General features: G+C 35.3%; 2 protein-coding genes across 8 annotated transcripts; one reads left to right on the plus strand and one right to left on the minus strand.

Moving 5' to 3' along the window:
• Window positions 1-7958: 7958 nt before the first annotated feature.
• Window positions 7959-10895, minus strand: NAP1L3 (nucleosome assembly protein 1 like 3). Of its 2 annotated transcripts, XM_032257758.1 has the most exons (2): window positions 9727-10895; window positions 7959-9642 (listed from the first exon to the last, which is right to left on the minus strand). In XM_032257758.1, exons 1-2 carry the CDS (start codon window positions 10504-10506, stop codon window positions 8809-8811), a joined length of 1614 nt encoding a protein of 537 aa, XP_032113649.1. In that variant the 5' UTR covers window positions 10507-10895; the 3' UTR covers window positions 7959-8808. The 2 variants fall into 2 exon arrangements, with proteins under 2 accessions (XP_032113649.1, XP_032113648.1); XM_032257757.1 differs by having other exon boundaries at window positions 7959-10895.
• Window positions 10896-11089: 194 nt separating this feature from the next.
• FAM133A (family with sequence similarity 133 member A) lies at window positions 11090-50371 on the plus strand. Of its 6 annotated transcripts, none has more exons than XM_032257760.1 (4): window positions 11090-11478; window positions 11883-11956; window positions 34196-34285; window positions 47424-50371. In XM_032257760.1, the coding sequence occupies exon 4, from the start codon at window positions 47527-47529 to the stop codon at window positions 48268-48270; it is 744 nt and encodes a 247-aa protein (XP_032113651.1). In that variant the 5' UTR covers window positions 11090-11478; window positions 11883-11956; window positions 34196-34285; window positions 47424-47526; the 3' UTR covers window positions 48271-50371. The 6 variants fall into 6 exon arrangements, with proteins under 6 accessions (XP_032113651.1, XP_032113655.1, XP_032113650.1 ...); XM_032257764.1 differs by having other exon boundaries at window positions 11904-11956; XM_032257759.1 differs by having other exon boundaries at window positions 11091-11478; window positions 34196-34239.
• The last annotated feature ends 21718 nt before the right edge of the window (window positions 50372-72089 follow it).

Consider the following 72089-nt stretch of genomic DNA (forward strand, 5'->3'; position numbering starts at 1 on the left):
AGCATAGACAAAAGACGAACAAGTGGGAGAAAAACTAAAGACAAGTTTTTAAAGATGATTCAGATGTTATTTAACAAATAAACTTTAAAATTCTATTGAGGGATATAAAAAAGACAATTAAATGGAAAAGCACAACACGTTGATCTTAGGTAAGAAGACTGAATTATATGAAGTTCCCGATTCTCTGTAAGTTGATCAATAAATTCAAAACATATCAATCTAAATATTAGGTTTTGATAGGGGAGGGGGTTGAAAAAGTAGTGATACTGCATTTCCTTTGGGAAAAAAATGCGTGAAAATATCCAAGAAAATCTTAAAAACTAGTTTTATAAAAAACCTATTATTACTAGATATTAAAATGTATATGAAAAATTTATGTTTAAAAAGATTTATACTGCCACAAGAATAACACTTCCTTTTTTTTGGGGGGGGGGATGGAGTTTCGCTTTCATTACCCAGGCTGGAGTGCAATGGCGCAATCTCGGCTCACCGCAGCCTCTGCCTCCTGGGCTCAGGCAATTCTCCTGCCTCAGCCTCCTGAGCAGCTGGGATCACAGGCACGCGCCACCATGCCCAGCCAATTTTCTGTATTTTTAGTAGAGACGGGGTTTCACCATGTTGACCAGGATGGTCTCGATCTCTTGACCTTGTGATCCACCCGCCTCAGCCTCCCAAAGTGCTGGGATTACAGGTGTGAGCCACCGTGCCTGGCCCAAGAATAACACTTCTAAACAGGAGTCCAAAAATAGGCCCAAACACATAAAATAATAAATTAGATAATAAAATCAGCAATCAATTTTATTGGATATTCAATATTTAATAAATGGTATTGAAAAAACTGGTTGTGTTGAGAGAAAAAATGTGGTGTAGCTGTCTTGATCTTTACATCAAAATTATTCAAGAAAGATTTAGCTTTAAATAAAACTATAAGAGTATTGGAAGAAACAAAAGTAACTTTAAAAAATGGTCTTGGTGCAGAAAGATTTTTCTAACAAAAATACCCCAATTCCCTAATGGGAAAAAAGATAAACATGTCTTATTAAAACTTCTGTAGGGAAAAATACAAAAACAATTGAAAAAATAATGTTTGTAACATCTGCAACATTTTTTCTTAATCTGGTGCTTAACATTACTAGTCACACAGAAAAAGATGCTCTGAAGAGAACAGTGGATCTCCCAGGGGGCTTCAGCCCCCTTTCCAGAGGAATGAATGGTCCTGTCCTGCAGGGGTTCCAGGCACCACTGGGGTATGAAGAAAAAGCTCATGCAGCTAGCTCAGTGTCTGCCCAAATGGCTGCCCAGTTTTGTGCTTGAAACACAGGACCCTGGTGGCATAGGCACCGGAGAGAATCTCCTGGTCTGCAGGCTGTGAAGACTGTGGGAAAATTGTAGTATCTGGGCTGAAATGCACTGTTCCTCACTACACAGTCCCTCATAGCTTCCTTTGGCAAGGGGAGGGAGTTCCCCAACCCCTTGCAATTCCCAGGTGAGGCAATGCCCCACCCTGCTTCTGCTCCCTTTTGTGGGTTGCGCCCACTGTCTAACCAGTCCAAATGAGATAAGCCAGATACCTCAGTTGGAAATGCAGAAATCACCTGCCTTCTGTGTTGATATCTGGGAGCTTCAGACCGGAGCTGTTCCTTTTCAGCCATCTTCGATCGGGCAGCAATTGTGCATATTTATGGGTGCAGTGTGATGTTTCAAAGCATGTATACATTGTATAATGTATTTTATAAGGTCATTTAGGCTGTTTAACACATTCAAATAGGAAGAGAGAAAGTCAAATTATCTCTGTTTGCAGATGACATGGTTGTATATTTAGAAAACCCCATTGTCTCAGCCCAAAATCTTCTTAAGCTAATAAGCAACTTTAGTAGTGTTAATACAAATATTAACTGGACAAAGAAAATGTGGCACATATACCATGGAATACTATGCAGCCATAAAAAACGATGAGTTCGTGTCCTTTGTGGGGACTTGGATGAACCTGGAAACCATCATTCACAGCAAACTGACCCAAGAACAGAAAGCCAAGCACTGTATGTTCTCACTCATAGGTGGGTGTTGAACAACGAGAACACGTGGACTCAGGGAGAGGAGCATCACACACACGGGACAGTTGGGGGGGGTAGAAGAGAGACAGTGGGAGGTGGGGAGGGAGGGGAGGGTGGGGAGGGATAACATGGGGAGAAATGCTAGATATAGTATGCACCTAAAGTAAAATAAATAAATTATAAAAATAAAAAATAAAAAAATTAACTAAAGATGGATTAAATACTTAAATGTAAGACCTAAAACCATAAAAACCATGGAAAAAATCCTAGGCAATACCCTTCAGGACATAGGCATGGGCAAAGACTACATGACTAAAACACCAAAAGCAATGGCAGCAATAGCCAAAATTGACAATAAATAAATAAAAGAGTTTCTGTACAGCAAAAGAAACAATCATCAGAGTGAACAGGCCATCTATAGAATGGGAGAAAAAATTTTGCAATCTATCTATCTGACAAAAGGCTAATATCCAGAATCTACAAGAAACTTAAACAAATTTACAAGAAAAAAAGAAACAACTCCATCAAAAAGTGGGCAAAGTATATGAACAGACACTTCTCAAAAGAAGACATTTATGTGGCCAACAAACATATGAAAAAAAGCTTATCATCACTAGTCATTAGTGAAATGCAAATCAAAACCACAATGAGATACCATCTCACACCAATTAGAATAGTGATCATTAAAAAGTCAGGAAACAACAGGTGCTGTAGAGAATGCAAAAAATGGGAACACTTTTACATTGTTGGTGGGAGTGTAAATTAGTTCAACCATTGTGGAAGACAGTGTGGCGATTCCTCAAGGATCTAGAACCAGAAACACCATTTGACCCAGCAATCCCATTACTGGGTATATACCCAAAGGATTCTAAATCATTTCTACTATAAAGACTCATGCACATGTATGTTTATTGCAGCATTGTTCACAATAGCAAAGACTTGGAACCAACCCAAATGCTCATCAATGATAGATTAGATAAAGAAAATGTGGCACATAAACACCATGGAGTACTAGGCAGCCATAAAACGGATGAGTTCATGTCCTTTGCAGGGACTGGATGAAGCTGGAAACCAGCATTCTCAGCAAACTAATACAGGAACAGTAAATGAAACACCACATGTTCTCACTCATAAGTGGAAGTGGAACAATGAGAACACATGGACACAAGGAGGGGAACGTCACATACCAGGGCATGTCAGGGGGTGGGGGTATAGGGGAGGGATAGCAATAGGAGAAATACCTAATGTAGATGATGGGTTGATGGGTGCAGCCAACCACCATGGCACATGTATACCTATGTAACAAACCTGCATGTTCTGCAAGTGTATCCCAGAACTTAAAGTATAATAAAAAATGAATATACATATATAAAAAAATACAATTATTACACATCAATTATAAATCAAACTAAAAAGAGTGAAGATTTACACTGTTATAGAAAGTACTTCAAAATATAATAAATGAAAAACAAAAGGTATAAAATAGTAATTATGTTTAAAGACATATACATAGAAATGTTTTCATATAAAGTGTCAAATTTCAAATAAATTTCAAATAGTTTCAAATTATTTTGTACTTTTCAATATATATTCCAAATTTTCTATACTGGACACATTTTATAATCAGAAGATATAATAATACAAAAATAGAACTTTTGGTGAAACACAGTGCAAATAAAATATGCCTAATCATCTTCAAACTTAGGTGATTAAGCATAATGATTTGAAAATAACAAACACAGTTGAAGAATAAAGGTTGAGTGAGGAAACCACTTGGAAACAGCAACTTTTAATAACACTACTACGGAAAGTAACATCTTAATTACAATTTTTTTTCCTTTATATATTTGTGTCTTGAAAATTCAAAACTATAAATAATCTAGGAAAATTTATATTTGATGGGTTTCTGAAAATTCTTAGCTCTGTGTTACTTTATTCAAGTGCTAAAATTTTGTAATGTACCATTGCATAATAAATGTCTATTTTATAGCAAAATAATGTAGGTACACTTGGTACAAGATGATTAAATGCTTCCTACTTCTGAGCTGAAGTAAAACGTACACTTGGATACATTCTTTTCTTTTTTTCTGATTATATATATATTTTTTTTTAAAAAAAATATATATATATTTTACTGCATTTTAGGTTTTGGGTTACATGTGAAGAACATGCAAGATTGTTGCATAGGTACACACATGGCAGTGTGATTTGCTGCCTTCCTCCCCTTCACCTATATCTGGCATTTCTCCCCATGCTATCTCTCCCCAACTCCCCACCCCCTGCTGTCCCTCCACTATTTCCCCCAAAAAGACCCCAGTGTGTGATGCTCCCCTCCCTGTGTCCATGTGTTCTCATTGTTCAACACCCGCCTATGAGTGAGAACATGTGGTGTTTGATTTTCTGTTCTTGTGTCAGTTTGGATGCATTCTTCAAGTGTATTTTTCCTCAAGTGAATATTAGCTTCTTTGAAAATGCCTGAGAATATTTACTATTGCTCTCTAATAACTATATGATAAAAATACATCATAAGGACTAAATTACATAGCAATAAATAAAGATCCTTTAGAGAATTTGGTGTGTTCTTCATCTCAAAGACAGGTATATTTCTAAATGCTCTCTTTTAATACTAAAGCACTTCCCTTTTGACATTTTAAAAATATACTCTACAAAAAACACAAAATGTAAAATTTTAGGTAATGCATAATTGTGCTGAAATATTATACTGCAGGTTATACACTCTGCTTCTTCAAATCATGTTGTTTTCTTAGTTCAGATGTTGAGCGTTTTCCAGTTCTTGAGAACTCAGCTTTTCCATTTTATAGTTGAGTCAAGATCTGTCAGCCTTTCAGTTTTGCTGTCACGCTAGGATCCAACAGACTCTTCTGTTTAATGTAAATCTCATTTCTGATCTAGAAAAGCATGTAACTTAAATTCTGTCAATCACAAAGTTATGAATGAACCTGACTTTTTTCTTCATGGGTTCCACTTTCCTGTAACATTTCAAGAAAACCAAAGGAAATAAAGCACCGAAGGAAATAAATAGACTTTGGGAATTTGTCCAGTTTAGGTTGGAGTGTGCCTTTTAAAATATGATTATCTTACTTTTAGAAGGATATTTTTTATTTTCCTTTGGTCTAGGTGACATTCTTTGCAGACCTTATTTTCTGAATATTCAAAGAGAAAGGGATAAGGAAATCTCATTTTAACATCAGCTCCTATCTTCTTCAACACCTTGATTTTGAAATATTTTGTTCAAATAAAATATAACTTTAAAAAGTCAGCACATGCTCAGTACTCTATGGAGTTTTTTTCTAAATCATTTTTCTCCTTTCCTATCTTTGGCCCTCCTTTTGTCTCTCAGCTGTACCAGTCACCTCAGAATCCAGATCCTCCTTATTGGAAACCTTATCACTTTCAGGACTTTCATTCTGTAATCTGCAGGCACAATTCCACATTTTCATACATGTGCTCGTTAACTCAAACATCTAATAAAGTGAAGATATATACCTTTTCCCAGAGCCGGCAATTCCTGATAAAAATCAGCTTCTATGTTATCACATCGCCCTGAAGCTTTTTAAGGGCAAATGAACTGGCATTGCCAGATAGTGTAGCACCTCCAGGCTTGGAACACTCCAGGCTGCAGAATGGGGCATTTGGATCCTTTGACTGTGTTGTCACTTTCTTCACTCAGCTCAGGTTCCTTCCATTACCTTTTTAGTAGTCTCTGTCACTTCTGCTTAGGAATGTCTCTTGTTATGTGAGTCTGCAACCTTAAACTAAAAAGACCCAAGATTTAGAATGACTAGGTGGATACTCAGAGCCCAACTCAGGAGAGGAATGAGCTCATTAACAAGGAGGTGGTCTGGACTGCAAAGGAAGACAAAGAGAGGGTGGGGGCGCGGTCTGGAGGAGGAGGTGACCTATTCCTCGGGCTGGGGGCAGCTGGCCTTAGCTTTGAGTCACAGCAGCAAGAAAGAACACACCATAAGGAAGGTGTAGAAGACCCATTGAGCACTTCCCACTACCTCCCCTTCCCCCTTACCTTAGCTCCCAGCGGGCTTCTCTGTCTAACATCATTCATTACCTGAGCAAGTGTGATGGGCAAACATGCAGCCCAGTACATGTGCCAGCCCACCAGATTTCCTGGATCTGCCCACCTTCCTTAACATTTAGAGGTGGTTGAAGCATACACTACAGACTAATTGCATTTCCAGTATCCCATCCTCACTGATGGATAAATCTTTGGCTCTCTGCAACCCTACCCCATCCCTAGATTTAAAGTTAAAAAAAGCAGTAATAAAACCTTATCAAGAGACAAACCGGAAAAAAATACATCAATCCACAAAAAGGGCATATCATAGTGTAGTGTGCTTCTGAGTGATATTTATCTTCTGCATTTCTGCTTCTATTTTGCAAATATTATATTATAACATGTGTTCCTTTAATATGGAAAACACAGAAAGGGAAGGTGCTAAATACTTTGGTAAGAGTTCTAAGATGCAAAAAGCCTATTGCATCCCATGTAGAAGTTTTCAGGGTCCTGCTCTCTGTGATGTCTGGCAAGTACAGTATATATCCAATTTAAACACCTATGCAGCAGGAGCCAGGTACAGTATATTTATTATAGTCTTCATTTGGTTCTGGCATATAAGTAAATCTGCCGTATCTGTTCTTCACGGATGCAAAAATCTCAGAAATAAAACAGGCACTGTAAAAAAAAATACTGTGGTATTGCTAAAAACAATTTGCTTCCTGATGTTGTGGAAATCATAAAAAATACCTAACTATCCAAACACATGTGGTTGGTTAAATACGACATCGGGTGTAATAGTTTTTACATTACAGAAATCGGGGGAGGGACTATTGTTAAGCAGAGACAAAAGCAAGGTGCTAAACTATATATGCTGGGGTATGGAGGACTATTGTAGATCGTTTTATGCCTAGAGAGCCAGAAATTCTAAAATCCTGTCTTACTTAGGCTACAGTTTCCTATGAGGTTTATTTTTTTAATTGCATTTTAGGTTTGGGGGTACATGTGAAGAACATGCAAGATTGTTGCATAGGTACACACATGGGAGTGTGATGTGCTGCCTTCCTCCCCATCACCTGTATCTGGCATTTCTCCCCATGCTCTCTCTCCCCAACTCCCCACCCCCGGCTGGCCCTCCCCTATTCCCCCCTCCCCCCACAGACCCCAGTGTGTGATGCTTCAAGAAAAACATATGTGGACTGGGAAATGACAAATGTGAGATAAGATACCATTTTATTATTTGCTGTGCCTCTCCCTTTACATCCAGGGCAAAGCTGCCTGGTAAACTGAGTTGAAGTGTGAGGGAACTTGCTCCCACTTATCACAAACCAAAATCTTATGATCTAATTACTTTGTGACAAGCTGCATGGTGAAGAGATGAGAGCCTGATGTCACCTGTAAGAAAAAATTAGCCAAGGTAGTGTGACCTCCTCCCACGTCAAGGTGAAGGGTGCATCCATAATTTGTCTTATATATAAATCGCCTTTGTGAGTGAGGCATTCCAGCTTTCCTTCCCCTCTTCTCTCCAGTTCCCTCTCCCCTTTCCCCCCACCCCCCTATTTCTTCTGCTACACACCTTCCTTCCCTTTCCCTTTCTCACCTCTTTCTTCCCCATCCCTCCTTTATCCCTCCTCCCTTAACTATCCCCACCCTCTCCTCCCTTACCCTTCCTTTCCCTCCATGCCCTGTTCCTTCTTTGTCCAGTTGCTCTCCAAAACCTTGAATGAGTGTCCTCTAACAGAAAAACTAAGATGTGGAAAATACATCAGAATGTTAATAATAGTTATCTTTTATTAAATTGTCCTTTTCCATGTGATCCTCTACTTTTTTCTATGATAAGCAACCCTCTTTTATAGTCAGAAGAAAAGGTTAGATTTTTATAGCATAACACACTTTAATATTTATTTATTTTAGGTTGCAATAAAAGAACATGAAAAACAGTATCAAATGAAGTGATTATTTTCAGTGAAAGAACACAATACAAAGAAAACATCGTATCTTTAGTTTACAATTACACAATATAAGGTGAATGAACATTTTATAAATACTACATCATATTAACACCTCAGTGGTAAACAATAACATCATTATGATTAAATTTATAGGCCACTATATGTCAAATACAGAAGCGCTCAATTCAATCAAATGTGGTCTTGATATTCTTAAATGTATATTAATCTTTTTCAAGCAGTCAAACTTCAAAATACACTGTTTTAGTTAGCATAAGTACTGTATTTATATAGCAAAGTAATGAAGGCACAGCTAGTGCAAGCAGATTTAAACTTTAGTCTTCTGGGCTGGAAAAAAGAAAAAAATAAAACACTTGCACTGGTACTTCATAAACTTTTTTTTTTCAAGCAAATATTTGTTTCAGTTAACAATTCTGACAGTTTCACAGCTATAGTCTAACAGGAACACGACCAAAGGACATCACAAAAGTCAATACTCTGTAGCACCAAACTAACATGCTTTAGATAACTGACAACAGCTTACATATTTTGAAGAATATTATACTACCACAGTCTAGATAGCATAAACTGGCACTTAAGACACTTTTTAGGACAATTTTTCAAATACAGACTACCAGGAAACTACAAAAACATGACTATAAGAAATAATAGTATTCAGGTTACAGGTTAGGGTTTTACTTTTTTCAAGACTGTATGAATCTGCTTCACTTCTTGAATTTTTAAGATTCTTGAAAAATCTTTGAGATTGACCTTTTTATTTTCTATACTTCCTGTTTCCGTAATCTTTGCCAACTCGATAGTAGGAGCCGTATTCATTGACTTCTCCAGTATAGTAATAGATTGATTTCAGGATGACATTATCATGTAAAATCTGCCCAATTTCAAAGTCCTCATCAAGGATAGCATCTTCTTGTGGTTCCAGCTTTCCAATCACAGGAATCTCAGGAGGACTAAAGAAATTGAAGAATGATGAATTAGGAACCACTCTTGGCTGGATTTCTCCAGTAGCAGCTGTGCGACGCTGGATAGTTTTCACAGTAACATCTTTTCCTCTTCTCCAGTCTATCTTGCAGCCTTTGCAATCTTCAATTTCCCATCCCCAAGAAAAGAAGGGATCATGGTGATCTGGTTTAGACTTTATTATATATGTCTTCACCAGCACCTCATTTCTGAAATATGGATTGGGTAGAAAATGAAATTCAAAGGTGTAACTTACAGGCTGGCCAGGTTTTGAGAACTTCAGGTTAACATCCGACAAGAACTTCAGAATCGGCTCATCATACTTCTGAATCATAGGCCCCAGCTTGTCAACATTCTTTAAAACAATCAGCCAATAGTCAGGAATGCCTTTAGGGTCTTCTCTTTTAGGCTTTCCCCTCCTAGCTCTTTTAAGACTTAGTCTTTCCGGAAGCCTTTCCTCAGGAACTCTTTTCTGAGCCTCTCTTACTCCAGCCCTTGGCTTAGCCTCTGTTGCTTTAGGCTGTTCTTTATATTCTGCCTTTGCCTGGGGGGCTTCTTTAGGATCTTCTTTTACTTCAGGGATTGCCTCCATACCGTCTTCAGAGTCTGCATTTTCTTCAGCCTTTACCTCAACAATTTCTTTAGGAACTTCCTTTCCTTCATCCTTTACCTCAGGAATTTCTTTAGGAGCTTCCTTTTCTTCATCCTTTACCTCAGGAATTTCTTTAGGAACTTCCTTTTCCTCATCCTTTACCTCAGGAATTTCTTTAGGAACTTCCTTTTCCTCATCCTTTACCTCAGGAATTTCTTTAGGAACTTCCTTTTCTTCATCCTTTACTTCCTTTTCTTCATCCTTTACCTCAGGAATTTCTTTAGGAACTTCCTTCTCCTCAGCCTTCACCTCCGGGTTTTCTTTAGGGTTTTCTTCTTCCTCACCCTCTAAGGGAGGCATTTCACTAGGGGTGTCATCCTGCACCTCCTCATCACTGCTGAACTCCTCATCCTCTGAATTCCATTCGCATTCTTCTTCTGTAGGCTCGTATTCTGCATTGATGATTTGAAACCGCCTATCATACAGAGGCTTGTTGAGTTCAGCATATTTTCTTTCAAGATCATGAATCGCTTTTAAGAACATCGTGTCTACCTTGTCACATTCATCTTGAATGTTTCTAAGCGCCTGCACACGATTTCTAACAGCCTGAGGCAGCTTAATCACGAAATCTGTTCTCCACGGAGCCCGCCGCGCCCTTCTGGAAGGCTCAGGTACCCTCTTCTTTCTATTTAAGCCGCTGCCGCTGCTAGTGCTGCTACTGTCGCTGCTGCTGCTGCTGCTACTGCTGCTGCTGCTGCTGCTACTGCTGCTACTAGTGCTGCTGCTAGAGCTACTGCTGTCAGATTCTTCCCCAGAATCACTAGCCGAGCTAGCCATCTCCTCTTCGGCAACACTTTGGGCGACAGGTTCCGAGACCTCTTTAAAATCTGCTTCTGCCATTTTGCAAGCCTGCAAAACTCTACCGCGAAGACCGCGCGCCCAGAGATGGGCAGAAAATGACTCACGGATGCTTGGGTGGCGGCGGCGGTGGCCCGGGCTGCGGAGGTGGCAGCGGCGATGGCAGCGGCGATGGCAGCAGCGGCGCAGAGCGGAGCTGGAGCTGAGGATGCAGAGGCCGGCGCTGAGGTGGCAGCGGCAGTGGACGCCTGGGCGACAGCGGTAGCTGCAAGGCCTCTCCCGGCTGCAGCTACGGAGTGCCGAGGTGTGCCGCAGCCGAATGGCGCAGTATGAGACCCCGAGATCTCTTCTCGTTTTAGATCGCGAGCCCCCTCCCCTTGCAGTCCGACCTCCCGTTCATTTCGTTCCCAGCGTGCCTTTAGTTCGCTCCTCATTTGCTGGTCCACCTTAATTGACAAACCCTACGCCCAACGAACGGCCAAACGCCACTGCTCCTGGCTCCGCCCACCTTCCCAGGCGCTGCCCGTCGGCTGAGGTGCGACCACTGGATGGTGTCCCCCCTACCCCCCAAAAAGTCTATATTTATAGTTTTATAATTAAAAAAAAACAGAAAGAAAACGTAGACATGAGGTAAAAATGCCAGTCATAGTTCCTAGCAAGGGCAGAAGAGGCGTGCCTTCCTTGTGCTCTCCGCCCATCCCGATTTCCCGTTTAGTTTGTCACGGGTCTCCTGACAAAAACCTGTTTAAAAAAAATTGAATGAAAATGGTCTAAATGGCGTCATTGGGTAGTGTGACTATAGACGATTTAAAAACAAAACGATTTTCTCTAAATATTCTATGAGCATGTATTTTTACACTGGATAAAAAAGGGAAGAGTCGGTTATTGGCAGAGGGGGGAGGGACTAGACAGCAGGCGTATTGCATTCCACGAAGCTGATTTAATAAGTGCTGTCTGTGATGTTTGGCAAGCCTGGTTTATATCCATCTACAAGGTTTGCGAACCCATGTTGCCGTGAGTCAGTTACACCATTTTTATTATATTTCTCTTTTTAGGCTGGCATATATTATACCCCGACCTTGCTGCTAACTTGCCACGTAGCCCTTCTCAATGCTTGCAACAACCTTGTAGATAAAACAAAGGTATTAAATGTTAGGTAGTATTGTTAAAAAGCAAATGATGTGCGTTATACTTCTGTGCAGCAGGTTTCAATTCGAAGAACAGTGGGATGGGAGGGGGACTTTGTGCTAATGAATGTGCGTCTTCTGTCAGTGTATGCGATGTCATCTGCCACCAATTTCCTTCTAATGTTGTAAAATTCTAACCATATTAAAGTATGATTTACAAGTCCAGTAATGTGTGAATAAACTTTTGCAAAATGAAGTTTAAAATCGGGTATTTGTTATTTTTATTTACAGGATTTTTTTTTTCTGCTACAGAACAACTCCCTTGGTACAATAAAAAAAGACGAGTATTTACTTTTCATTGAAAGGTAAGGAACATATTTAGCACATTTTAAAGAATGACAAAAATTACTCATCTCCATCTGAATAAAAGTTTACAGGATACAGTCATTTAGAGATGTATTTTAGATAATTATCTTGATAATTCTATGGAAACAGGAAAATCCACAGAGGTGATTTGGCATCCTAATGCAGAAAATAACCCACTTAACCGCATTAACTATCTAAACCTGATCATAGAATACAAGTGGTAAATTAAAATATGAAATGTGATAAATTATTCATATCAAATGAAGAAATGTATTAAAGTTAGATTAATCTTTATAGAATTTGTGCTTTGTCATGTAGTCACGTTTTTTAAAAGTTAGGAAACGCTTTTCTGTTTCACAAATGCATTTACTTTTATTGTTTCTCTCTAATTGTGAAAGTCTGTGAACATTGCAAAGATAAAACCTCAATATAGAAAATTCCAGTGGTAGTGAAAGCACACAATCTTAACCACCAAATGATAAGGATTACTAGCGTTTTGAGGTACTTCCTTCCAGAAATTTCCTTGTGCATATACATACTTGCCTATTTAGGTATACTGCTTTATCTATGTGATACCGTATTATGTTTTGTAACCTGTTCATTTATCAATTATTAATGACTATATTTTCATGCAAATGATTGACATTTTTAAAGAAATGCATATTCTATGGAAATAATTGCCTTAATTTATTTGACCAAATTCCTGTTATAGGGTGGCTATTTCTATACCATCTCTCCCCTTAAATGCATACTATTTTCCTGTTATGATAAAAGTGTCCCTGGATACCTAAAACCTATATTTCTATGCACTTGTAGAAATTGGTCCTGAGATAAATTCCTAGAAATGGATGCTCTGGGGATAATCATTTCATATTATGAAATTATTATTGTATTCATATTGCCAAAGTCTCTGCAGAATGATTATCACAATTTACAATTCCAATAGTGCATAAAGTTTCTTTTTTTGTCATTCAACTAATATATTTTTGTGCCTGTCATATGCCCTGCAAATGTGGTAAAGGACTGTAGTATAATGGTGAATGAAACTTACTAAGTGCATATTCTTTCATTGAATAATTTTAATTAAAACAAATGTTATAGAAACAATGATTTACATCGATGGGGTTATACCATAAATTTTGTTCTGCAACTTACTTTTTTTATTTTAAATTATGGAGATTTAAAAAAAATGTATGCTCTTATGTTTTAAATTTTGTAGCATCAGGAATTAGTATTTTAGAGTCAGTCATGAGTTAGGAATCCAGATTGTTAAAATATTTGTTTTTATTAGCTAGCTGATTTTTCTAGTACCATTTATTTAGTAATCTTTCTATCTCATGCTTGCTTGAAATGCTACTTTGATCACATTAAAGAAATTGCTTGTGTCTGTTTCTAAATTCTTTCCTGATTCATTGGTCAGACTTTTTCTGCAAACAACTAATGAGTCGGTTTTAAGATAATTTTATATTCTGTGAAAATGTTATGTGTTCATTGATAAAGTCAGACAGTACATTGAAATCAAAAGAATAAATTAAAAGTAAAAGTAACTCAGAATACCACAGAGAAGTAATCACTACTTACATTTGTAATCAACAAATTAATTTATCAATGTTATATATTTGTATTTCTTAGATTAGTGGTAAGATTGTCTTTTCATATGTTTATTGTTTATTTGAGAAATGTCTATTCATATTTTTATTTGTTTTCCACTGAATTAAGCAAGAAATTAATCAGTGGTGAAATCCTAAAGGTAAAATGATTTTGGCCTTGACTTACTTAAGGCAACTATAATTTCTTCAGGAAATAACTCATGATATTGGGCAAATGTGACTAAATTACTTTCAATTACTTTCATATTCAAGCTGTCTTTTTTTTTTTTTTTTTTAATGGATGCTTGGGAGGTTTTTTGGATGCTTTTCAAGGATTACAGATTGCTACTTACCCACTCACACTGATTCTGGAAAAGTTTGGAATAGAACATGGGGAAGAAAAATAGAAAAAAACTTACAAAACATCACACAAAAATAACCTATTAATCAACAATTGTGATTTTCAATTTGGAATTATTTTTTCCATAGATGTAGACAATGAAAATGGTTGAAAGTAGATGACTTTTTCTAATCACAATACTCTACTTTCATTATGTATACATAAGTATCTTATAACATACTTTTATTTTTGTGGCTCTTTTTGGATCAATTTGTTTATTTAATGTCGTGTAGTAGGTATCTAAATGAAAATAATATCCTATTTGTTCTACTGTGAAATATAAGTATTAGTTTTATCATATCATATACTTGTTTTTCTTAGTAAGGTTAAATATAAATTATTTGCATAGTGATATGTTCTTTTTTGAATTCATAGATGATATTTTTTGGGGGGAGTGCTAAATGTTCCTGTTTCTGCCTGAAATGATATATAACACAGAATCTGATAGTATGCTCAGACTGAACATAGTACATTTATATCTGTTGTTACCTCCCTTAATATGAACATACACACAATCCCTTCCACCACCCACTGCTGCCACACAAACACACAAAGTATGTACTGTAATGACAAGTATAGCAGCATATCTTTTGTTGTAGATATCAAAAAGCAAAGCTTTGCAAGTTCATTTATTTTTGAATGGCTCTTTCTCCTGTTCTTCTTGGACAAGTTTTATCTGAATACACAAGTTAATTCCTTTTTAAAAACCATGTTATTGATGTATAATAGACACACAATAATGGCATGTAAAGTATACAGTTTTGTAAGTTTTGATAAATGTGTGAATCGGTGAAAGTATCACCACAGACAAAATAATGAGAATTGTACCATCCGCAACAGTTTCCTTATATATCTTTGAATCTCTCCTCTTGTCCCTAGACAATCACTGGTCTGTTTTCTGTTCCTATAGATTAACTTGCATTTTCTAAAATTTTATAGGTAGAATAATGTAGTGTGTCCCTCTTTTTTTGCCTGTTTTTCACTACCAGAATTATTTTTGAAATTCACCCATGTTGTGTGTATCAGGAGTTTATTTTTCCTGTTTACTGCTGAGTAATTATTCATTACTTGGCAATACTACAATTTTTGATGGGCATTTTTGTTGTTTTGAGTTCTGGGCTACTACAAATAAGGCTGCTATGATCATTTGTATACAAGTTTTGTATGGACATATGTTTTAATTTCTTTTAGGAAAATACATAGGAGTGGAATGACTGGATCATATGGTATGTGTATGTTTCACTTTTTAAGGAATTACCTGTTTTCCAAAGTGGTTGTTTTGCATTTCCATCAACAGTGCCAACACCTGATATGGACAGTGTTATAAAAGTTAGCCATTCTAATAGATATTCAGTGGTATTTCATTGTGATTTTAATTTATATTTCTTTGATGACTAATGATGTTGAACACTTTTTCATGTGCTGATTTGCCATCCACACAGGTCCTTTGGTGAAATGACCATTTGTATTTTGTCCATTGAAAAATTGGGATTGTGGTTTTACTATTAAGTTTTGAGAGTTCTTTATATACTCTGGATGCAAGTTCTTTATCAGTTATGGCATCTGCAAATATTTTCTCCCAGACTGTATATTTTTTTTTACATTCCTTTAAGGTTGCCTTTCACTGTTTAAAGAGAAAACATTTGTAATTTTTATATTGACACATCATACATCATATTTTGAGGGCACATGTGATTTTGATACATGCATACAATGTGTAATGGTCAACTCAGGGTAATTGGGATAAGAAGTTTGCAATTTTCAAAGTCCAATTTATCTTGTTTTTCTTCTATGGAGCATATTTTGGGTGTCATCTCTTAGAAATCTTTGCTTAACCCAAGGTCACAATTATTTTCTTCCTTTTTTTTTTTTAGTTTTATGCTTTTAAGTTTCACATTTAGGTCTGATACATTTTTGCAAAAAGCACAAGATATGGTTGAAGATTTATTTCTTTTGATATGGATATGCAGTTGTTCCAGCACTGTTTGTTGAATAGACTGTCTTTTCACCACTGACTTGCCTTTCCACGTTTGTGAAAAATTAGTTGTCCTTGTATGTGTGGGTCTATGTTGGACTCTCTAATCTGTTCCTTTGTGTACTGATTTTAATGACAGAATCGGAACTTATCCATTTTTAAGATACATTTGGGAAAGAATGAGAACAAAATTGTGTGATAATAGAATTTCATTACAGTGGAGACAGTCACAGGAGCTGGATCTTCATCCTTGACATGTCACGTCTCCTCCCAAGCATGTGAGATAAAGGGTCAGATAACAGCAGTAAAAACCTAGAAAACAAATAACAAAAAGAAACATAAATGTTCTTCTATTCTGTGGAGTTGCTATTGTGTAGGTGTCCATAGCCCAGCGACAGGAAATAGAGGTTAGCATTATTCAGGAGCACAAATAATGTCTTTGTTTTTCTCACATCTGATAAAGAGAGACCTACTTGCTAAAATGGAAATATTAAATAGAAAGTATCTTCAAGCTGTTAATAAATTATGCTTACAAAAAGAATAGTAATAAAACATTGGTTGTTATGATGTTATTGTTAATAGTAATAAATAAAACATTGGTTGATTTATAATGTTTTAAACCATAGCAATGGTTTTCAAAGCAAAAATATTTCATTTCATGCTTATTCCAATAATAAGGATATACTCAAATGAACAGAATATGGTGTGTGGTTTTAGATTTTTATTTTCTAAAGAAATATTTCTGAATTGCATTTCTTGCACTATAACCTTAACTGCATGGAGTTTAAAAGGGAAATTACAATTCATGCAATGGAAAATAAGGAATATTAGCTCCTAATTTGGATATTTAATGTAGCACTATTTTTTTAAAAATGTAATTGTTATGTAAAAATTACATGTATTTTTGCCATATAACATGATGTTTTGGCGTATGTATACATTATTGAATGACTAAATCAAGCATTTTAACATATGTATTACCTCAAATACTTATTTTTTTCTGGTGAGAACACTCTAAATATACTCTCTTACCTCCCTCCTGTCTAACTGAAATGTTGTATCTTTTGAACAGTACCTCCTCAAACCCCTAACTCCCAATCATCTAGTAACCACCATTTTACTCTTTGTTTCTATGAATTTGACATTTTTATGCTCTACATGTAACTGAGATCACATGAGATTTGTCTTTCTGTGCCTGGCTTATTTCACTTAGCATATTGTTCTCTAGATTTATCTATGTTGCCACAAATGACATGATTTCCCTTTTTAAAGGCCAAACAATATTTTATGGTGTATATATACCACATTTTCTTCATCCATTCATCAATTGATGAACACTTAGGTTTAATTCCATATCTTGGCTATTGTACATAATGCTGCAATGGACATGGGAGTTCAGATATGTCTGCAATATATTGATTTCATATCCTATGGATATATACTCAGTAGTGGGGTTACCAGATCATATGGTAGTTCCATTTTTATGGTAGTTTTGAGGAATGTTCATACTGTTTTCCATAAGGGCTATACTAATTCACATTATCAGCAACAGTTTACAAGGGTTAACTTTTCTGCACATCCTCTCCAACTTATCTTTTGTCTTTTTGGTAATAGCTATTCTAACAAGAGTGAAACGATATCCCATTATGGTTTTAATTTGCATTTACCTGATGATTGGTGATGTCAAGTATTTTTTCATATACCTGTTGTCCATTTGTATGCCTTTTGAACAACATCTCTGAATTCTTTGCCCATTTTAAAAAATTATGTTTTTTTTTAAATTACTGAGTTGTTTGAGTTCCTTACATATTTTGAATATTTAATCCCTTATTGTATGTATGGTTTGCAAATGTATTCAGCCATTCCATATGTTGCATCTTCACTTGTTTATTTCCTTTATTGTGCAAAAACTTTCTAGTTTGATGTGATGCATTTTGTCTATTTTTGCTTTTGTTGCTAATGCTAGTTTTCAATGTGCAAACAGCATACACTCTTCAAAAATATAAAACCACATCACAGAGGAATGCTTTTACAAGGGTAATCAAGAATCTTTTGCCTGTTGCACTCATCTGAAGAATTTTCATCCTAAAATTCAAATAAAGCAAACCTTTTTATTGCAAGTTTGAAAGTATTATATTTAGTTTTACTAAAAAGGAAGGAAAAATCCAAATGCTTTGAAAAGTGAACAATGTTTATTATATATAGATAGACAGGTGTATCTTATATACATATGATACATATGTATATATCTCATATATGACATATATCTTATGTGATATCTTATATATCTTATATCTATCTGTCTATTGACCTTTTCAGTGGTTATTTCCACATTTTGCAATTTATTTGGACAAAGAGGAAGCCGAAAGTGACATTTTCTGCTAATTTTTGTCCAGAATATCCAAATACATTTAATTAATTTCATTAGGTACCTCCTCTGTGAAAAAAATTAGTTCTTCTCCATTCTGGCAGACGTTTCTATGAAAGTATATGTTTACTATGTAGTGTTGACTAATGTTTCAGCAAATCGACTATTGATACTTTCAAGGTGATAATAGCTAACACTTCACAATTCTCCAAGAAGCGAGTAAACAAACAAGATGTCAATGAACTAATTGTCCTTTTGGTTAAAAAAAAAATCTGCTTCTTAGAGAAAGAAGAAATAAAGGTATATGTTCTGTAGATTCATTACTTTGATTTAGCAACTATCTTAAAACAAATGTAAACAAAATTTTAAAATTATGATATTGACCAGGTTTCTCTGTCTTCTCTTATAACTGGTGTTTATCTATCTAAAAGAATAAGAATTTTTTTGTTGTTGTTTAGAGGTAACTATATACCTTAATTAACAGTGTTTCATTATCTACATCATGAGATTATGTTTAGCCTTTTTTGTAAGAAATATTAAATATGACAGAAAAGATAATTACATAAATGATTAGGCTAGTTGACCAATCTGCTTGTAGCAGCGTCCAAACTGCTCCTTAGCCTCTCAGATATGCTATACATGGTTCTTTGAAAGGTCTTTCTGAAAACACTTATATCCTTGCTCTAATCCCAAACTTTTAGTGATACTCCACTGTCTTGAATCAAACAAGTGTATAAGTACAAGCTATGTCTTTCACCTTCCAGTGACCTTGGGCAAACTTCTTAACTCTCTATGCCTCAATTTTCTTATCTGTAGAATGGGGATAATGATAATACCATCTCACAGAGCAATGGTGAGCTTGAAATGACATAATACATGTAAAACTCTTATAACATAGTGCATGTTCAATCAGTTTTTACTTATCTCATCGAGGAATACTTATCCAATGGAACGTAGTTCTTTAACTCTTCCTTTCCTTCAGGGCTTATTTGCTTAGAGTGTATTACATTTTTCTATGCTTTATGATAAACATTATAACAGAGCCACATAGGTCGTTTATTATGTGTGCACACAATGTTCTTTTCCTGTGTATATTTTAAGTTTACCTAGGACTGGGACCAAGATATTTTCTTATTTATAATCCCTTGTTCTTGCTCAGAGTATTGCTGTGCACAAGAACACATTTAATACTGTACTAATTAACTTCTTGAATAAATGAACCGGCTTCCTCACAGCAGTACCTTTTTTTTTTTTTTTTTTCTGAGACAGAGTTTCACTCTTATTGTCCAGGCTGGAGTGCAACAGCATGATCTTGGCTCACTGCAGCCTCCGACTCCCGAGTTCAAGAGATTCTTCTACCTCAGCCTCCCAAGAAGCTGGGATTATAGGTGTTTGCCACCATACCCAGCTAATTTTTGTATTTTTAGTGTAGATGGGGTTTCTCCATGTTGGTCAGGCTGGTCTTGAACTCCTCACTTCAAGTGATCCACCCACCTCAGCCTCCCAAAGTGCTGGGATTACAGGTATGAGTCACTGCACTCAACCAGCAGTACCATTTTTACTTGCTGTCCAAATAAAATTTGTTTTTAGCCTTTAATTGCATCCTAATTTTATTTAACAATTGTCTCTTAATTGTGCCCAAATTAGCGATACATATCTGTCATGCAACAAATTACATTAGTTTACTAAATTTTCAGGCTTTAAAGAATTGGTGTTTTAACAACCAACTTCTAAAACTTATAAATAGTAATACCTCACAGACTATTAATTGTTAGGAGGACACACAGAATCTTCAGAAAAAAAATTTCAGAATCTAATGATGATCCACATTTAATATTAAATTAAAATGTCTGTCTACTTAACACTTTTATTTCATTAGTATTTTCTTTCTAAAGGGCAATACTCCTAGATAATAATTATTGCAAAATTGCTTTACATATAATGAGCATGTAAAGGAAAATATAGATCAAATTACCAGAGCTTCTCATGTTAATTAATAGTACTCTGAATATCTCATAAAATGGCTACCCTGATGACCCAGTTACCTTTATTCTTATCAGAATCTGTTGCTTGAATTAAGCATCAACAAACTTGCCATGTTGCATTTTCCTATCTCATAGATTACTAAAAACAACTTCCCTCCAATTTCTTTATTGTTTAAAAGATACTTTTCTTTGGAAAGTCAAATCATAGTTCTATTTGTAGTTTTTGAGGCACCTCCATACTGTTCTTCATAGAGGCTGTACTAGTTCACATTCCTATCTAAAGTGTGTAAGAGTTCCCTTTTCTATGCATCATCACCTGCATTTGTTATTTTTTATCTTTTTTATTATAGCCATCCTAACTGGGGTGAGATGATATCTCATTGTGGTTTTGATTTGCATTTCCCTGATGATTAGTGATGTTGAACATTTTTTTAATATATATTTTGGCCATTTGTATGTCTTCTTTTGAAATGTCTGTTCAGATAATTTGCCAATTTTTGAAATTGAATTTTTTGGCTGTTTTGAGTTCTTTGTATATTCTGGATATTAATTCCCTGATTGGATGAATAGTTTGCAATTATTTTCTCCCATTCTCTAGGTTGACTTTTCACATTGTTGATTGTTTCTTTTGCTTTGCATAAGCTGTTTAGTTTGATATAGTCTCATTTGTTTGTTTTTGCGTTTGTTGCCTGTGTTTTTGAGGTCTTATTCCTAAAGTCTTTTCCCAAACCAGTTTCCTGAAGCATTTACTTCATGTTTCCTTGTAATAGTTGTATAGTCTTGTGTCTTACATTTAAGTCTGATCCATTTTGAGTTTATTGTTGTATAGGGAGAGAGATGTGGAAGTCTAGTTTCATTCTTCTGCCTATGGTTATCCAATTTTCCCAGAGCTATTTATTGAAGAGTCGGCCCTTTCCCAATTGGTATTCTTGGTGCCTTTATCAAAAATCAGTTGGCTGTAGATATGTGGATTAATTTTTTTATTTTCTGTTCTGTTCTATTGAACTATGTGCCTCTTTTTATGCCCAAAGTCAAAACTTTTTAATACAAAAATCAGTTATTAAAACATTTAGATGGTTGGGAAAATGCCAGAAACCAGAGCTTAAGGACACATCTGCCTTGGTAACTTAGACCCAAAGAGCTGGTTCTCAACTTGTAAAAACGATGTTTGTAATAGAGTGCCAAATGAAAACAGCAAGTAGTGAGACAGTATCTTTTATTTGATCCCATCTATATAAAAAGTATGGATGTATATTTGTTATATGCATGTGTGTTTGTTTTCATTTACATATAAAAATTTATGACAATAATACACTGAACTAGTGTAAAAGTACACCGAACTTTTTATTTTCTATTCTGAATCACTTTTTGAATTTTTAAAACAAGCATGTGTCATTTTTATAATTAAAAAACAAATATTTAAGACAATAATGAATAACATTGTTTGGTTAAATTGGGTCATTCTTTGGTCAGAGTTTATATAGAGAGCTGAAATAGTATTTCAGTTACCACTTTTGCAAAGTAGGAACTATCTTTCGCTTGAACAGCACTCATATAGGCTGGTCTGATGTATCATCATAATGGGTGCCATGTAAATTGTATCATTTTTAAGGAGATTATGCTTTATTCTGATTGGTAGTTGAAGCTGTTACATAGTTGTTCTTTCCAAAAAGCATAGTATTTTCTTGGGATGACAATAAAGTTATCAGAAGCAGTACTGCCCTCCTCTCCATTATGTTCACAGTCTAAGTTCTGTGAAATTACTTTTATTTTAATTGTTTCTTCTTATTTCAAAACTTCTATTCTTTTTCTTATTGACTTGTACAGCTGTTTTCAATGGAGAAAAATGACTCTTGCTTCTAGGGACTTTTCTTACCTGAAAACTGAAGATCGCGAATGGGCTAACCATTCTTCTGAAAACTTTATTTTTACTCTTGTAGGAAAAACTTGAGCCAATTTCTACAAATGTCTATCTTAATTTTATGATATCCTTTTTTCCTGTAGTTTTGCAATGATCTGAAGAAATTTCAACCCATATTGCTTGATCATAAAATCACTAGGCAGATTGCACTTTTTCTGCAAATGATGTGCACCTAATTTAGCTGCAAATGATCTATGCTTGTTTATAAGTTTATAATGTGCTTACCAAGAGATTCTGTTTAATTCACTAAGACTTATGCTCACTGGATTGAAATTTGAAGTCGTTGGACCAAAGTTATTATAAAATAGTAAAAAGAAAAATTAATACAATGCAAATTTCAGAGAGATAGCTATGAAGACTGATAGAATATTCTAGTAATTGTTCCCTTCTACACTGTCTTACGTTTCAACCATCATTTTGTTGTTTAGACTCCTGTCATTTCCCACATGGATTATTCACCTCACCATCTTCATTTATATTCCAACCTCAAGCTCCCTTGCTTCTCTTCCAGCCTACACACTCTGAAATTAACCCTTTTGCCAGGCACAGTGGCTCATGCCTGTAATCTCAGCACTTTGGGAGGCCAAGGCGGGCAGATCACTTGAGGTCAGGAGTTCAAGACCAGCCTGGCCAACAGGGTGAAACCTGGTCTCTACTGAAAATACAAAAATTAGGTGGGCATGGTGGCAGGTGCCTGTAATTCCAGCTACTTGAGAGGCTGAGCCAGGAGAATCACTTGAACCTGTGAGGTGGAGGCTGCAGTGAGCCAAGATGGCACCACTGCACTCCAGTCAGGGTGACAGACTGAGACTCCGTGTCAAAAAAAGAAAGAAAGAAAGAAATTAACTCTTTTAAAATGTAATTTTCTTTATTTCATACACTTCTCTAAAATCTGCAGTCACTTCTCATTTAAAGCTAGCATGATATAGGGATAAGAATATCACTTTTGAAGATTTAAATTAGAATTTAAACCTTGGCCTGCCACATAGCCTCTAGTAGGTAATTTTATACAGCTTAGAATCCAGAGTCAAACATACCCACATTTGCCACTTGCTAGCTGTGTGGCCTTGGGAATTTACTAAATTTAACAAATACACACTCTTCTTTTCAGTGAAATGTGGAAAATAATACATAGCGATGTCAATTAGGACTTTTTAGTTACAAGCAGCAGAAACAGACTGTCTAATTTGTGTAAAATTTAGTTCACTGGAAAAATATCAGGGTATCACAGAATCAGTGGGAGGCTAGTGAGCCGGGCGTGTAAACAGGCAGAAACTGAAGTAGCCATGGAGACCAAGGAAACAGGGAATATAACATGGCCCCATAGCCAGAATAGTCTAATCATGATGTTGAGACTGAGATAAACTGGAACGTCTGTCATTTTCAATTCAATTACTTGCTACTTGGCTATAAGAGGATGAGACTGTTTATCATAGTCTCACGTGACTGCTCTCAAAAGAAAATAAGAGTGCCGTGAGACAGAGGAAATGGATTTCTAATATCTAATGTACAAAAGATGCCCGCTAGGCTTGTGACCCACCCGTCACATAACAGTGCTCGATAAAGGGCTATTTTAACAAGTCTAGACTCATTCATCAGGTATTCATGGCCATTCAGTTTCTGGCCTCAGCCTACTTTTTCAAACTTAATTTTCCTCTGCATAAACCCTAAAGTAATTCAAGAATGGAAAACAAAATATCATATGTTCTCACTTATAAGTGGGAGCTAAGTATGAAGAAGCAAAGGCATAAGAATGATACAATGGACTTTGGGGACTCGGATGGAAGGGTTGGAAGAGGTGAGGGATGAACGACTACATATTGGGTGCAGTGTACGCTGCTCAGGTGATTAGTGCACCAAAATCTCAGAAGTCACCACTAGAGAATTTATCCATGTAACCAAAGACTACCTGTGCCTCCAAAAATATTGAAATAATCTTAAAAATGTTTTTAAAATTTAAAAAGAGGTGTGATTGGCACATAATAGTTATACATATTTACAGGTTACAATATGGTGTTTTGGTACATGTATATACATTGTATAATGATCAGCTAGGGCAATTAGCATATGTATCACCTTAAACATCATTTCTTTGTGATGAACATTCAGTAACCTTTCTTCTAGCTATTTTGAAATATACAATGTACTGTCAATAACTCTAGTCCTCTTACTATGCAGTAGAATACCAGAATTTGTTCTCCCTAACTGTAACTTTGTAACACTGATCAATCTGTTCCCATCCCTTGGCTCACTACCTTCCTCATCCTCTGGTAACCACTAATCTACTCTCTACTTCCATATGAACAACTTTTTAGATTCTACATATTAGTGAGATCATGTGGAATCTGTCTCTGGATTATTTCACGTAACATAATATTCTTCAGATTCATCCATGTTGCTGAAAATGACAGAATTTCACCCTTTTTATTGCTAAATAGCATTCCATTATGTTTGTATACCACATTTTCTTTGTCCATTCATCTGTTGATAGACATTTAGGTTGATTCCATTTCATGACTGTTGTGAAAATTGCTTCAATAAACATGGGAATATAGACACATCTTTGATATACTGATTTTCTTTATTTGGAGGGGTGGTGGGGGGGAATATGTACCCAGCAGTGGGATTGCTGGATCATATGGTAGTTCTATTTTTAGTTTTTTGAGTCACTACCAAACTGTTTTTACAAAATGGCCATACTAATTTACATTCCCATGAGCAGTGTGTAAGGGTTGCCTTTTCTCCAAATCTCTCACATGTTAACGTTCAACTTATCTTTTCTAAGGCTTAGCTCTCCTTTTTCTGGTCCCTGGATCACTGATTTTCTGTTTTCTCGTTTTTTCTTAATCATGTATTGCTCCTTAATATCTTTTGAATGGTAGTCTTGTATCATTGTCTAACTATTTATGTGCCTTACTTTCCCTATATAGAATATAAACCCCTTGAGAGGAGAGATCATGTAGCATTTATTTATTTGTTTCCATGATAACCCAGTGTTATGTGTGTAGTAAGTGTTCATTAACTTATAATAAATGTTTTTTCATTTCATTTTTATTTCATTTCACTTTCTCAAAATCGTTTTTGCCAAATGAACTTATGAGGAATGAATGCAAGAATTTGTATCTTTAATTTAAATCAACATTAATTTAATGACCTACTATATATGTAGCACTATATTAATTGCTTTGTGGGTATAGAAAAAAACAAACTTGAAAATTGATTTAGGAGTAGTTCACAATCTAATTTAGGAGAGAAAAAAATACAAGAATGAGACACCTCCAGAGCAATTATATAAATATATATATTTACTTATAAATATATAAGTAAAATAAATAATGCAAAAAATTTAAATATCAGTGCTAAGGATATAATAAGATGTAAATGCATGACTTAACTATATATATGTGTAGTACAAGCAGATTGCTTTGTCTGGCATAAAGGAATTATATGGGAAAATATTGAGATGGTATTGGAGAATGCAAGGGTTATAAATTTAGATTTATATAATAAGTAATAGCAATAGTTTTGAAATTAATTTACAAAATTTTGATAAAAGTAATAGTTGATTAAACAAAATAAGGTCCATCTATCCAAAGGAATATTAATCTGTTATCAGTAGTGATAAATATTTGTTAACTTAGAAAGATGATCATGATATAGCATTCAGTCATGCAAGCAGGTTACAAAATATTATGTATATAAACTTGTTTTTTTAAATAAAGAGTATAAATGTACATTAAAATATCTGGAAGTATAGTCAACAAGGTATTAACTATGTTTACTTATAAGCAGTGTACTCCGTGGTTATTTTTTGTTTATCTGTGTTTATTTTTTTTCAGCAGATATTTTTGACTGAAAAAAAGGCTTATGTAAATTTAAAGCCATTACAAGTTTTCAAGGACTGTAGTGATATGAAAATAGAACATGAGATAGATTGCTTTAGCACCTATGCATAAGGATATAAAACCAGCAAGACCTGTTTGATCAGACAATGGAAAGGGCACATTTAAGAGATGCTTTGGAGAAAATCAGTTTTACTAGGTTTCTAATTTAATGTGGGATTAAAATAAGGAGACTGAAAATAACACTGAAGTTGTGGGAAACATAGGAAATTATAGGTGTCACTAATAGGTATGGGAAAATTGAGAAGGAAAGCTTATTGAGGCAAGAGGTGGGGGGGTTAACTTTTGCTGGGAGAGTATAAGAAGTAACTGAATATATGAGATGAAAACTGGAGAAAAAAAAAGATTAGAAATCAGGGCTGGAGATACAGACTTGGTTGTAAAGAGTGTTAGTATAGAAGTAGAAATTAGGAAAATGGGTACATACAGTGAGCCTAAAAAAAGCTAAGTAAGGACTTAAAGAAATCCACTAAATTGTTTTTATTTACTATATCCCTGTGGGCTTTTTTCTTTAAAAAACCTTTACTGAAATATAATTACAGGCCATAAATTTCACTCATTATACGTGTAAAATTCAATAATTTTAGTAAATTTATAGAGAGTTGTGCAACCATCACCATAATTGTTAGAATTTTCCTCTCTCCCCAAAAAGTTATCTTGGGCCTCTTAGCAGTCAATCCATGTTTCCACATCGAGGCTGAAGCACACTCATCTGTTTTCTGTCTATATAAATTTGCCTTTTCTGTACATTTTGTCTAAATAGAATCATACAGTATATTCCCCATTGTGCCTAACTTCTTTCACATGTTTTTGAGGTCCAGCCATGTTATAGCATGGATCAGTAGTTTTTCTTTTTAGTTGATGAATACTATTCCATTGTATGACTACATCACATTTTATTCATGAATTTACCAGGCGATGGACATCTGGATTGTTTCCAGTTATTTTTGCTATTATGTATAATGCTACTATACATGTTCACATACATGTATTTGTGTAGACATATGTTTTTGTTTCTCATGGATATATCTCTAGGAGTAGAATTGCTGTGTTGTACAGCATATTTGTTAAGAAACTACAATATTTTCCAATGTGGCTGTACTATATGACAATACCACCAGCAGATGCACCATGGTCTACTTTCTGTGCATTCCCATCAACACTTGATATAGTTTGCCTTTTTTATTATGGCCATCCTAGTGTATGTGTAGTAGTTTCTTGTGGGAGTTCTGATTTGCATTTCGCTAATGACAAATGATGTTGAACATATTTTCATATCCCTTTTAACCATTTGTGTATTTTCTTTGAAGAAATGTTCATTCAAATTATTTGCCAATTTTTAATGTTTTGGTCTTAATAATTATTGACTTGTAAGACATTTTTAAATATTCTGGATATGATCAGATGTATGATTTGCAATATTTTCTCATAGGGCGTGGCTTATGTTCTTTTAATGATGACTTTTGAGGAGCACTAGTTGATGAAGTCCAATTTATAAATTTTTCTTCTATGGAACATGCTTTCAACATTTTACCTAGGAACTTTTTGCCCAAACTCAACTCATGAAAATGTTCTCCTATATTCTCTTCTGAAATTTTATAATTTTAACTCTTACCCTTAGGTCTTACATTTAGGTCTGTGATCTATTTTGAGTTATTTTTTTGTATATGGTATTAAGTGTCTAATTTCTTTCTTTTTAAAAAAGATGGATATACAATTGTCCATTTGCTGAAAAGACTATCCTTTTCACCACTGAATTGTCTTTGTACTTTTGTAGAAAATCAATTGACCATAAATGTGTGGATTAATTTTTAAACTATCAATCCTGCTCTACTTATTTATATGCCAACGTCACATTATCTTAACAGTGGCATTATAGTAAGTTTTGAAATCAGAAAGTATGAGTCATCTAATTTTACTCTACTTTTTCAAGATTGTTTCAGCTATTCTGGATCCTTTATATTTTTATATGAATTTTTCAATCAATGTGTCAGTTTTAGGATCAACTTGTCAATTTCTTTGAAGAAGCCAGCTGGTATTTTTATAGGGGTTGTATTTAACCTATCAATCAAACTGGGGAGAATTGCCATGTTGACAGTGTTGACCCTTCCAACCCAAGAGTATGAAATGTCTCTACATTTAGTTAAATATTCTTTAATTTCTTTCAGTAATGTTTTGTGGTTTTCAGTGTATGAGTCCTGGCAGAACCTCTGAGCTAAATGAGCTGGGGATGGGAAATATGGGAGCAGCTTTAGACCACAGTTACCTACTATGCTTATCCCAAAGTCAGAGATTTTTCAAGCATAATTGCTTCTGAGATGGAGGTATGTTTTTGGTTAATTTCCAGACTACCAAAATGGTTGCTTCTGTTAATTTTTTCCAGGCTTATACAGGTTGGATATTCCTTTTCCAAAATGCTTGTGACCAGACGTGTTTCAGATTTGGGATTTTTTGGATTTTGAAGTATTTGCATTATACTTACCAGTTCCATAGCCCTAATGAAAAATTCAAAATCCAAAATGTTCCAACAAATATTTCCTGTGAATGTCATGTTGCCACTCAGAACCTTTTGGGTTTTGAAGCAGTTTGGATTTCTGATGTTTAGATTAGGCATACTTAACCACTAGTACTTTTGGGGGGAAAGGATTTCCTGATCTTCTTAGCCAGTCATAACTGGATGCCATCTGTGTATTTTTATGAGAATTTATGTTCCAAGTAATTCTAGCTCCAAATGCTCAGTAACATAATATGTATTGAGATGCCAATTCATTCAAAAAACATGTAAACTACCACTTTTCTTATAAAGACAAAACATTTAGGTTACTGAATAGTTTCCTTTTTTGCATTGAATAGACTCTGTGTTTAGCATTGTGATGAAACAGTTACTGAGACTGGCTATGTAATTTAAACAAACAAACAGATTTATTCCAGCACTTCTTATATGTTTAATACCACAGGAAATAATGGATAAATAACTCATCATTGCTACCCTAAGGATCATGTAGACTGGGTAGTAGTTATGCGCTGCCATTGAACCATTATGGCACTGTCATAGTTTTAATTATGTAGTTACTTGTGATTTATTTAATATGAACAGCCATAAAATCTATGAGGTTAGGAACCATGATTGTATTGCTTACTTTCATGTTGTAAGCATTTCCTAGCACAGCGTTTGGAACATAATAGACATTCCATAAATATTGTTTGAATAAATGAGTGAACAACATATAATGGAAATATAGGGCAGAAGGAAATTATTTCCTACTAAGAGGATCAGAGAAGTCAGGGATTAAAGGAAAGGTTTCCAGCCAAAGGAAACAACATGATTGTTTATAGTCAAAGAGTTAGAAAAGACCCAGAAATATTTGAGGAACAGTAGGGTATTTCCTATAGCTGTAGCATAGGAGTCATAGTGATGAGTCAAGGAAGAAAAGAGAATAAGAGGAAGAAAGTTAAGGGGAGATGGGTTTGGAGAAACAAGTGGAAGCCAGGGTCTTTTTGCCAAACTAATGACATTTTAAAAAGTCAGGATTTTATTTTAAGGTAGGTAACTAGAGTTGGCAGTATGGAAGATGGACTGCACACCAAAAAGAATAAATAATATGTATGTAAGCTGGGCAAACCCAGTGTACAATATTTGCATAGCTATCTGTATTATTTATAGGATCCTCCTAAAAGCTTACCTGTGAGCGTGTGTGTGTGTGTGTGTGTGTGTGTGTATAATATCACTGAGATATATATTCTTTAATTTCAAAATTTGCTTTGGAATTTTTGTTAAATAGACCTATATGGTCCTCCCTTTATATCCTTTTGACAGCATGATAATTCTTAATATTAACAATTCTGACAGTATGAAATTACATCAGTTTAACACATTTGTCTTTTTGAAGTGTGCTCATATCAGTACCATATTTGATTTTCACAAAAACCCACAAGCTAGAGACAGGGTTTTTCATTTTACCAATGTGAAGACTATCCTAATAAAGACTAAAAGATCAGTCTATGGTTTCACAACTATTAAAACTTGAGCTGCAACGTTAAAACCCTTTTTGAAGTCCAAAGCCCTTCTAAAGATAGCATGCATCGATGCATTTTAGTACTAATTTTACTGTTTTTGCTTTTTGTAACTAATGTTTCTTATAAAAGTTTTATAACAAAGTTTTAGCTTTGCAGTAACAACAAGGTTAACATTCGCTTGTTTCAAATTGCTCTTTTGAGATATTTACACAGTGTAAAATTTTGAACAAAGAATTATCTAGATAATAGATTATGAATATAATCTTTGGTAAGATTAAAATGTTTATTATTATCCAGTGCAATAAAGCACATGTATTTTAGACCTTTTAAAAAACCCAGGGTATTTTTTTTTAAAGGGAAAGAACAAGTGAGCACAGAGAAAAATAACATTGGGTTGTCAGCACAAGGGATCATCTTGTATGTTTAGAAGGAGAGAGATTAAGACAAGCAGAGGTAGAAATGCAAAATGCAGACAAAAAATGTCAATACTACAGAGCATCTTTTGAGAAAGATATTACATGCTTGTTTATAATATTTTCATTTGGAATGTCTTTTGATGCAGTAAACCACTTTGAAAATATTCTCCAGTTAATATAACACAATGGAAAACTTCTGCCGTGGTATTTTTACAATTAGCAGACATTATACTAAACAATCTTGAGATCTCTTTAAAAGTTGATTGCGTGTATTTTTAAAATTCATTGTATCATGTGAAATCACTACAAAGGAGCCAGAAATACAAGGCGAAATTAAGAAAAATTTAAATCTCCAGTAAAATAAAACACCTGCAAAATTAACCCAAGAGAAGGCTGGTGAGTAGATGATTCACTTTGGAAATGCTCAGTTTTGGTTGAGTCTAAAGGAGACACAAATAGACCGTGATTATAAATTGAAAAAGTAAAATCTAATCATTTAACAGGAGAGTGAATTATCAGAAAGAAAATTGCTCCATTAGGGAAAATGAGAGAGCTAGTTGCAGGTTTCCAGCGCTGTCAAGAAAGAGAGTGCCATGATTAGTAGATTGGAATATTCCGGTCTCCTTCTCAATGATGGAGATGGGTAAATACATCAAATTAAACCTTGAGGCAGTGATCATTAAGAAAATCTACTGACTCCCTTTTTAATTCCAGGCTCACCAAGGAAAACTCTGATTATGATTTTTATGTATGATATACATACAAAAGTATGTATATCCTCTAACAGAGACAGAATATGTTGGTTGTCCAACTAACATTCCTGTGTTTATACTATTTTCAGTATAAGCTATTACCTGGGCATTTTAATTTATACTTAAATATCTTTTGACTTTAGATAGAGAGAATAACACTCACTACTCCTGATGCTACTGGCTAGCCTAGAACTCCTGAATAGCAGTGTCTAATTGGAAGGAAATAAATATTATGTCTATATAGAAGGGCATGTAGGTGACAACATCCATCTGTTTGCAGTTGATAAAAGAACTAGGTGATGATAGAGAATAAACATATTTTTCCTGTTCTCTGTATTGTTTTTACATGATATTTTTCCTGTTTCAATGGTTTCCAGACTTTAGTTTCTACCATAATCACCTGAAGACTTTTTTTCTTTTTTCTTTTTCTTTTTTTTTTTTTTCTTTTTTTTGAGGCGGAGTCTTGTTCTTTCCACCTAGGCTGAAGCGCAATGGCATAATCTCAGCTCACTGCAACCTCTGCCTCCCGGGATCAAGAGATTCTCCTACCTCAGTCTCCAGAGTAGCTAGGATTACAGGCACATGGCACCACACCTGGCTAATTTTTGTAGTTTTAGTAGAGATGGGGTTTCACCATGTTGGCCAGGCTGGTCTCAAACTCCTGACCTCAGGTGATATGCCCGCCTTGGACTCCCAAAGTCTTGGGATTACAGGCATGAGCCACCATGCCCGGACCCTGAAGACATTTTTTAAATTGCTAGGTCTTACTCCCAGAGATTCTGATATACTTGGTCTGGGATGAAACACGGGAATCTGGATTTTTAAACATCACTCTGTATAATTCTCATCCTGCAGATTAATAAACTATGAGCAGCACTCTTCTGCAGAGGAGAACTTTCTTAAAGGGATGGATCTTAAAGGGATGGTTCAGTGGTGGGCAAAATTTCATGGGTTACTGTTAGCTTTCTGTTAACTGACTGAATTGATAACATTCTAACCAGTTCCAAGCCTTTGGTTGGTCAGAACTGTGTATTCAAATCACAACAAGCATTGAGGAAGTAACAGGTAGCTTGATAAGAATGACTGATTTGGGTTGGGGCTAGGGCAAAATGAAATGGCTGCCAGCTTCACGGTGCCATGTGTTTGGAGGTGAAGAACAGAAAATAAAATCCTTTGAAGGGGACCTCTCTGTTCTGTAGCAGAATTAAATAGGTGTCGATGTCAAAGAGTAGCCTGGAAGGCAGTATCCCATTAGAATCGCCATCATCTTCTCATAGCCACCTCAAAACAATTTAAGTAAAAACAACGTGCCTCTTATGGAAGTACCAGTGTCCTTTCTCTCAGACCCAGATTACTGCCTCTAAAACTTCTCTGATACAAGATCTTGGCACTTCTTCAGGAAATGAACAGTTATTTAATTGAATATTTACAGTTAGAATAGGATTAGAGACATAGGGGAAGGGGGAACTAAGAGCTGGAAATTGCTTAAGAGTAGCATAGGCTAGGGTTACAACCAGGAAGTGTCCAAAACTAGGGTTTGGATTCATCAGACTTCAAAGTCTATATATCCCTTCATTTGATTTTTCTAATTTTTATGTGTATAAGAATCACCCAGAGATCATGTTCAAAATATAAATTCATGACCAGTCCCCAAAACTATGATTTAGAAGATATTCTGTAAAATCAAAACTCTATATTTTTAATAAATATAGGTAGGTTATATATATAGTCATTTAATACTTTGACATATTAAAAATAAAAGTATGCTTTTAATAAAAGTAAGGCAGGTGGTTCATGGATATTATTTGAGCAACAATTTTTCAGGGCAAAGTTTCTCAAACTTTATAGCCTCAGGATTTCTTTACACTATTACAAATTACCAAGAACCTTAAAAAGCATTTATTTATGTGGTAAATAATATCTGATATATAGTAACGTTTGATATTTGTGGTGTTAAAAGTAAAACTGAGAAATGTTTACAATGTTTAACTCATTTGAAAATACCAAGAATAAATCCATTACCTGTTAGCCAAGTAACACTTTATAAAATATATTTTCCAAATTAAAAACATTTAGTGAAAACAAGACATGCTATTGCATATTTTTTAAATATCTTTAATGCCTCACTCAATAATTCTCTTATCAGTTTCCACATTCAGTCTATTACAATATGATGTTTTAGTTGAAGTACAGGAAGAAAATCAGACCTTACAAAAATACATAGTTTGAAAAATGAGAACTTTGGAGACTCCCTGAAAGGATCTTGAAGATCCCCATGGTCATGGGACCATATTTTGTGTTCCTGTTTCATCGGTATTCTGTTATTAGAAAGTTCTATATTCATCAGGCTTTGTTGGCAATCAAAGTTTAGGGACACTAAGGAGCATTAGAAATGAATTTATTTCTTCATTACTTAAGGTGGGGAAAATTATTTCATAAATATTACCCCAGTTGCTCTTTTATTAATTTACTTTATTAGGTTTAAAGCAGTATTGGAATATAAAATAGAAGTGTAGGTGATGGGGAAGAATTTTGTTTAAAGAAATCGGGTTTCAGAACAATGATTAGATTGAGGGTAAAGTGGTTTCAATAGGCAGTGAGGAAAGAATACATTAGGTAAACAATTACAGGTAGAAAATGTGGGAGAGCAGGGAGCAATCTATAATTATAGTACATAGTTGTTTACAATTGAATAAATAACAATAATGGTAAGGAAGTGCTATCATAACTTTCTAAAAAGGTTGATTAGTTTGGTTGATAAAACAACATTTTGTTCTGGTCATATACCTCTTCAAATTTTGTTACTTTTTTTTGTTACTCTAAGTTTTAGTTCTATAACCTAAAACTTACTGCCATGCTAGTGTAATAACTTTGACAAACATTATCTCATTTCTCATTTATCTATGGTAAAAGTGGAAGAACCTGAAAAGGAGCCAGGAAAGAAGCAACTGGAAAAAGTGAGCGGAAAACCTAAAGTGTGTGTTATCCTGGAAGCCATTTGAGGTAAGTGTTTCAAGGAGGAGGGAGTGATCTACTCTGTCAAATTATGCTGATCCATGAAGATAAAATGAAGAATAATAATTGATCATGAGATTTAGTGACATGGAGGTCATTGATAACCTAGACAGGAAAAGTTCCCATGGAGTGGTTGAAATGAAAGTTCCATTGCTATGAGTTTGAGAGAGACTGAGAGGAAAGGAGTTGAACACTTTGTATAAATAGCTATTTCCAGGAGTTTTGCTAAAAAGATAAGCAGAGAAATGGAGCAATAGATTTTAAAGGATATGAGGTTAATAGAGGTTGTTTCTTTTGGTTTGTAAATGAGATCAATAATAGGATGTATATTTATTTACTGTTTGGAGAGCTTCAGTGGTGAATTCTCAAGACATGAATCCTTTCCTTATAGAATCCATGATCTAGTGGGGGGAAATGGTATCAAACAAATGATTATACAAATAATTAGAGTGTAATTATCACACCTAACATTTTCAAAGACACCAAGAAAGGCTTCCCTATGTAAATGATACTAAGGTTTCACTTAGGGAGGGAATAGTATTTGCAAAGGTCTTGGGTAGAGGGAATATGGCATATCAGGGATACTGACAGAAACAAGCTACTGAGCTTGAAGTACAGACAGAGGGGAGAACGATCATGGCAGAAGATAAAAGTGGAAGAGTTAATCAGTGACTAAATTATTTAGGTTGGAGTTCATAGATTTAGTTCAGGTCTTTAGTTATTATGCCATGTACTTTAGGGATTCTTAATTTCATGAGCTGGGCATAAAAAAAGTAAACTAGCCAAAACTGAAAGGAAAAATGGGACAGCTAGAAAGCAGAAAGGAAAGGTGAATTGCATTACCACTATTCATACTGCTGCAGACATGACATTAGTCCAAGTCTATCTGTAGCTTCATTATTAATTATTTTTTCACTATACTAAATTTATTCAATATTCATAGCATTGAGATATTTCTGTCTATCTGATCAAATCATATAGTAAGCAGGCCCAAATTTTTTGTTAATATGGCCAATAACAACTGATTGTCATTCCCTACTTAATATCCTCCAGTGACTTTCTTTTAATCTCTTAAAAATAATATATTTTCCAACTTTTTCTTATGAAATTCACAAGCACTTGAAAAACCTGAAGACTAACACCTAAATACCCGCAATCTAGAGTCAAGAACTTTTATCATTTTGTTCTGTTTGCTTTCTCTGTTTTGCTGCATCATTTGAAAGTAGGTTACAGACCTCATGATGCTTCATATGAACATATTGCAGCATATATTGCCTAAAAATAAGGCATTCTGTGTAATCTCAATATTACGAATTTAAACTGCTTATTTTCCTATCATCTAATGCCTAATCAGTATGAGATATCTTAGATCCCTTCTCTCAGTTTTTAGCAGTTCTGTTGGAGTTTTTATAAAATGAGAATTGTTTTAAGTGCACAGTTTGATGATTTACTACAAATTTACAAAAGTTGTATAGCCATCATCTTAATCTAATTTGAGAACATTTTATTATTCTAGAAAGAAATATCTTATACATGCTTTTCAATTCAACTGGGATTAAATCAAGGTTATGTCTCTTTAAATATTTTTCCTGAAATATTTTTTCTTTTTTTTTCCATGAAATCGATTTTTAGAAGAAATCAGCTGTTTGTTTTATGTAATATTCCACATTTCAGATTTATCTGGTTGTTTCCTCATTATGTCATTTACGTTTTTTCTCTATCCCTCCACCAATTGTCATCCCCCAATATGTTCTATTAACATCCTTGTTAGACTCCTTCTGATATATTTGGAATAAAACCCAGATTTGCTAATTATTTCCCTCCCCTAACATGTAAGCCCCATAAAGCCTTCTCTAATACTAGTGTCTGGTTCACAGTAGTATCTCAATAAAAACTTGTTGCGTGAATGAATGAATTACCTACATTCAGATTGTATATTTTTGCCATCCAGTTTCAACCTCAGCTTAAGACATTTTTTCTATTTTAAATTGTATTATGATTGAAATAAAGTTACAGAACAATGATTTACTTTCTAAGCCAGTAATTCAGACTGATGAAAATCAAGTTTGCTTTCATTTTAGTATGTCATCAACACTTTAAGGATTTCTCTAATTTATTTTACATATTTTATTGCGTTTGAGGCTTTGGAGTACATGTGAAGAACATGTAGGATTGTTGCATAGGTACATACATGGCAATGTGGTTTGCTGCCTTCCTCCCCATTACCTATATCTGTCAGGGTTTCTCTAGTTTTTAATAAATCAAATTTATTTCAATGATGAGGAATTTAATGCTGAAACATTTTGAAACTGGCTACACCAAATAAATTGCAAGATTTTGATAGTGCTGCTTATAGGAAAACTTAGGGGAGTTATATAAGTAATCTCTATGTTTATATTCAGGGCTGTTGAGGCATTTAAGGCTAGAATTAGCTTCTCCCTAACACAGAGGAAAATGTTATCTATAGAGTTTGGAGAAACACAAGCAAATGCACTGGAATCTTCAGATTCCAGATTCAGGTAATTATATGAGCAGATTAATTCAGTATCAGTTAAAGAATGAAAAAGATTCAGAGATATCTGGGTGAAAATAACCAACTTCCCGGTATGGAATCCTCCTATATTTCTAATGACTACAAGACAACTGCTGTGGGCAATGATATTGTAAATAAGTAAAAATAACAGATAAGCTTGGAATATGTGGCATGGTGTTAAGTATCAAGTTAGCAAATTCCGTTGCTTCAGAATGTCTGCCAAAGCCATGGATACAGCGTGGTAGTCTTGGCAACGCAAGAGCCTTTACCTTTTAGATCTTTAGAGATCTGGAATCCAGTGAGGGAAAAGGAAATTACAAATGATCATCTACACATATAAATCACAGAAACATATACTATCATGCAAAGGAACACAAATACTATTAGATAATCTGGAGGATAAAAGGAAGAAACTTAAGTAGAATTTATAACTTAATACAGGCTGATTTGAATACGCTCCATTTCCTTGTGACTGATTATAGATAACACTGTTCCTTAAGCATTCCCATATTTGCAGGTATGAAGAGAGAAGGGAAAACTTTAATCAATCAATTTTAACAGCTCTAATAATCAGGTTCAGTAAGGAAAGAAGTTGAAGATAACTTAAATGGTGTTATTGAGTTTTCTGTATATTGCCACTTTCCCAGGTTACCTTCATTATTGTAAAACTTAGTTGTATACAGCCACATGGCAGTGCAGAAAAAAACACTGACTAGTTTTAGCTAGGCTCTCATCTCCACCCTTAGCCCATAACAGGGTTATGCTTTATATATCTGAAAATTTTAGATTGATTTGACAAATTCGCAGAATATTTTCTTTAATTTGTCCCAGTTTATAGAAACTGATCTTATCAACCCTTTAAAATTCTGTTAACATTAGGCTTTCTTCTGCCCTTTCAAAGAAGCATTTGGCCTGTCACCTTCTCAACATGAAGTGTAGTTATACAGTTGCAAATAACCATTGCATTTTCATCATAGTTCTCAGCTAGAATTCACAACCACTTTTCCTACTATAACATTATTTAATAGTACAGACTATAGATCAGGCTTCTAAGGGTCCAATCTTGACTTTAGCTTTTACTAGTTATAAGACCTTGAACAGATTACCTAACCTTTCTGAGATTCAGTTTCCTTATCTGTCAAACAGGGAAGATAATTGTACCTACTTCATGGAGTTTTTGATAATTAAATGATGTAATTCATACAAATCACTTGGAACAGTACCTATTCATGTTAAGTATTGCATATTTATATTAATTATTATATACTGATTATAATAGTCATAGGCATATCAACTCTTTATAGTTATATAAACCTTTACAATTTTCAAATGGTTCCCAAAGAGTATTTCATTTGAACTTGGGGATAGGGGATGGTGTTTTAAAAGAGAATAATCATATATCAGCTCTGTTTACAGATATAAGAACTGAGACAGTGAGGTAATATGGTTTTTCTGAGAGTACTCAGCAAGTAAATGGGAGAGCTGGGCCTTCAACTTTAATGATCATTCGCTGCATCAGTGAAATTGATATAGCCTGCCCAGTGAATTTTCCTAAGATGCTTTATCTCCTTTCATCCAGCCAAATCTTCCTTAGTGATCTTCCTGGAAAAGAAAAACTGCTTTTTCTCCCTCTAAGGATGAATACTGAGTGATCCCTCCACATGGTTTTCAAATTATGCCAGTTATGTAAATATAGTCCTTTTTGATTCCAGTATGATAATGACAAAATAAATTTGCACAGTTTTTGATGCTTCTGACCATTCCATGCTATTATTTTCAGTAGCCAGCTATAATTTAGTTATGTTAACAAATATGCTCTGGCCTTTGGATTTTAAGGACATGTGCATATATAGTCATTTCTAATATGAGAAAATCTAAAACTCATACAAGTGTATCTATCTTCAATAAATAACTGTAGTACTTTTGGCTGTTTCTCAGCCAGTATATTTGCATTACATTCTCTGTTCTGTTTTCAGAAATACATTAAAAATTTATGTGGGGGTGGCAGTTTGCAGAAGGCACTGATACATGTAAAAACAACTAATGCTATTTAAAGCCATGCACAAATAGATATGTTTTGAATTATGTTCACTGGGAAAAATAGTAAAGAACTCCCTTGGTATTTTGCTTCCTATGCTTAAGGCCCTATCTTTGATAAGTTGTTAGACGAGATGACAAGTGTATCTTGGCACAACTAGATGCTAGGGAAATGTTGACATATTTTAGACTGCAAATCAGTTTGTATGCACAGTGCATTGCCTCAAGGGGCATATTATGGTCCTCTACTATAAAGCATATTGCTTTACTTTAAAACTAAAATGTAAATGAAATTATAAGAAATAAATAGAAAGTCCAGTTTGATCTCACTCTGAAAGTTTGAAATAATTTTTCAATTGCATACTGGTCAAATGTGAATAAAATTGATTTTAGGTGTTCAGTGCTGAACAACACTGGCTTAATAACATTTGTAGTTTGAGGAACCTTGTCAAGGATTTCGACAAAACTTAAAAGACATTTATTAAGCAGGAACTAGTACAATGGGCATAGAACATGGGGCAAACCTGATTTGTTCAGGGTGTATTTTTATATTAGTAGTCATATCACACAGATGGAAAGAAGCCAGTATTCAGTTAGATTTGGTTCAGGTCAGGTGACCTGTGGAATAGAGGGGCTGGAAGTTTAAGGGTTCTAGGCCATTTTGATTACTTTATGTAAAGTCATGTCCCACCACATCTGAACACAGTGCTCTAGAGCAAAATCTGTTGTCAAGAAACAATCAAGAAAGTCATGAGTGACTATCCAAAACATATCAAATGCATTGTCAAAACAAGTACCTTCTTGGAAAATGCTTAGTTGAATTTGATATTTATGTATATAATGGTTTTCTACAGAGGATTTCCTAAAGCATTGACACTGGAACTATAGACACTGTTGTTTTTTAGTTCATGGCTGCTTGGCTAGGGTAAAGTGCTAAAGGGACAAAACTTGTGAATTTAGTTCCTCTGAAGGCCTTTACACTGTTTTTTAGACTATACTCTTAGTCTTTCAAAGAATTTCAGAAGTATATTAAGGACAGATCCATTCTTATTACTTGAGAAATAAATGTACTTTGTCGGTGATGACTCAGTCATATCACCTAGATGTCACATTATAGTCAACACGGTGTTTTATGTATCATCTCTAAATAATTCCTGTCTGGTGCAAATTACTTAAACTTAATGTGTGATTGAATAAATTAAAACCATTTTATATATTTTGTAACTCTGTCTGCCGAGAAGGCCTAGAAGAAATAATATCCCAATAGCAATGAGCACACCCAATGCGAAGGTCTTGTTTTCTAATAAATAGCATTCTACAGTAAAAGGAACCGTAGCTCTGTAGAAATGGCTGATTCTAGGGCTAATGCAGGGATATACAAAATGATACTGGAGCACCTTGTAAGAGCCAGCAAGTAAGGGAGTACTTAAGAAACAAAATGAGGGAGTTAACATCAGAGGGACACAGGAGCTAACTAAGAGAGCTTTCAGTGGCCAAAGCTGAAAGCAACAAAATAAAATTTTAAGCAGCAAAATAAAATTGTGTTATAATATTACCCAAAGTATAAACTTAATACTCATGAATCCATACTGGTATAAATAAATGGCTTAATAAATAGGGATAAATGGAAAAATCTCCCGTGCAAATGAATTCCAGAAAATTTATGTAGGCATACTCCATCAAGATGTTGGAATGTAATTTCCTATTTAAGTGTGGGATGCACATAGTGACTTTTTTTCCCCAAAGAGTACAGTATGGAAATGGCAGGAGAATAATCTTAGAGTGGAGAAAACTGATAAATACTACTTCAGTCAGGTGATCAAGGTTAGCAACCTTAATGATAAGTTAGTGGTACATCCCTTTAATATGATGTGATGAGAATGATACTTTGCCTTTGTGTTATTTCTCCCAAAACCTTACAATCTAAGTATAGCTATGATAAAAACATTAGACAAACCCAAACTGAAAAGCATTCTAGACCAAGCACTGTGGTTCACACCTGTAATCCCAGCACTTTGGAAGGCCAAGGCAGGTGGGTCACTTCAGTCCAGGAGTTCACGATCAGCCTGGGTGATATGGCGAAACCCTGTCTCTATGAAAAATTATAAAAATCAGCCAGATGTGGTTGCACGTGCCTTTAGTCTCAGCTACTCAGGAGGCTGAGGCAAGAGAATCGCTTGAGCCCAGCAGGCAGAGGTTGCAATGAGCCAAAATGTTGCCACTGCACACCAGGCTGGGCAACAGAGTGAGACCCTGACTAAAAAATAAAATAAACACTCTAAAAAATATCTGATGATTACTCCTCAAGATAGTGATGGTCATCAGAAACAAATTCTGATGAACTGCCACGGTTCAGAGGAGTCTAGAAGACATGATGCCTAATTGTAATGTGGTATCATAGATGGGTTCTTGGGACAGTAAAAGGACTTAGCCAAAAAATGAGGAACTTTGAATAAAGAATGGACTTTAATTAATAATAATGTATCAGTATTGGTTCACTAGTTTTGGCAAATGTTCCATATCAATGTAAGATATTAACAGTAAGAGAAACTAGATGCAGGGGATACAGGAATCCTCTGTTCAATATTTGTAAATTTTCTGTGAATCTAAAACTATTTTAAATACAAAGTTTGTTTAAAGAATACATATCACTTGATTGCCATAAAAGCTAAACAATGTGATGATTTGTTTTTCTGAATTTAAAATTCAAAGTGTCGTACTATAGTAAGGCCAATGAGAGGGTGAAGTGTTCATTTCTTTAAAACAAACATTTAACAAGTATTTATCCTTGGAGCTTCTACCCTCTGACATCATTCTTTCCTATCTTCGCACTTGCATCTACAATATTTTGTTGCTTCTGTAAGCTTTCACATATTATCCTTAAGATGGCAGAGACTGACCATTTGTCACTTGACAATTCTGTAGAGGGAAGAAAGAGGAAGAGATATTTTAAATTCTCACATTTTCCTTAGAATGACAAATCCTCCATGACAGAACTCTGCTGGAGGGAATATACATGAGAAGAATTGTTTCCACAATGCAGTTTTCTACCATGTTGATTCCAGTCAGGGTAAGAGTGATAATTTCTGCTTCAGAACAGTCATGTTAACAACTAGAATAGGATGTGTTCATGCTTGGCTTTTATTTAGGAAAAAGGATATTGTATAACACACCCTTGCTAAAGCTATGTATTTCCTAGAAATTAAATGATTAATTTAATTTATGATTTTAATATATGATTTAATATATGATTTAATTTTTCAATAAACCCTCTTTATTTCTTATTTGGTTTGTGACTTAGATTGCACTGTTGTTATTTTCTATATTATCATCCAATGTAAAATGGCTAAGCATATTGTTATAATTAAAGATATTGTTACATGTACAGATAATTGCCATTTTATAATTTAACAGACCCATTCCTGTCTTAAATCCTTTAAGAAGCTTTCTAAGATACACTTGTTTCAGCAGCATAGTAAGTTGCATGAGCTAATGTGAACAAATAACATTAAGGTTTTGTTAAATAGGAGCCGCATCCAAATGCCCAGATATTTGCAGAAGAGTTGAATGCTTCAGATTAAGGTTTAGAGGAAATGCCAACTACTTTCAAAAAGATATTTCAACTCAAATTTATGTATCTATGAAAATTTATCTACAATTATACATCTCACTGAAAATTTATTGGAATCATTTGTAATCTTTAAATGATTTAGAGATGATCTTTAAAATAACTAGTTTTAGTGATATTTATGGTAGAAACTACACTGGGAAACATTAAGATATATTTTCAGTGACCTTACTTTTATGTTGATATTTAACTGAGTATGTTTAATATCAGATGGCATAATCACTTTCAAAAAGGAGAAATTGAGATGATTACTAGTATATAGAAGTAATATGACTATTTTACACTGTATTCAGCTTTTCCTTTGTACCTCGAGGCGTTACCATATCATTTGATATTGCTTCTGCTTGGGAAATTCAATCTTTTATTACTCCCATTCTGTTTAACTGTTTCTGGCTAACTCTTGTTTATGCCACAGGTTTCAGATGATGTGTCAGTAGCTCAGACTTAACCTTCGCTTCTGAATTAGGTATCTGTTCCTTTTGTAACATCCTGTACTTTTCCTTTATCTCTCCAATCATGATTATGATTATATAATCATCATTTGTTTTATATTTGTGTAATAACTATTCCCTTTACCAAACCATAATATCCACTGCATAGTATCTGGCACATAATAGATTTTCAAAAACGAATTGTAAGAATCAATGAACAAATATTATTATAATATCCAGATTACTAGCATGATTTTCACAATTTATATCTAACCGTTACAGGATTTTAGCATATTTCATGCAAATAAGTAGATGTACATAAAATCAAGTTACTCCTTGTTCTGTAATAGAAACAGAGAAGGTTAGCCACAGTGCTTTCAAAACAGAGTATTTGAGCAAGAGATTTTGTTGGTGTTACTTTTTCTCTTTTCTCAGTCTGATTTATCTTCTAGGAAAGGATCACACAGATTCTTCAGTTCAAATGAACTCCAGCAGCACTTACATGGTGTCAACACAATCTCGCATTCTCTGCTGTTACTCCAAATTTTAATTATTGGTCTCAAATCTCCTATACTGTCTTAATCTTAGCAGACAACCTTGGCACTTACCACTGAGTGAAAATGAAGACTATTATGTGAGAAATTCTCCATCTTTCTCTCTTTTACCTCCTGCCATCCTCCAAAAAATCCTGCATCCCTGCATCGATATCCATTCTCTATTCTTATCCTCTGCTCTTGGGAGAAGAGAGATTCTTTCTACCTCTGATTTTAATGTTATTCCTTTCTGTTTTCTCTGTGATCTTGCCACATTAGTTATTCCCTCTCTTACCTATGTTTTTTGTTTTTCGTTTTTTTGTTTTTTTTGAGACAGAGTCTCACTCTGTTGCCCAGGCTGGAGTTCAGTGGCCTGATCTCCTGCCTCAGCCTCCCGAGTTGCTGGGACTACAGGCATGTACCACCATGCATGGCTAATTGTATTTTCAGTAGAGATGGGGTTTCACCGTGTTAGCCATGATGGTCTGGATCTCCTGACCACGTGATCTGCCCACTTCAGCCTCCCAAAATGCTGGGATTACATAAAACAATTTTAACTCTGCATCTTATGGTTGCCTTCCTGTCTCTTTACGTTCCATATTGACTGTATCTATATACTCTAGGTCTCTACATTCTCACCTTCAATTCAGTCTTTTAACCCGCTGTCACCTGACTTCTGCCCTCACCACTTAGTTCAGATTCCATTAGCAAAGGTTACTAATGACTTCTTAATAGCTACGCATAGTGAACATTTTCAGATCTTATTTTAATTTCACTGATCTGCTGGATTTAATATTGTTGTCTATAACATCTTTTCTATTTTTATGAATTTTTCAAAGGTAAGGATAATACCTGCTTTATGTAGAAATTTTAAACATTACAGAGTCATAAGAATTCTTATGCTTTCCTTGAAACTTTATTCTCCCTGTGTTTCTGTGACTCTTTCTTTTCTGATACTGGTCCAGCTCTTACCACTCTGGCTAATTTCTTAAAGCATACTTTATAGATTTTTCGTTAAATGCCAACCCCTTGCGTGTTGGTGTTCAGTTGAATCCAGTGCTCAGACTTTTTTTCATTTGAAATTTCCCTGCAAAGTAATTTAGTTTTCTCTCATGACTCTGGCTATCATTCAGTGACAGCCAGTTCAGTATCTCTGACTCAGATCGCTTTCCAAACCGCCAGTATCCATACATCCTCTTTCTTACTTGCATAATTATCCAGAAATCTCATAGGCGCTTCAAACTTTATCATTCCAAAGTGGAAACTAGAACCTTTTCTCAAAGCCTGTGCCATTTTCTCTATTACCTAGTCGTTGTTGCCTTTAGTCTAATGTGTCAAGCTGGAGGCTTATGCCAGATTTGTGTATCTTTTTCACCCTTCCAATTTATCACTAATTTAAATAGAATCTTCTCAACGTGTCTCATATAGTTTCACTCTTTTCATTCACAGTGTGACTGTTTGACTTCAGACTCTTTCATTTCTTGTTTACATGAATGCTTGAGTGGTCTCATCACCTTCTGTCTTAACCTGACTTTAATCCATCTTTTACTCTGTAAATAATTGTCCTTAAACACTCAAATGTGACCATATCATTTTTCTACTTAAAATAGTGTTCCCCCATTAGCTTTACTGTAAATCCCACAGAGGAGATTCCAATCTCCTTACCATACCACCCAAAGCCTTTGTGAACTGGCCTTTGCCTATCTTTCTAGCTAATGTCAGGGCTAGGTCTCAAGGAACTGAAATTAGAATGGAACATTCTATTGTGAGTGTCAAGTAACAGAAAGAAGCTGCAAGTTGAATATGAACTAAAGTATTTAAGAGTTTCGGTTGGTCAAATCAGAGACATGATGATATTTGAGAGGTGATTAGGGTAAGAGTAAGAATGAAAATTACAGAAACACCAAGGATTTGCACATAACTAAAGAGGAAGGAGAGTAAGATCAAGAACACAGGAAGTAAGATGTTGGAAACTGTTACCAAGGGTCACTGAAATGTCTATAGCATTGAGCTTATGATGGGTAGGTATGTTAGGTTGACTTAAAGGATCAGGGTTAAGATGGAGACTGGTAGAAAAATCTATGATATGTCTGATTGTTTTTCTCTTCTATATAAAAGTCTTTATTGGCTCCCTATCAACTATAGAACAAAAATCCAAGATTTTCAAATGACCAAAGAGGGCTTCCATATTTAGGCTTCTTTTTATCTCTGCAAACTTACCTCCTTCCCCTTGCCCTCTTGATCTTTAGGTTTCATCAACAATAAATACCTGGTGGTGCTCTTTTCTCATGTTTCCTCTACCAAAATTGTCCTTAATATCCTCATATTCTGGGTAAATGACTGTTCATTATTTAAAATCGTATAGACATCACCACCTCCAGGATGCTCCCTCTGAATCCTCTTCTCTCCCAGAGTTACCCATCTATCCATCCATGAACTTATTTGTTTGTTTATTATTGAGAAAATATTTACTGAGTGATTGATATGGGCCAGATTCTATGTCATGTAATGGGAACACCATGGTGAATGAGATAGGCCACACATGACCTTTACTCTTCATGGTCTTACATTTAGCAGTGGATACACATGTATAATGAAATAATCACAAATGAAATAATTACCAATTTCATAAATGCTATGAATAAAAGAAACAGTGAACTATCATACAGAAAAATGAGGATGAAGGGTAGGCAGAGAGGCAAACTAATTTAGTGTAAGTTTGAACCATACAAAGTTGTTGATATTTAAACTGTTTGTGTCCCACAAAAATAGTTTTACATAGTTTAATCTAATAGTTGACTTTCTGAGGAATTGACATTTAAACTGAAACCTGAAGGATAAGATGGAATTGGCCATACTGGCTAAGCCTATAATTCACCATGTTCCAGTAAACAAATGAAAAAAAATTGAGAAAAGGAGTGAGTGAAACAAGACAAAATAAGAGAGAGAAGTAAGTAGGGCAGATCATATAGGACCTTATAGGAGATTGGATTTGATTTATTTAAAATGAAAAGCCACTGGAGTTCGTTAAGATCCCTCTGTTTACAGTGGGGACTACAGTAAAAGGGAGTAAGGGTGGGAAAAGGCTACCTTTTAAGAGGTTGATGTAAGGAGACAATTTGGTATTGCCTTATATTTTCAGAGTTTGGAATCAGGCTCCCTTTGTTTAAATCCTGGTTATGCCATTTATTAGCCCTGTTACTTCATGTTCAAATTTTGAGTTTTACTCGAATTCTCTAAGCTTCAATTTATCCATCTGTGAAATAGGGATAATGATAGGATCAACTTCATAGGTTTGGCCTTGAGATTGAATGAGATAATGCATTGCAAATACTAAGCAGTCCTTGACAGAAAATAAACACTTAATAGGGAGTAGAGATTAATAGTCCAAGTAAGAGATGATAGTGGCCTGAACTACGTTGATGACAGCCTATTTGGAGACAAATGAATGGATATGATTCCTATTGGGGAGGTTTAAGTATCAGGATTTAGTAAAGTATTGGATTTGACAGTTGAGGGAGAAGAAGTTTTCAGGTATGACTCCTGGGCTTCTGTCAAAAGGAGTAGAGTGGGTTGTATTGCACTTCCCTGAGTTGGTGAAGGTCTGTCTAGTACAGATTTTAGCTATATAAATTTATCTCTATATACTATATAAAACAGGAATGAAAGAAAGGAAAAAAGGTAAGCATCATAGAATGTAAAAGGAAATGGCTATTAAATATTTTAGATATCTGTCAGAATCTTACATGAGGTATATAAGACACTTTTAGTTTATATTATGCTTATACCACAGTGTCTTTAATATGTAAAATTTTTAAATGTGCATATTGTTTGTACCCATGATATAAGATTTTGGAAATTTCTACTCTACTATGTGATAGGCAGTGAATAATTAAGCTTATATGTTTATTTTGTCTTTATATTAAAGGTGAATTGTAATCATTCCATCTGCTTCCTCTTACAGAATGGACCTTGCTTGGCATTTCAGTAGATAAAGAATTTAAGGAGAGTATCTATCCTTGTTCTCCTTGGCAACTGAGAGTCTGCCCTGGGAAACATCAGGCACCATGGGCAAGCGGGATAATCGGGTAGCCTATATGAATCCTATAGCAATGGCCAGATGGAGAGGCCCAACTCAATCTGTGGGCCCAACAATCCAAGATTATCTGAATCGACCAAGGCCCACCTGGGAAGAAGTAAAGAAACAATTAGAAAATAAAAAAAGAGGCTCAAAAGCATTAGCTGAATTTGAAGAAAAAATGAATGAAAATTGGAAGAAAGAACTTGAAAAAAGCAGACAGAAATTATTAAGTGGAAATGAGAGCTCCTCTAAAAAAAAAGAAAGAAAGAGAAAGAAAAAGAAGAAATCTTGTCGGTCTTCATCTCCTTCTTCAAGCTCTGATTCTTCAAGCAGTTCTTCAGATTCTGAGGATGAGGAGAAGAAACAAGGAAAAAAGAGAAAGAAAAAGAAGAACCGTTCATACAAATCATCACAAAGCTCTACATATGAATCAGAATCAGAAAGCAAGGAGTCTGTAAAAAAGAAAAAGAAGTCAAAGGAAGAAACAGAGAAAGAAAAGGATGGGAGAAGTCTCAGCAAAAAAAGAAAGAAAAGTTATCCTGATGATGATTTATCATCTGAGTCCTCATCTGAATCAGATTATGAAGAGGATGTGCAAGCTAAAAAGAAGAGAAGGTGTGAAGAGCGAGAACAAGCAAAGGAAAAGGTCAAGAAGAAGAAGAAGAAACAGCACAAGAAACACAGTAAGAAGAAGAAAAAGAAGTCTGGTCCAAGTCACAAGTCAAGATAACATAAAAAAAAAAACAAAAAAAAGCAAGAATGAGTTTACCGAGTTTCCCTGTGTTAGTAGAATTATCTCTGGACTTTGAGTTGCCAGTCAAATCCCAGTGTGCCAGAAAGGGGCATAATGGCTGCCGGCAACTTAAATATACGTTTTTGTTTGTTTGCTTGTCCTTCCTTCCAGTGGTTAATTCCTCTGGGAGCTAAAATTCTGTTGTCATACCAGTGAATAAAATGTTTGCAATTAAAGTAAAACGTGTTAGATAATGAATAACTTTGACAAAAAATAAGTGTATTTAAGGTTTAAATGTATCTTATTTGAATACATCTTTGAAATATAATCAGAAATTTCCAGATAATGGTAGTTGGTGTTTTTGATGCAAGGACTTAACATTGATGTGTCAATTCCTTGCTTTTGTAGATAAGTTTAGTTCATTTTACTTTTCTCTTTAATGAATCTTTGTTTACATGGGGAAGAGCATGTGGGGGTGGGAAGGGCAAGTGTTTGCTAATCACTGTGGCTAGCTGAATAGTGTGCCTTTGACTCTTACACATCCTATTTTTGCCAGAGCAGCAGCCATCTGTTTCTTACTTAATGAAATTCTGGGATGTTGTATGCTGCTTCAAGTGAACAAGAAGGACCGAAGTTTACAGCATAAGTAAGCCCCCATATCTTTGAAATTTACCTCTTCTTCAGCACTGTTCATTATACAGTATTGAATAATATTTAGTATTACAATATTACATGATTTGAAGTAACTTTATACCCATTTTGTATGGGAATCATTTTAAACAGACCCTGATGGTTTTTGATTAGGAAATATTCTGCAATTGTTTTTGCATGTTTTATACTATTAAGTTTTAGTTATCTGGCCATATTCTATATAATTGGTGATCCTTTTATAAGATACGATTCATGCTTAGGTTATAAGTTTCAAGTTTGTAGCTTCTTAATCTTGCTATATTAATTTCATTACTGTGTTTAATTGCACCCTTGCCAAAATATTTAGCATGTGAAAAGTTTTTTTAAAAACATATGTAATGCCTTCATATTGAAGCTGGTTACTGTACGCAAGTTAAGTGCCAGACCTTTAGTACGCCATGTGTTACATAAAACTACTGCCAAAATCTTAGTAAGATTGCTGTTGAAAAGATTTTTGTCTTAAGCATTAATATTGAAATATTATAGGAGTTAAATTTAGGTGATAGTGACATCATTGATCTTCCTGTGTCCATATTTTACTACAATTTGGTGCCTTGTATCTGTTGCTGATTCACTTTTACCACTAATGTAAAAATAAGTGAAAAAATATTTTTATGTTACATTTTTATATATCAGAGTAACATAAATTATAAATTTATGTCTCAAAAACCACCTGTGATGAAGGATGTGCTAATTGCAATGTCATAGGTACAAAGTATTTTGGCATGATGAAAGGCTAAATAGCTATTGTTTTAAAATAGCAGATTTTATCTCAGCTACCTTCAATCACAAGGAAAATTATAAAGATAAAAAACATCTGCTAGATAAATAACATGTTGTCTTGCCAAATTTTTTGCATTGGAAATACTGGAATCTCTCATTAAGGTTCTTGGAATATTATAGTGATGCCATGTTAGATCACCTTGGAGCTTCATAACTTTAGCTTTTTCCTAAAAATATATGTTTATGCTGATAAAAAACTATTACATTTATGGGATATTTTGTATCCATATAGAGTTTTTCGAAATGTTCATTAAAATGCTTTCATAAGCTTATATTGTTTGTAGAATATGGCAAAAGTATTTACAGCTCATCATATATCTATCTGCTCCCATTCACTTCCAAACCTCTTGTAGTTAGGCAATGTCATTTGACTACTTCAAGCAGAGGGATTGTAAACAGAAGTGATTTTGCATTTCCATGTTGGAGCTGTAAAAATTTCTGCATGACCCTCCAGTTTTCTTTTGCCTGTGATGGTGAGGTGAAAGCAAGTTGTTCCAAATGGGATACTTACAAGATGGTTGTAACCTGGGTCCATAAGTGACAATTTAGAAGGACCGGACTGGAGTGCTGATGGACTTGCAGTAAAATTTTTAAAGTAAGAAATAAACTGTTATATGTTAAGCCACTGAGATTTGGGGTCTTTTTATTACTGTGTAGTCATCTAACCTAATCTGATCAATAACACAAAACTCTAGTATATCTATTTCATCATTTACATAAAATGACTCACCTTCTTGTATCACATTCTTCTGTAGTCTACCCATTGACTCAGAAGTGATAATTATGCCATAGTAAAAGGAAATACTCATTTATTTGCATCAGTTTTTATGTAATGATTGAGAGAGTGGTCTACCATATTTCATGCTTATCAGAAATGCTGCCTAGGAAATAGAACTACATTATTCTGTTGATTGTAGAAAAAAGTTCCAGTAAAGTGTTTGAGAAAGAAATTTTTAAAGTACTCATGAGGACTTGATGAAGAAGGGGAATGCTATTTTTTATATTAATTATAAAAGTTATGGTAGAGAAATATGGAGGACAATAGACTAAATAGATTTAGTTGAATATTTAATGTGTAGCTTCTAAATTAGAAGCAACATAGTGTTTTCCCTATGTGAAAAGCACTAAAGTTCTTATTAGTGATCTGCCTTACCTGATTAGTACGGAGTATAGCTTTAGGTATAACATTAAATTCGCTTCAGCTATGGAAAGGGCAGCAGTGAGAAAGTAAATAAGAAAAATGAGAGATGGGAAAAATCGATACACTCTAGATTCACAATTTAATTCTGAGCACAAAAGGAATTTGAAACGTCTCAGGCTTCAGGTGAAGGTTTAGATTGGAGATAAGGAAACAATAAAATTTTGGGTTCTTGTTTTTTACCTTTTGACAACTCTCTTGATAATTATACATTTATTTTGAAGATAAATTTCATTTGATGTTGTGACATTTCTGTAGTTACTTCTTTTTGGCCATATTTATTTTACAAAAAGGGACATAGTCTGAGATGTAGGGTTGTAACTACATCATGCCTCATGAAAATTATAGACAACCTTCAAAATCACCTATGTAATTTAACTTTGAGACTTTCTCATTCCTGCCTGAGCTGCAAACAAGGCATGTTTTTTCATCATATGGCTCTAGCACTTTTTCTTGACTCTTCATGCCACTTATAAAGCTTTAATTTGCTTTATATTATGTATTTGTAGACTTATGGTCTCTATGTGTTGTGAGCCTTAGCTCTCAGCTCAGCTCTAGGCTGAAATTTTCATTCTGCCATTTTTTGACATGTGACCCAAAATAAGTTATTTCACTACCTCTCTATGACACAATTTCTTCATATACAAAATCAGAGAAAATGATGTCTGTATTAAATCATATTTGTGTTGCTATAAAGAAATACATGAGGCTGGGTAATTTGTAAAGAAAAGAGGTTTAATTGGCTCACAGTTGTACAGGCTGAACAACATGGCACCAACATCTGCTCAGCTTCTGGTGAAGGCCTCAGGAAGCCCTACACTCATGGTTGAAGGTAAAACGGGAGTAGGCACCTTTCATGATGAGGCAGGCAGCAAGGGCAGGGGGAGAGGTCCCAGACTTCTAAACAACCAGATCTCTTGTGAACTGAGTGAGAACTCACTTGTCACCTAGGAGATCCTATTAAACCATTCATAAAGGATCCACCCCCATGATCCAATCATCTCCCATTAGGCCCTACCTCCAATATTGGGAATCACTTTTTGGTATGAGACTTGGAGGGGACAGGCATGGAGATCACATCAGTACGTATATCTAGGATTGCTGTGAAAATAAGATAAAATAACATTTAAAGTATTTAAATGTTCCTGGCACATAATAAATGCTCAATAAATGTTTTTTTCATCCTCCACTTCCAATTATCATCATGATCACATATGACATAATAATGATGATTTGATTATTGTTATATCATCACCTCCTATGCTGCATTTTAACTTTTTTTAAAGGTAGAAGCTGCTTCATCTTTTGTCTGTAACAATGATAATACATGGTGTTATGCATATGATGGGTGTCTCCAAATTTTCATTAAATTGAATTAGTTGATCAAGACAGGAGAAGGGAAACTCTGAATGAATGTAGTGTACTAGATGTTGTGTGTAAGCTCCTTGCCTTATGTTTTACAACAGCTGAATTGAGATATAATTCATATACCATAAAATTCACCTCTTTAAAGTATACAATTCAATGGTTTTTAGTGTATTTACAAATATATGCAAGCATAACCAGACTTTATAAAAACATACCATGGCCATTAAGCAGTCAATGCTCCTGCTTTATGGACACAGATTTCTGGACCTAACCAAGAATCCCATATAACCACAATGTTAGAACATGTAAATCATCTCAAAAAGAAACTTTGTACCTTTTATCTTCCCTACTCCCACCCCACCCATTCTCTTAAGCCTTAAGCAACTACTGGCAAACTTTCTGACTTCGTATATTTCCCTGTTCTGGACATTTCATATAAATTGAATTACACAATTATGGTCTTTTGTGACACTTCTTTCACTCAGCATAATATTGTCAATGTTCACCCCTTCTTTAGCATGTATTAAGAGCATTTATATCAAGATAAAAAGAAAGAAAATATAATGTAGTCCATAGAATTTCTACTAGAACCAGGAGAAAAGAAAAACTTCCATATTTAAATATGCCCGACATCATTAATCCAATTTGTACTGATTTTAAAATACTGATTATACAGAAGGCTATTGAGAGCTTATATTTCTTGGGTGTAAAAATGTTCAAATATGGATTAATAGAGAAATTGGGTCAATTTTTATGCTAGATGCAAATAACATTAACCTAGCATGAGTATGATTTGTGTTCAGAAATTTGGCAAGTTGAAATTGGTTTAGGGAGAGCATGGATATGCTTATTTTCCCTCCAATAGCTACTACTCTGAATGATTTAATCAAGAGCTCAAGTGTTTTGAAATGTCTTTTCCCAGAAGCTGTTTACAAAGATCAAAGATACAGATTGTCGCCCTTTAAAGAAGTTGCTGTAATCCTTTTTTTTTGTTTCCTGCCCCCAAATAGCTTAACTACTTCTTTACCTATATAGTATCTCATTTTCAACCCGTCCACCCACCTTCTCATCTTCATTCAATTAATTTACCTAAATTTGTTTTTAAGATGTGTCCCATTTAAACCTATCTAAACCTTCACAGGATTAATTTATCTAGACACTCTTCGGATATAATACACAAGAACATATTTGCTCTATTATAGTCTCTTTACTGACATAAATATTTTACTAGTACAATAAACAAAATAGGAAGTAAAGAATCACAGTTAAGGCCCTGTTACATCTATTACAAATGAACAGGAGGAAACCAGTGGTGAAATCCATGAGCTAGTATGACTCAAAGTGATCTTAATAATGTTCCAATACATAAATATAAGATAAAAATAGAGATAAATATCAACCAAAAAATGGAGACTTTACAAAAGACATATTATGATCATTAAGTAGTCACTGCTCCTGCTTGATGGACATATATTTCTGAACCTAATCAAGAATCCTATATAAATGATTTTTATAAGCCCAATGATCTTTTCTAATACCACCTATATCTGTATCTGTCATAGTCAAGAAGTCATTGCAATCAATTAGTAAGGCAAGATTTGATTATCCCCAATATATAGCCCTATATGCACCTGTATAGATTAACCCTTTGAAAAACTGCCGGTAAATATCTGTCATATACCTACCCAGCCACTGATACTATGTTGTACGAAGAGCATTCCCTGCAAGATTGTATCAATCAGAGATCCAATCATTTAACAGGTGGCATACTCCAGATAATTTGAAAAGGGTTTATTTACAAAAGGGCTAGTTACAAAGGTGTCGGCAGAGTATAGGAGAGCCATAGAGCCAGTGCCGTAATCTTGGGGCTAGTAACAATAAGCTACCACTACTTTTAGGCCCAAAGAGACGAAAACTAAGAAAGAGAGTTGTGTATAGAAGGTCACTTTGAGCTGAGCATAGTCACAATCAACCTGAGCTTTCATTTAAACAAATAGATACCCTGAGTTAACTTCCTTTCTTTCTTCTGATCTTTTGTCCTGTTTCCCCATTAGCAGAACCCAATTGGAAATCAGAAGTCATGGGATCACATTGATGTCATCTATACAAGTCAGCCTCCTCAGGCACAGGTCAGGTTGAAGAAGGATAGAGAGTGGAGCTGGAGGGACAAATGAAAGATATACCCAGAACTGCACACCCTTTTTGCACTTCAGCATTCGTTCTCATCCTTCAACTGAGTGAACATTTTATGTCTCCTGCCAAGAAGTTTCATGGAGTCACACAAGTTTCATATCATCTCAAGGTGATGTCAGTTTGATCACACTGCATATACCAGCCACCACTGACATTATTCATTAAAATAGTGGTGGGGTATAGGAAGGTGAAAGGAAAAGGAACATAAAACATAGTGCTACATCTTTTTCTTCTGTAACTGTTCATGAGGCTAAATCAATTACCGTAGCTACCTTTCCTCTCCATTCCAAGCTCCCCTTACCCTCTGCCAGCACGTGAATGGATGGGGTTCTTTACCTAGTCAGGTGTAACAAAACTGTATTCCTGATGGATCTGAGTCTTTGTGGTCCCGCCTTTACTGGGTTCTTGCACTTTTCAGTTGATGAGGACAATTGAACAAGGGAATGAATAACAAGAGGCACCCCAGTGAAGTACTTGAATTCTAAACATAATCCTCTTGGTGCCATTCTGTAGCAACAACCCAATTTTCCCCTAAAATTACAGCCAATTACCTAGTCCAATACAATGACTCTCTTCTACGTCTATTGGTTTAGTAGTATAAGGAGCTCAAAAAAAGCCATGGGGATAGCCTCAGCTTCCTACTCATCAAACCCAGGACTCTTTTTTTCTTTTTTTTTGGTGGAAGTATTCTTCCCTTGTACACTAGGATTTCCAAACATACCAAGATGACTGTGAAAACAGCAAAAAGAAAAAAAAATGTTCAAGGAAATTATGAACTGTAATAGTAAGAGCCACTCCCACCTACCCTTTAATTCTTGGTTATGAAAGAAATTGCACCACTTATTGGCCACATGGCTTAAGCCACATATTGTATCCTTTAGCACAGCATCCTAACCTTGCAGGTTATGTGTGTTTTTTTTTTTCTATTTGGCATAACAAATGAATCTTTAGTAGGCCATATAAGATCAGTTAATTCTGTGGGTGTGAACTCATTACTATAAATGTGTTCTCTGCTTAGAGATAATATCATGTGGGATGCCATGGCAATGGATAAAGGCATTCTATAAGTCCAAGAACAATTGTGCTGACCCATGTCATCAAGGACAAAGTTTTCCCCTTAATAAGGGAAGGAGCCCAATATAATAAATCTGCCACATGCTAACACATCGAAAATTATACCGTATTAGGATTTCAACGCTGGCCTTTGCTATTAGCAGGTTGAGCAGTCAGAACTGGTGGTAGCTGTAAGGCCAGCTGCCTCGCCAGGAGCTGAATGGACACACCCATCCCTCTCCATGCCTGATAACTACGTCATCACCCCAAGCTCATTATCTGGCCTCACCACATGGCTTCCCCACACCCGCCTCTACATACCATACCCAAGCTTATACTCAGCACCAAACCATGCACTCAACCCCCCAGCCTGCTGTTGAAAAACCCCACCAAAAATTTTAAAGAAGCCCCACCAAACCCTGCTCAATAGCAGTCTGCCCCATACGCCCCTGGCCAGCGCACTTACCCAAAGTCCCACCTGCCTACCAATGACAGCCCGCTCCATGCATGTCCTGTTTCTCAACAGCCAATGAAATTGCCTTCGCTTTGTTTCCTCAATAACCAATCAATTGGTTCGCCTCCCTATAAAACCCCTCGCCCTGAACAGCCGGGCGTGACTTCTTTGGCCCCTTCCTGGACCACAGAACGTTGCCCAGGAGCTGAATAAATTAGCTTCTCATTTTCTTATACTTGCCTCAGTTTCCTCATTTTACCTCTGGCAATGGAAAGATTATATTGTTGAGTCCACACATAGACTTTATCTCTGCCACCATGTACACTTCGTATGTTAACCCGTCAAATAAGTATCAGGGTAATGGTAAAGGTTAACTCACCGAAAGAACAGGGCATCTTGCCCAGCTGCTTATTGAGAGCCTCCTCTGATATGGCTACCCACTGGTTGACATTTGCATGGGCTATGAATGTGTTTACACTATTTTAAGAGGAGCCATTATAAGAGGTCCATTCAATTACCTTCCTCCATTCCCATGACTTCTTTTTACTGATTTCCCAATTATGATCTTTCCAAATTCCCAACCAACCTGTTAGCAGCCTTTGCTCATTAATTGATTTAGATCCATATGTCAAGCTATCTCTCCTTCCACTGATGTGTAAAATCAGATATACTGCCAAATATTCTGCTAACTGGAAGGGTTTCCTTTCACTACTGATTTTCACAACCATTTCTTCTTGGTCATATTGGCATAGCATGCAGATCCGTTGGTAAATCAAGCTCATATTTTCTCTTCCACGTTAACTACTCATGAGGAATTCCTCATAGAGTAATAGTGTGGTTGAGGGCAGGTCGTAAAACAGTATAATCAGGTAACATATACGCCTGAGATAACTGTCCATAATTTTAATAGACTGTTTTTAGAGAAATTTTAGGCTCACAGAAAAATTAAGTTGAAAGTAGAGAGAGTTCTCATATACGTTCTTTTCCCACACATACACAACCTCCCCGACTATCAGTATTCCATACCAGAGTGGTACATTTGTTACAGTTGAGATTCTTCATTGACAAACCATCATCACCCAAAGTCCATAGTTTATATTAGGGTTCATTCTTGGCATTGTTTGACAAATTCTATTGAGTTTGACAAATGTATAATGGCATGCATACACCATTATAATATCATAAAAAATGGTTTCATTGCCCTAAAAATCCCCTGCATTCCACCTAATCATCCCTTTCCCATCTGTAACCACCGACAGCCACTGAATTTTTTATTGTCTTCCAGTCTTGCCTTTACCAGATATCATATTTTTGTAATCATACGGTAATGTACCCTTTTTAGGTTAGCTTCCTTCATCTAGTAATATGCATTTAAGGTTCCTTCACATCTTTCCACAACTTGATAGCTCATTTCTTTGGAGCACAGAATAATATTCCATTGTCTGGATGTACCACAGTTTATTTGTCTATTAACCTAATGAAGGACGTTTTTGTTGCTTCAAAGTTTTGATAATTATGAATAAAGCTACTATAAACATCTGTATGCAAGGTTTTGTGTGGCTATAAGTTTTCAACTAATTTGGTTAAATACCAAGAAGTGTGATTGCTGGATCATCTGCTTATAGTTTTTATGTTGCCTTTCAAATATATTTAGGCCAGGTATATACCACTTCTATTTTATAACAAAAAGTTTCTGTACACATCCAAATTCATGTTTGTCTCAATCAGATATGACCAATTAATAATGAGCAAAACAATCTCTTCTAGGGTCCATTCATAAACCAGGAGCTGCTTTTCTAATGGAAGTATGGTAAGACCTTTTTCTTAAATCCAGGAATTCTGTGCTATTTTTCCCCAGTTGAGGCTGTCAGAGGCTGCATACAACATCTCTTTCTGCCACAAAACTTTGCATACCTTCAGGACCTTTGGCTCATAAAGCCTTAACAGTCAAGCATGTTGCACTACAGCCTGGGACGGAAGGAAAGCACATTCTTTTCTAGCACTCACTTAAAATTAGAAGCTCTACAGATCACCAAATACACTGTCAGAGCAGCACTCCAAGTATATTATATGTTGCCTTCCAAATCCAAAGAGGTCTGCTAAGCATTATGTCTGTATGTGTGTGTGTGTGTGTGTGTGTGTGCGTGCGTGTGTGTGTGTGTATGTGTGTGTGTGTGTGTGTGTGTGGTGGGTTGTAAAAGGTAAAGCAATTTGTCTCTCATTTTGAAAGAAATTTTCCCAATATACCCTAGGCCACTGGACTCTCCCCTAATAGGGCAAGTCTTGAACTTTTGTGTAATGTATCTTCCACTTTCTGGCATTCACGTGTTTTACTAAGGCATCTATGGCAGTACTATTGAAAGTATGGTCCATAGACTCATGTCGATTCATGAACTGTTTGTCATTAGTCTACAGCAAGATAAATACAGAAATTAACATATTTAAACAATCATACGGAAATCATGACATACTTGCAATATCCAAATGCATAAACATTTTTCCAGTACTTCATGTTTATTATATATTACAAACCAAATACCACACTTTCTTACTTATAAGTGGGAGCTAAACATTGAATACACATGGACAGATAGATGAGAACAATAGACACTGGGGACTGTTTAAAGGGTGAGGGTGGGAGGGAGTCGTAGGTTGGAAGGCTACTTATCAGGTACTATGCCTACTACTTTGGTGATGAGATCATTTGTACACCAAGCCTTAGTGTTATTCTATTTACCCAAGTAACAAACCTGCACATGTCATGTAACCCTTGAACTTAAAATAAAAGTAGAAAAAAGTATCAGTCTTGGATGAAATGAAAAACAAATAATTAAAAATTGTTATTGAAAATTTTAAAAGATATCCTTTGCTAATGAAACTTCATAAGAACTCAACTACAGTGCTTGCCACTTCTGACTCAGTAGGTCCAATTAACAATGTCATCATTCTAATGGGCCAAAGTGATAGTCTGTGGTATATCAAGATGATCAAAGTCTCTTTGGATTATATTTTGACCTAGAGCAAGAAAGCTTTCAGTCGTGAGGTGATCCAGTAAACAATATATTATTGTCCATGCCATGTAAATATACACTGTTTCTGTTAGTCCTTACTGATTGGAAAGTTAAGAGAAAACATTCTACAGGTCAGTAGTTGTATACTTGAATCCAGGAGCTGTGTTAATTTGCTTCAGTAAAGACACCACATTGAAACCATGCCTGTAGTTAGCATCACATCTTGATTATTTGCAATAATTTACTGTCATTTTCCATGATCCATCTAGCTTTTGCACCAGCCAAACAAGCATGATAAATGGGAATGTGATAGGAATAATTTCCTCTGCATCTCTAAAGTCTGATGGCAGCACTAATCTGCAAATTTTGGGTTGTTATCTTCAAAGGCACTCTCCCTTCACATTTTCTACCATTATAGCCCTTACCACATGAGGAAAGGAACCATTGTGGAGATCTTGCAAGTTACTTTACATACCTATTCCAACTATATACTCTGCAATCAGTGAAATAATCACAGAGTGATTCTACATTTCAAATGAATATATTGTAAAATGGAGCCAAGACTCCATCTATCTTCTGATTTTACTAAGCCCTTACTTTTTACCAGTGGAATACAGTGGCATTTTGAAGTATCTAGGCATCAACACAAATTCCAGGTAAATAACTCTTAATCCCCAGAAACTCAGGATATTTTCCATCCCCCAGAGAAGTTACTCAGATTAATGGCTGCAAGTTTCACTGGAAAAGAACTGAGGGAAGGTTTATGGCATCAGTCTATGACTATGTTGCAGGATCCCTCCTCAAAAGTTCACAGTCTGCCCTCAGTTGAAGGTCTTTGACCTGACTGACCCTGAGGAATTGGAGAAGAGGCCATGGATTCACACTGCGATGACTAAAATTAGGCTTCTAATTGATTTAAAATTTTTCCACCTGTATTATCAACTAGCAACTTAGGATAGCAATCTACAAATCTAAGGACCCTGTGATCAGCTGGCCATTGCCACAGTTTGTTTTAGGTCAAAACACTCTGATTATCATTACAATCTCTGGCCTTTTGAGAAATTTCACACAACTTGACAGGTAAATGCTGCTACTTCATCTCTATCACGCCAGGATCCCATTATTTCCATTGACATTAGGAAACCCAAATCCACCACATGTCATACTCTTCGATGGTTTACAGAGTTCAGCCACTACAGAGTTAAGATTATACATAATTGATCACCAGTATTTCCATTTCCCTGGGTCTTTGGCCTTTTTTCTCTAATGCAGTGGTTCTCAAACATCAGAATCACCTCAGGATTTGTTAAAGCACATATTACTGGGTGCTGTTCCCAGTGTTTCTGATTAAATAGTTCTGGGGTAGTCTCCAATAATTTAGAATGATAACAAGTTCCCAGGGTAGGCTGATGATGCTGGTCTAGGGACTAATTATTGAGAATAATTGCTCCAGTGTATGCCAGGAAAATACTAGCATTTTAACCTCATTAGCTGTAGTCCGTTATTGAAACCATAATTTAATTATCCAATCTAGCAGATTGTTAATAGCTAATCCAAGGATCTGGAGCTGGCATATTAACTATGGAATCCTGGGTGAATATACCCATGTCAGTGCATTTGGTTCATTGAGTCTTACATTTCACCTGCCTTGCTGAAACCATAATTCACTCCCATGCATGCCCTCCACACTTTCATATGGGCCTAAAGGCAATAAAAGATGGTAACTTACAAAGAGGAATAATTCCAATTTGTGAGCCAACTGGTCCTGGTGTTACTACTCTAAGTGTTTTACACAGAGTCTGCCTTTATGGGCAGGACAGCTGAATGGACACAAGAAACCTGAACTGACCTCACTGGCAGAATGCTAACAGAATAAATATGCGGGGCTCACAGAGCTCCCTCTCTCTCCTGTCTCTTTTGAGGACTCTCATTTCACTAAACTCAAGGGGAAGCTAGAGACCATGGGAACCTATTGATGTAACCCATAACTGTTAGATTCCCAGGGCAGAAATCAAAGAGTGGAGAGTGAAGCTGGTGGGGCACATAGATATTGAGAATAAGAACCCATCCATTGGTAGTCAGTCTATTCCTGTGGAAACTTGAGCCCTAATAGGCCTTCTCTTCAGTCTGCTCTCAAATCTTATTCATCTTGTTGCCTATGTCCTGAATCTGACTTGACATATCATCAGTTCACAACTTGACTAATTGTATGAATTATTCAACCTACTAGCTGCCTTACATATTTCCCTTGGTGTGGTAATCTAGTACTATTCAATAGATATTTATGGTTTCCCTTCTGATCACATGGTAAGATTACACTTGTGTACCACCTTCTAGTTTGATGTCACCTTGCCTATATACCAAAACAGATGCTCTCTTTATCCCATGTATATTCAAAAGTTTTCATAAACCAAGATTTAGAATAATCTCAACTTTTAAGTATAGAAAACTTATTTCTATGTCTACTTTGAATTCTCATTTTAATTGTAAAAATGACTTTATATAAATTAGTATTTAGAAAACGCTAAGAAAACTTGATGGTGGCAGTAGAGAATGGGACAAATTTGAGTCACTAAAGTTTGTCAAAAGGAAACAACACAAATTAGGAATATTAGAATGAATCTTGGAGCTAAGAGGTTAAAACTGAAAAGTATAAAAATTCTATGTTGAAATAAGAATGGCAACATTAACATGAAAAGGAAAAATAAATTGTAGTACAGGCATGCAAGGAAATAACATAAACAATTTCATACTTTGCACATGGATAAATGCATTTCTGATAAAAGTAGAAAGTTATTCATGGGAACGATAACTACCAAATTCAGGATATTGGTTACTTTTGGGTATGAGGAGGGAAACTTGATTGGGCAGTGGTATACCAGAGTTTAACTGTATTTATAATGTTTTATTTCTTAAACTAAGTAGTAGGTACAAGACTATGTATGTGGTATCATTCTCTCTACCTTCTTATGTATTTAACATACTACATAATAATAAAATGGAACTGCAATCATGAAAACTCCTTTATTTTATTTAATTAAGTAGTTATAAGTGTTTATGAGCTATTGAACAAAATTTCTGATATTTTGCTGATTAGAAAATTAACGGCTTCCACTCTTGATTCTTGGATAAATTTGTGGAAGAAATCAAAATCCTGTCATATTGGACTTTTGTTCTGAATTATGGATATAGCTATATTTTCCTTTTGTGCAAGACACTGCCATCAACATCTCCAATTATATTTAGAGATACTTAGAAATCATTCTTATAAAACAAACTTTAACTTGGCTTAATCATGGTTAATTGTGACAAAATCCATGGTGGAGATGAAAAATGCTAAAACAGTCATACCAGATATGTCTTTCATAACATTCTTTATAAGTCATTAACCTAACTATCTCAAGCATTTAATCTAAGGAAATGTTTTTCAAAATATGATGCTTAGACTACACGTATCACAATTACATAGGGTGCTTGTTAAAAATAGATTTCTGAGCTCTGAGCTGCATGCTAGACTTTCTGAATCAAATGTTCTAAGTATAGGTCTGTGATTCTTCATTTTTAACAAAGCTTTAGGACAAAACGTGAAGAGTTACTTCTGTAAGAGAAGTGATTTGTAAAACAAAGTGGAAATTAAAGGTATTGTTTGTTACATATTGGGGTTTTTACATGACAGTAAGGGAAGTAAAATCTTAATAAAATTGAACTTAACTAGAAAAAACGATCATTCAACACGTGTATATAGGGTGCCTACTATATGTGTCTGACACTGCTAGGAATTAAGATTAAAGTGGTTATTATGATATAATCTTAATAGACATGCAGATACATCATAATACTAAATTATTATTAGTGAATTTATAGTGATAGGCACAGGGGAGGGACACATAACCCAAACTGAGGAAGTCAACAGTGTCTTTCAGGAGGTGGTAATACCTTAGTTGACTCCTAAATAATAGATAATAAGCTGACTTAGTGAAGAGAGAGGGATGTTTGGTATATGCGTTCCAAGCGAAGATGTGGGGGCACATGACTTATGGATGAGAGAAGCTGAAATCCTTGTAAATTCTGGACTATTTTTCTACCCTTTCTGCTCTCTAATGCCTCATTTGAAGATGCCACATGTTCCCAATCCTCTTCCTAGATTTATGTTTTTACACTAAATCATGGATACTCCCTGTCTCCAAAAAAGGATTTGGAACTTCACTCACGGTTTTCCCATTCATTTATTCTGAGAAAATTTGTTCTCAGCAAATTCAAGATCATGGTGATGACTCATCTAACAATGTGGTTTTTCCATTCTGATATCTGTCTTATACCTTACCAAAAATTACCCCAACACTCCTGTAATTCCCTCTCATGGGCCCACCCTAGACATAGTAAACATCTGGAAAAATGCAAGCATTTAATTCTTGAATTCAGAAGCAATTCTTTCTTGTGTCCTTCTCATGTCTTCCCACTTCCACTCTCTACTTTTCCACTCTTTGTCTTTCTATATACTTAACCTGTGATCCCTTCCCAATTCTCTCAGGCTGGCAGGCCCCTCCAGGCTTCACTACCTTCCCATTCTCTTTCAGGTTTCTAGTCAACTACACCTTTAGGCATGAAGCCCTTCAATTTCCACTTTTATTCACCTTCAAATGTATCTTCAAAGAGTCTTACCTTTGTCCCTTCTCATTCATTGCTCTCTACCTGAGAAATCATATCTATTTATGAATATGACACTGTTTTTAATCTGAATGAGCTCAGATGGTCATTGTAATAGAAATTTATCGAACCAAATTGATATCACAAAGCAAGATATGTTTTCTCCTGAGCTTCAGACTATATATTCAAACCCTTGCTGGATAACTCCATTTTCGTGTTCTCTGGGGCTTCTAACTCAAGATGCTCCAACTGAGCATGTTATGACACTATACAATTTTTTGTAGGTTTCAACTTGATGAGTTCTATCTAGATAGTTATTAGTTGCTTTAACTTGACTATTTAAAAAAGGCTTTACAATTAATTAATTTACCTCTGAATACTTCCTTGCCTGTATATCTCCACTGTAAAAGAATAATTATTATAGTACTTATACACACATAAATCTCATAGGGTCATTGAGAGGAGTAAAAATGCTTATATATGTAAAGATCTTTAAGCAACGCTTTGTGTATAGTAAATGCTATAGACATACTATTATTTTCTAAATACTATTTTTAGGTAATCACATATTTTCAATTTGTCTTTGAGTTATTACTTAGGGTGTACCATTTTTTGCTTCTAAACATTTACTTTTTTATATTACGAATTTAATTGGATATTCTCACATTTTTTGGCAGCTTAATATATTGCCTATTATGAAAAGATATTTGAAAATAAGGTATAATTTCAATTAGTGAGTTATAGAATTTAAAGCACATCTAATTCTATGTTAATAATTAAATTTTTATTTCTTTGTCATTTTTGTTTAGTGTTATGTTTGGTAGATTGACATGTGTTAAACATATCATGCCGGCTGGGCGCAGTGGCTCAAGCCTGTAATCCCAGCACTTTGGGAGGCCGAGGCGGGTGGATCACGAGGTCAAGAGATCGAGACCATCCTGGTCAACATGGTGAAACCCCGTCTCTACTAAAAAAACAAAAAAATTAGCTGGGAATGGTGGTGCGTGCCTGTAATCCCAGCTACTCAGGAGGCTGAGGCAGGAGAATTGCCTGAACCCAGGAGGCGGGTTGCGGTGAGCCGAGATCGCGCCATTGCACTCCAGCCTAGGTAACAAGAGCGAAACTCCGTCCCAAAAAAAAAAAAAACAAAAAAAAAAACACATATCATGCCACTATCATTTCCCTCATGTTTATCTTTGTTTTTCATAGTTTCTAAGAACTTTTGACTTCTAGATTTCAGCGTTTCTTTTTAATTTTTTAAAATTTTATTTATAATTTCACCTGAGGTGTTATATGATTTGATGGATGAAGCTAGGCCACTTATATTTCTCGTGATACTTATTGTATTTTGCTGCCAAACTATACAGATTATAGTTTGTTCATTTATTTATTCATTTGCGTATGGACATCCAATTGTAGTTGTAGGCCTGAGGTCCTTGTTTCCTCATTGCTTGCTAGCTAAAGCAGGTCTTTGCTCCTAGAGTGCAAGTGCACATGCATTTCTTCTCATGCTTTCCATGTGTTTCCCTTCCACCACAGTGGATGGAGTCCTGGTTATGCTTTGAATCTTTCTGACAGTCCCTGATACTACATCTCTCTGACTTCAGATGGAACAAGTTCTCTGCTTTTAAGGGTTCACAGAATTACATTGGGTCCACATGGCAAAACAAAAATAATCTCTTTATTATTTTAATGTTGGTCACCTTAATTACATCTGCCAATTCCTATTGGCCATGCCACATGACGTATTAACAGGTTCCTAAGATTTGAATTTTGAATATCTCGGGGGGCATTTTATCTGTCGCAATCCATCCTCTGACCATAAAATATACATGTCCTTTCCAAATAAAAAAGAAAATATTCACTTCATTCTAAGATCCTCAAAGATCTCATTCCATTACAATGTCAACACAAATTCCAAAAATAGCATATAAATCTCATCAGCTCAAAAATCCTAAGTCTACTCGTCTAAATCAAGTGTGGATGAGGGTCTGGCTATAATTCATTAGATACAAATTTCAGGGCATATTTGCTCTCCATCTGCAGGCCTGTGATGCTAAAGAAACAAGTGAACTGTTCCCAAAATGCACTTGTGGCACAGATATATACAGTTACAGTATAGACATTTCATTTCCAAAAAGGGAAAATGGATAGTAAAAAACAATCAATAATCTAAAGTAATTTTGAAATTTATCACATCAGGGTCACCACCTGCCGGGTCCTCACATGGGGGCACCAACTGCTGGGGTTTGTCCCGCAGGCCCCAGCTGCATGAGGAATGAATAAATGCACTCAAACACCAATATTCAGTGAAAGAGTGGGCTTAGGGGTCTGTGGCCACTTACAGACATTCCAGAATAGTTCTGTCAAAAGTTAACAGCTGTGTCCCTAACTCACTGGCCCTGTTGGCATTTATTCAGCACACATTAAATGACAAGGCTTTGAGTCAACACCATTAGAGGGTAATTTCCCTGGTCGACCTCCCTCCCCAACCCACCCATCAGACAGAGAGAGCCATCAGGCCCCTGGATGATTAAACATTAGTTTTAGGACCTCATGAGTAAACAAGTTATTTAGATTAACTCCCTTTCATGCCTTTGTTATGTACCCTTGCTATTAGCTCAAAGAGGATTAGGCTGCCTTCAGCCTTGACTTCATCCTGAGGCTTTTGCAAAACCTTCCCTCCCTCCAAGAAGGTTTCTGACTATTTTCTGTAACTACAATTTCTCCTACCATCCTTGATTGAACCCCCAAGGAAATTAGTCATTCAAACTTCCTTATAATTTAATACCTGGAAATAATTTTCTGTTCTTCTCAGTCTTGCCCTTGGTGTTCTAAGCTTTGTCCTCTATGCTCTTGTCTCTGCCCTCTGAGTCATTCTTCCTTTTTAATGGAAAAAAGCATGTGTTTGCAGTAAAATAGTGTTATCAGTCTGCTTACTGTCAGCAGCATTTTGCAGGTTCTCTAGGCTTCTTTAATTATGTACTCTCTCTGTCCTTTTAAATCTAAGCTGACAGTGTTCCTGATTATATAAAATTCTCAAGAACTGTGTGGATCTCATTTTGATGTCACAAGTATTCATCAGACAGAAGTTAGGCCTAAAATCTTTTTGGATAATTCTCTATGCTTGGCTTCTGCTGAGACGTCTAAGGGGCAATTCGCTTAAGATACCTAGAGGATCCCTGATTAGTTTAAGGGGATTTGTGAGCCATACCTTTAATCTCTTCAAAGAGCATTTTGTGTGACTAAATACTCTTTTTGACATCTGAATAGGCTGGAAATTTTCCAAATCATTAATTTGTGGTTTATTTTTATTTCACAGTTCTTTCCCTAATTTCTCTTTCTCCTTTTGATTTTTACTATTAGCAGTGAGAAAAAAACCAGACTACACTTTAAAATTTTGCTTGGAAATGTGAGGTAAATGACCAGGACTTTCATTTACAAGTTCTGCTTTTCACATAACTGCAAGACGCAATTTCACCAACTGTCTGACAGTACATAGCATGGGTCACCTTTTCTTCAGTTTACAAAAATATATTCCTCACTTCTTTCTGAGCCTTAACCAATAGGATCATCCAAGTCTAGATCTCTGTGAACAGTCTGTTCAAGTGATTTAGACTTTCTCTAGAGTAATTTATTATTTCTCTTAAGTTACCTTCTCTTCCTTCTGAACACTCATAAGCAGCATCCATATTTCTGCTGATAGTGTGTTAAAGTCAATTTAGTCTTTTTATGTCATGGTCCTCAGAATTCTTCCAACCTTTATTCACCAACCCATTCCAAACTCACTTCCACATTTTTTATATTTGTTATATAAACACCCCACTTCTGGTATCAAACATGCATTGTTTTTCTCTTGCTGCCATAATAAGTTGCAAGAAACTTAACAGCATAAAACAACACCCATTTATTATCTCAGTTCTATGGATCAGAAGCCTAGCCACAACATGATTCAGCAGGGTCTTTTGCTCGGGGCCTCACAAACCCTAAATTAAGGTGTCAGCAGAGCTGCATTTGTTTATTATTGGAAGATTTGTGGAAAAATTGACTTCCAAGCTTATTGAGGTTATTGGCCATATATATTTTCTTTCATCTGGAGCACTGAGGTCCCTCTTTCCTTGCTGAATATCAGCTGGGGCCAGTATTTGCTTTTAGAGGTTGCTCACATTCCTACTTATGCTTTACATGTGGCATCCTCTAGCAATGGCATGTCAGGTTCTTCTCATTCTTTGAATCTCTCTGACTTCTTTTTCTTCTGACTCTGACTCCAGCAATGACCATAATTATATCTTCACTGACTCTTTTGTAATTTAATACCAAATATTCACAGGTTCCTGGGATTCGTTCATAAACATCTTTGGGGACCATTCTACCTACTACAATATTTTATATATGTTTAACTGGAGAAAAATAGGCATTTTTTTCTGCTGTTAACTTATTTTCTGATAGTTTGTTTTTATACTTTGTCCAGAGATTTTAGTTGTAATCAGTGGAAGATATAGGCTATAGTTGGCTTATTCCATCTTAATTGAGACTTAAAATCATAATCTTTGATTTTTAATTAATTTTTGAACATGTTTATTGAGTACTTTTATGCACTTGGCAATGTGATATACAAGGAAAAATATAGAATGTTGTTACTTCAACATAATTCAAGAACTTACAAACTTTTCAGCAAAAAATCAAAACTCATTACTATGAGATTATGTAAACCTGGGCTATATTCCTTTCTGAATAATGGAATTTCAAGAAGTTAATTGACTCTGTATTCCTGTAACTGAAAATCATTAATAGAATTTTATCAGCAAGAGAGAACAATGCAGCTCTTGAAATATCAGCATATTCAGGTATAGCTAATTTAGTTTTCTGAGTGACCTTAAAAGCCTGTACCAATTAGAGGGGAAACTCAAGATATTCGAAAACTGCTGCTATAGAAACAGCCGTATTTCAGCATTTCCAAAAGGTTATTCATATGAGTTTGATAATGAATATTGGGGAGAGAATGAGATCTAAAAAGGAAGAAAGCACACATACCAAAAGAAATTTACACATATGTGTATTTGTGTTTGTGTATTTATGAGAAAAGAAATATGAAAGAAAGAAAAAGGTGGAAAGAAAACAATGATAAATTGAATGAATATGTGAGGAACTCTTCCAAGGCTATTCGTGTCTTTAATAACAGAGCCAATGATTTAAAGGAGACAGTGTTAGTTATTTGCTTAGTGGTTCACAGGAGTAATTAGTCAGTCTGATTGATATTGTAAGCATGAATTGCCACTGTTTGTTACAAGTGCTTTAGGAAGATTTCTCTCATATTGAGTTCTCAGGTAATTATGTTCCTTGACAACAAAGAAGCACTAGTGCATTGGTTAACAGCACAGTTTTTGGAGGTAGATAATATTAATTTGAAGCCTGATTCCAAACCATCTGTAAACACTTGGACAAGTTACATAACCTCTCTGTGCCTCAGTTTCCTGATTATGAAGATTAAAATAATAGTACCTGCCTCATTGGGTTATTGTAAGAATTAAATGAATTTTTATGTGTAAAAAACTGAGAATAGTATCTGTCACACAGGAAGTACTGTGCTGCTTATTATTACTGCAGCCAGCAACAATAACAAGTGGGATGTTAAGTCTGATTGTGTGTCTTTAGGGCACAGGCTCTTAAAGAAACCTGTACGTCTAGTATTAGGAGACAATGTAAAGGCAGTAGGGTCTGTTCTCCATTTTAGTCATAATTTTGGGGGGCTTTTGAGGTAATTTATTGAAAGGTAGACTCTGTGAAACATAATGCTAAAATATCTTCTTGATTTCATAGTACCTTCAATGCTATTGGTTATGAGTCAAAGTCTAGTTCAACTCTGAAAGAGAGAGAAAGAAAGAGACAGGGAGAGAAAGACACGAGTTTTCATCAAGATTTGCTAGAAAGTAAACTTTATGAAAGTAGGAATTTTGTTTTGTTTTGCTCATTGATGTAGCACAGGCTCTTAGAACAGTGCCTAGAACAGTACATAGTAGATACCGAGTAAATATTTGTTTAAAATATAAATGTTGTGAGCAGTTGCAAGTAATCCCCCAATTCCACTTATCCTCTAACATAATACTAAATCATTCCCTTTATATTAGGGCAGGGAGATGATGAGGATTTACATGAGTGAAGATAACATATTGGTAACTTCCCCCATTATCCTAAGATATGTCAAATCCTATCTTATCCAGATAGTCCAGTTAGGCCATGACCATACAACCAAACATTAATATGTAGCCTTTTTTTTGTGGGTGGATGTGAATGGTATTCCAATTTAATTGACTGTGAATTAAAGAAAAGGAAAGTCATTATGCAAATGTCTGCCCATTGAAAGCAATCAGACCTAAATGCATTAATTCTTTCATTTTTTTCCCAGTGTTTTTCAAAAGCATAGATTAAACTGTCCCGGAAGACATGTTAAAATACAGATTATTGGTCTTCACTCACAGCATTATGAGTCAGTTGGTCTGGGATGAGGCCTGCTCATAAGCAGTTTTAAAAATTTCCAGGGTCTGCTGCTGATGATGATATAGAGATATGCCAGGTACTCTTCTGGGTGTTGGCGATACATGATAAACCAAAGGAAGGTACAAGCCCTCATGGAGTTTATAGTACATTGAGGGAAATAGACAAACAAAAATATAATATCAGGTATGAAAAGTGCCATGAAGAAAAGAATTAGGATAATAAAATAGAAAATGATGGGGTGCTTTTTATAGACAGGGTAGTCAGGGAAAATCTCTGTGTTGAATGATATCTATACAGATGGCTTAACGAATATAAGCCAATGGAAAAGGAATAAAATTTTTAAGCTACTTGAGAATTGATTCTTTTTTTATAATTTCAATATAATATTTTATAAATTGTCATATAAAAATAGTTTTCATGTGACATCCTTTTAAAGTATTCTGAGATAATTAGCTGCTGGATAAAACATTTCACATTTTATATGTTCATAATGAAGAGAAAAAATATTTCCTCTCTAGCTTTAAGATGGAAATTAGGCTGAGATAAGTGGCTCATGCCTGTAATCCCAGCACTCTGGGAAGCCAAGGCAGGCAGATCGCTTGAGCCCAGGAGTTCGAGACCAGTCTGGGCAACATAGCAAAACTCTGGCTCTATTAAAAAAACATACAAAAGTTACCTGGGCATGGTGGCATGTGCTTGTGGTCCTAGCTCCTCAGGAGGCTGAGACAGCAGGATCACTTGAGCCCAGGAGGTCGAGGCTGCAGTGAGCTGTGATTGTGCCACTGCACTACAGCATGGCAACAGAGAAAGACCCTGCCTAAAAATAAAAAAATTAAAAAAAAGATGGAAATTGAATCAACTAGTTGCTTTCTGCTCCTCTTTGAGGTGGTAATAATGGTCCTCATTGTGTACAAAGGAATAGGCTCTAATTGCATGATAACATGATTTTCATTATAAAAGAAAAGTAGGATATTTGGGCAGATCTTTAATATGTTGAAAAGACAAAAACAGGAGCCTTCCTCAAGTGGTTCCTCAGCATCCTCAGCAAAGATAAACTCCTGGACCTCTGCTAAGGGGAGAATGGGTGCTGGTCCAGTATGCTATGTTGAAATGTCGTCTTTTTCTAGTCTCCATTCGGATCTCTATTCCTCAGTTTTTCCGTTTTGTGCCTTAGTTTTATCCTTTCTTTGAGTCACCTCTCAATTAGAGTTTCTCCACTACATGATGCACAGTCCACTGCTTCAGTTCTTTTTTATTAAAAATAAAGACAGGCAAACAAGTGCAATTTATTATGTATGCCACCGAGAAACATTTCTGTATTTTCCAAGAAGCTATAATGTAAGGTGGGCTGAATATCAACCATTGAGTCCCAATTGGTGGCATACCAGTTATGCATGTCTTGTCATTTTTAACTTATTTATTCTACCTAGGCCTCAATCTCTCAATTTCTGAAAGTAGTAAACAGCTAGAAGATGTTTTCTAAAATCATACTTTCTTTGGATAATTGATTCCGTGTGTTTATTTGTCTTCCTACTTTATTGTGAATAGCTTCTGGATTTAACATTCTATATGTAGGAATAACCCACACCTACATCTGATCAAGGTAAGAGGAGGCATTCTGAACATCCATTTTCTCCCACAGCCATCTGTGGAGATGTCATCTTTTACCTTGATAATAGGTAATTACAAAAGATTATCTAATCCCATATCTGTTTCTTGAGTCTCTTCATCTGATACGCTTCTCTTTAGCACATTTCCTCTTATCGTGAACCTCTGGGTCTTTCTTTAGATTTTTAGAACTTCTTACCCTTGTCAATATTCATATACCCCCCAACACACACACATTCATGCACACACTTGCTCCTTTTGATCTGTTTGCTATGTTTGTTTTATATAACCTGTCACTGTGATATTTATTCTT

Source organism: Sapajus apella, unplaced genomic scaffold (genome assembly GCF_009761245.1).
Source record: "Sapajus apella isolate SASKATOON/1434 unplaced genomic scaffold, GSC_monkey_1.0 scaffold98, whole genome shotgun sequence".
NCBI classification, from domain to species: domain Eukaryota; kingdom Metazoa; phylum Chordata; class Mammalia; order Primates; family Cebidae; genus Sapajus; species Sapajus apella.

Excerpts from the sequence above, each read along its gene's own strand:
- NAP1L3 (XM_032257757.1), bottom strand. The coding sequence starts at position 10,506 with ATGGCAGAAGCAGATTTTAAAGAGGTCTCGGAACCTGTCGCCCAAAGT.
- FAM133A (XM_032257760.1), top strand. The coding sequence starts at position 47,527 with ATGGGCAAGCGGGATAATCGGGTAGCCTATATGAATCCTATAGCAATG.